The sequence below is a fragment of the Mercenaria mercenaria genome, unplaced genomic scaffold, assembly GCF_021730395.1.
Source record: "Mercenaria mercenaria strain notata unplaced genomic scaffold, MADL_Memer_1 contig_930, whole genome shotgun sequence".
Taxonomy (NCBI): domain Eukaryota; kingdom Metazoa; phylum Mollusca; class Bivalvia; order Venerida; family Veneridae; genus Mercenaria; species Mercenaria mercenaria.
In genome coordinates, this window is record NW_026463847.1 from 1 (window position 1) to 60192 (window position 60192).

The window sequence follows — 60192 nt, forward strand, 5'->3', positions numbered from 1 at the left end:
TTAGACAAAAGCATTCTCTTGTTATCTGACAAAAAAAGTTCTATTGTTCTTGGTCAATTTGACCTTGACCTTTGACCTACTGACCTCAAAATCAAAAGGGGTCATCTGCTGGTCATGATCAACCTCCCTATAAAGCTTCATGATCCTAGGCCCAAGCGTTCTCTAGTAATCGTCCGGAAATGGTTTAAATGTTCTTGGTGACTGTGACATTCACCTTTGACCTCAAAATCAATAAGGGTCATCTGCTGGTCATGATCAACCTCCCTATCAAGTTTCGTGATCCTAGGCCCAAGCGTTCTCAAGTTATCGTCCGGACACTGTTTAAGTGTTCCGGGTTACTGTGACCTTGACCTTTGACCTACTGACCTCCCTATTAAGTTTCATGATCCTAGGCCCAAACATTCTCAAGTTATCGTACGGAAATGGTTTAACTGTTCCGGGTCATTGTGACCTTGACCTTTGACCTACTGATCTCAAAATCAACAGGGGTCAGCTGCTGGTCATGACCAACCCCCCTATCAACTTTCATGATCCTAGGCCCAAGCTTTCTTGAGTTATCATCCGGAAACCGTTTAACTGTTCCAGGTCACTGTGACCTTGACCTTTGACCTAATGAACTCAAAACCAATAGGGGTCATCTGCTGGTCATGACCAAACTCCCTATCAACTTTCATGATCCTAGGCCCAAGTGTTCTTGAGTTATCATCTGGAAACCATTTAGTTGTTCAGGGTCACTGTGATCTTGACCTTTGACCTACTGACCTCAAAATCAAAAGGGGTCATCTGCTGGTCATGACCAACCTCCCTATCAACTTTCATGATCCTAGGCCCAAGGGTTCTTGAGTTATCATCTGGAAACCAACTGGTCTACAGACCGACATCTGCAAAACAATACCCATCCTTCTTCAAAGGGGGGCATAAAAAAGGGTAAAGACAGGATTGCCAAATGCACTGAACACATCAACAAAGATGCAAGCAACACATTTTAAAAATATAATGAACAGGTGAAACAGGCAAGGAACAATACAATGCACATTAGTATTACTGCATTATAATATGGATGAAAAAAACCCATAGAAAACAACAGATAAAACATATAACAAGAGGGCCAAGATGGCCCGCGGTCGCTCACCAGAGTAAGACACCATCTCAGCGTAAACATATTTGACCTAGTGACCCAGTTTTTGACACCACATGACCCAGTTTCAAACTCATTCGAGTTTTCAAGGAGATAAACATTCTGACTTAGTTTCATGAAGATTGGAACAAAAATGTGACCTCTATAGTGTAAACAAGATTTTTCTTCGATTTGGCCTAGTGACTTAGTTTTTTACCCAACCAGACCCAATTTTTTACCGATCCGAGATTTCATGGAGACAAATATTCTGACCAATTTTCATTAAGACTGGACCAAAAATGTGGCCCCCGAGTGTAAACAAGCATTTTATTTGATTTGACCTAGTGACCTAGTTTTTGAATCACATGACCCAGATTAAAACCCGTCCATGATTGCATGAAAACAAGTATTCTGACAAAGTTTTGTGAAGATTGGAGCAAAAAAGTCGCCTCTAGAGTGTTAACAAGCTTTTCCTTTGATTTTACCAAGTGACCTAGTTTTTGACCCTACTTGACCCAGATTCGAATTCATACAAAACTTTATGATACCAAACATTCCGACCAAGTTTTATGAAGATTGAATAAAAAATGTGGCCCCTAGAGTGTAAACAAGCTTTTTCTTTGATTTGACCTGGTGACCTAGTTTTTGACCCCACGTGACCCAGATAAAAACTCATCCGAGATTTCACAGAGACAAACATTCTGATCAAGTTTCACGCACATCAAATAAAAAGTGCAGCCCCTATTGCATACACAAGATTTTTCTTTGATTTGACCAGTGAACCTAGTTTTTGATCCCAGATGACCCATATTCAAATTCGACCTAGATTTCATCAAAACAAACATTCTGACCAATATCCATGAGTTTCAAACTTAAAATGTGTTTTCTAAAGTGTTAACAAGATTTTCCTTTGATCTGGCCTAGTGACCTAGTTTTTAACCCCACATGACCCAGATACGAACTTGGTCTAAAGATCATCATGATAGGATCATAAATGTGGCCTCTTGAGTGATAACAAGCTTTTCCTTTGATTTGACCGGTGGACCTAGTTTTTGACCCCACATGACCCAGATTCAAAACTGACCTTGAGGTCATCAAGACAAACATTCTGACCATTTCTCATGAGTTTCAAACTTAAAATGTGGTCTCTAGAGTGTTAACAAGATTTTCATTTGATCTGGCCCAGTGACCTAGTTTTTGACCCCACATGACCCAGATTCAAACTTGGCCTAAAGATCAGAAAGATAGACATTCTGACCAAGTTTCATGAAGATAGGGTCAAAATGTGGCCTCTAGAGTGTTAACAAGCTTTTCCTTTGATTTGACCGGGTGACCATGTTTTTGACCCCACATGAACCAGATTCAAACTTGATCTAGAGGTCAGCAAGACAAACATTCTGACCAGTTCTCATGAGTTCAACCTAAAATGAAGACTCTACAGTGTTAACAAGATTTTCCTTTGATCTGGCCTAGTGCCCTAGTTTTTGGCCCCACACAACCCAGCTAACCTAGAGAAATCAAGACAAACATTCTGACCAAGTTTCATAAAGGTTGGGTCACAACTGTGGCCTCTAGAGTGTTAACAAGGCAAATGTTGACAGACGACGGACAATGACCGGTCCCAATAACTCAGCTTGAGCACTTCGTACTCTGGTAAGCGAAAAAACATGTACAGAATGCAGGTTAAAAATTGGGACAATCTAAAATCTAAAGGGTAAAAAAATCCCAAATTTTTTGTTATGCAACCTGAACAAGAATGAATTTAAAAATATTCCTTTTTAGCTCATCTGATTTTTGGAAAAAAAAATATGATGAGTTATTGTCATCACTTGATTGGCGCCGGCGTTGGCATTGCCTGGTTAAGTTTTATGTTTAGGTCAGCTTTTCTCCTAAACTATCAAAGCTATTGCTTTAAAACTTGCAACACTTGTTCACCTCAATAGCTGACTCTGTACAGCAAGAAACATAACTCCATCCTGCTTTTTGCAAGAATTATGGCCCCTTTTGGACTTAGAAAATATCAGTTTTCTTGGTTAAGTTTTGCGTTTAGGTCAACTTTTCTCCTTAACAGTCAAAGCTATTGCTTTAAAACTTGTAGCAGTTATTTGCTATTAAAAGCTGACTCTGCACAGCAAGTACCGCAACTCTACATTTCTTTCTGCAAGAATTATGGCCCATTTTGGACTTAGAAAATCAAATTTCTTGGTTAAGTTTTGTGTTTAGGTCAGCTTTTCTCCTAAACTATCAAAGCTATTGCTTTAAAACTTGCAACACTTGTTCATCATCAAAAGCTCACTCTGTACAGCAAAAAGCTTAACTCCATCCTGCATTTTGCAAGAATTATGGCCCCTTTTTAGAGCGTCTGCACCCGCAAAGCGGTGCTCTTGTTTACTTAAATTATTGTTTGCTACTTGTGCAAATAGGTAAAAATGTAATGTCTTTAATTTCTTAATATAAATCAATTTGCAAATAAATAACATTGTATATATTTTTTACTTACTTATTCATTTTCTTACAACATGTCTACACAAATAAAACCCCTTGATAGCTTATAATTATGCTCATGTATTTTGATAAAAAAAGTACTTACTTGATAATAAAACTGAGATCTTACTAATTATGTCATAAAGCTTCACATTATTTTTTGACTACATGTAAACACTGGCATAACCAGGATTGTATAAAAGGTGATTAGCAATACAAAACAAGACAAACAGCATGACAAAGTTTCATGAAGATCTGATAGAAAATGTGTTCTTGAATGTTACCGAGGTTTTTTCTATGATTTGACACACTGACCTAGTTCTTTTAATCCCAGATGACACAATTTCAATCTTGATCAAGATATTGTAGAAACAAACGTTCTGGCCAGGTTACAGACCAGGAAGAAAATATGGCCTCTTAAGTGAAAACAATGTACTTTAATTTCAACTGGATGTTAACTGTAGGAAGAGTTGTGATGTTTTGATGTCCCTGTATGTGTAATACATCAAAGTAAAAAAACGGCCATAACCCCCAAAATAATAATCAGCAAGTCCACTTCATGTTGATATCATACACCAAGTTTAATTTCAATGAAACGGAAATTGTAGGAGTTGAGTACATAAGAGAGGGCCCTGTATCACCTACCTGACCTACCTAGTTCTTATCCTATGATAATCTAATATCTAATTTGGGCTAGACTTCATAGACAAACATTTTGACCATGTTTCATGTAAATCAGGTTGATCATTAACCAAGTTTTTTCAATGAATTGAACTAGGGAGATAATTAGTTTATACTAATTTATTTTAGCTTGACTGTAATCTTTAAGCCTACTTGAACTAGTCTCAAATCTGCTTCTTCAAAAATCAGTACTAGTGTCATATGAGAAGACATGGTCTTGACCACAGCAGGCCTCGAACCTATGACCCACAGAGCAGCCAACACTTTAGCCACTATACCACTGCTCCCGTTTGGTGAGATGGTTTTTGACCTAATGTACCCCACTTTCGAACTTAAACTGGATTTCATACAGAAAAACGTTTGTACAAAGATTTATGATGATCAAGTAAAAAAGAGGCCTCGATAGTGTTAACAAAGTTTTTCTCTGACTTGACCTAATGACCTAGTATTTTCTCAAGATAAACGGGCTGATCTGTTATGAATGTCAACTTCCTGACTAACTGGTCTTCAGACATCAGGCATTTAGACAGACAATGTAGTGGATCTGTGATCAGTGTTAACCCTCTGTCTACAATAGGCCTTCCGACTAACATGCTTTCACATAAGCAGGTCTTCCTACTATTTGGCCCTAGGACTAAAGTGTGTTCTTTACAGTTCAGTTTATAAGCATATTCACTAACCAACCTCAATTTTCCACAGTAACTCTTCCAGCAACACCATTAAATATACCAGCAAAGCCAGGACATGTTCCAGCAAAGCCAGTAAATGTTCCAGCAAAGCCAGCACATGTTCCAGCAAAATCAGTAAATGTTCAAGTAAAGCCAGTAAATGTTCCAGCAAAGTCAGTAAATATACCAGCAAAGCCAGTACATGTTCCAGCAAAGCCAGTAAATATACCAGCAAAGCCAGCACATGTTCCAGCAAAGCCAGTAAATGTTCCAGCAAAGTCAGTAAATATACCAGCAAAGCCAGTACATGTTCCAGCAAAGCCAGTAAATGTTCCAGCAAAGTCAGTAAATATACCAGCAAAGCCAGCACATGTTCCAGCAATGCCAGCACATGTTCCAGCAAAGTCAGTAAATGTTCCAGCAAAGTCAGTAAATATACCAGCAAGGCCAGCACATGTTACAGCAAAGTCAGTAAATATACCAGCTAAGTCAGTACATGTTCCAGCAAAGTCAGTAAATATACCAGCAAAGTCAGTAAATATACCAGCAAGGCCAGCACATGTTCCAGCAAAGTCAGTAAATATACCAGCAAAGTCAGTACATGTTCCAGCAAAGCCAGTAAATGTTCCAGCAATGTCAGTAAATATACCAGCAAAGCCGGCACATGTTCCAGCAAAGCCAGTAAATGTTCCAGCAAAGTCAGTAAATATACCAGCAAAGCCAGCACGTTCCAGCAAAGCCAGTAAATGTTCCAACAAAGTCAGTAAATAATTTTGAAAAGTCTGATGTAAAGTGAAACACCAGCATATCAGCAGACAAATAAAGCCCCAGCAAAACCATCACAAAACTGAAGCTCAATACTTAATAAACACAGGCAATTCAATAATAGCAAAAATAACAAAAAGCAAATGAATTATCTGAAGTCTCTAAATCATATTGCAAAAACTCACTCAAATAAAGGAAAGACATAATTGTTCTATAGGTAGATAAACAGATACTTTTTGTAATCTCTAGTAGTATGAATGAGTCTTTACAATAAGTGATTTAATCCAAGGTTATGCAAGGTTTAACAAATTTTAAACAATTTCTTACCTTTAAGTGTAAAAACTAAACCAACTCTGCAATTTAACAATTAAACCTTTTGTACTAAAACTTCAAGTTACTTACAAAATAAAAACTCTATAAAAATTGTCATGCTGGGCCTCAAAACTGTACACTGTATTCACTATCATTGGTCAGTTTGTCCACATCTATTATGAGAAAAGTGGGGTACAACAAAGATGTCTTAAAAGTATTTCACCATTGGTCCAAAAATCTCCATCGAACAATGAAGCAACAAATGAAATGGCTGTTATGGTCCATTACAGGACCAGCAAATATGAACAAAATAAGCCAAAGGAGATGAATGGAGTATGAAATTTATCCCTAATGGATTTCTGATGATTATGATGATTATATAGTAAACAAAAGAATCATCTTATCTTCAGTATTTACAGCGACAACTATTTTGCAAGTATAACAACAGTATGATGCAATGTCAATGATATTGCAACAGTTCTTTCTACAATATCAATAATATTTTGCAGTTGTCAAAATAAGCCCGATAACAGCATTTTGATAAATATATGTCACACCAACAAACCACTGTTTATAAAATGTAATTTTATTACAAACAAATTTCAAAATAAATTTCATATCTTCAACTGCGGTACATCTCAAGAAAGGTAACTGTACAAGTGAGAACTGTAAGATGATGTCATATTCTTTATGTGACTATACTATCTCTAGTAAAACAAGAGCTGTCTGTTGACAGCGCGCTCGACTATTCGAAATTGATGGAAGTATGGCGTCAAAATATTACCAGAGATTTTCAGACAAAAGAAGAAAAAAAGATAAGACAAACAATGTACCAGTCCTGTATTTGCTGATTTGGATAAGTCTTGCACTATATGGCATTGTGTGACCATGATGGTAAGAAAGTGTTAAAACTTTCAAAGCTATGTATCAAACAGTTTAGACAAAAGATAGCATGGTATGCCAAACTTAACTAATTTCTATATCAAAAAAGGGCCATAGCTGATCTAAAGTCCTTGTCCTAGTTATGTAGTCATGCCTACATATGCAGACTATGTTGGTAAACACGTGGTCAAAATTTTAAAGCCATATGACAAACACCAAAATATGGACTGGTATGAAAAATTTAACTAATTTCCATGCCCAAAAAGGGCCATAATACAGCCAAAATCATTGACAGAGTTATGTACTCTTGCCTACAGATGGAGATCATGTCGATAAACAAGTGTTCAAAGTTTCTAAGACACATCAGCCATTCTCCCAAAATTGACTCATTTGCTGCATGCGAATAGTCGAAATTTGAAGTTCATGGTAACGTAATGGTTTATATGGTTTTTCAAACTTTGAACCCTCTGCAGTTTATCGGAAAAGAATTACTCACAAAAAGTCTCTTGTCTGTGAGATACGACAATTTAAAAAGGTGCCCTATAAATCTACGTTACGGAGCTTAGGTTAGCACATAGCTTTATTTTATTGCGGTTACATGATTTATATTAGCTGTCAAACATGCTTTTGCAGTAAATTTGTTCAAAGGAAGTGATGCTGACTGCGACGAGATGAAAAAATTATACTTCAGAAAGATTATTTTTCTTGTGACATGCACAAGAAACTAAGCAGCATTTTGGCCAACTGTTTCATACGAGGACGTGATATATCGTTAGTGTTTACGCAAAGGCTACACTCACAAGAAAATAAAACATTAAAGATTTTAGGACTCAATAAGTTAGTTTTTCTTTTCATCGATCTAGCCGAAGTACAGATACCACGATGTCCTCCAGAAGATAGTGCCTTATTTTGTTACGGAAAATAGGTTCTTTGAGTTGTATTACATAGAAATGCAAAAATTTGCTACTTACGTCAAATTATTTTGATAAAAACTCATTCTACATACAAATAAATATATTAAAGGATAAAAATCAACGGTGAAATTTACACATCTTTGTAAACTTTTATTTAACTGATAAGAAATGCGAAAATCAGCAAAATCTTGAAATTGTCTCAAAATGTCAGCAACTTTGACAGATTCTTCAAAACAAAAGAAATGCAACTTGTTTAAATTTAACACATAAGACAACAGTCTGAAGTTAAGCAGTGTCAGTAGGTTTTAAGAAAATCAACTATCTCATACAACTAAATAACTGTCATAGAAACTTTCCGAAAATTTGTTACGGAACATATAAAAAGTAACTTTTTTAAAGCCATACAAAAAAGTCAGAAATACAAAATATTTTTAGAACTATAACAGAATTTTGCAACAGGCCGACTTTGTGTAATAACAGAAGGCACTTAGTTCACATAATTTTTCATGTTAGGATTCCTATTTTCAGTCTGTATCACCATTATCTGCAAATATACTTTTCTACCATCATACTCTTCCAAAACGTCAGTTTTTTTAATAAAAAAGTAAAACAGCAATTTTATACAACATCTCGAATAAAATGCCATTTATATATAACATTTTTTTGACTGTAATTCGCACAAACACGGCTTTTAAGTTTGTTACGGAAAATAGGTGTTAAGGAAGCATATAAAAAACTCTTTATTTTCTTATATAATAAAGAAAGATGAACTTACTGTTGTGACAAACTATGTTTCGAAGCATTCTCTGTGCAGTGTTTATCGTTCCCACTCCAATCTCACATTTGGGCGCTCAGTTTTTATAATAGTAGCATTATGGAAGCTTAGTACTTGAAATGCGACATTTTCAATTCTGACTTTGAACGGCTTCTAAGAGTTTATTTCTTTTGGCAAGCCTATTCTTGGAATTTTACTAATGACTTTAACCTTTTACACATTCAAAGCACTTTCAAAACAAATTTAATTGTAATCATCTTACGCTAGACTATGTTTTAAATTCGTTACGGTACCATAAGTGTGTATTGGCGACATCGATTCAAAGAGAAATTACTACCAAAATATCAATTTCTGACGGGAAACGCTTCATTGTATCATGATAAATACAGGTACTGTTAAAAAGTTGAAACACCAATACAAAATGATGCCGTAAAATGACGAACTAGTTCTTTTTAGTTCGCAAATTAGCTTGGCGACATGGGTTTTTTGCAAAATTTGGCAATTTTAACATCTACTCGTGGATGCTCAGCGTGAAACAAGATACCAAAACATGTTTTAAGTAATTGTCTATATATTGCTGGTATAAGCTTAAGCCAAAGTTCACAGTTTTGTGCTCGAACATTTTGAAAAATATTAATGAAAGCTCGGCGACATGGTTTTTTCCAATATGTGTCGATTTTGGGAAAATGGCTGACATGTCAAATAGTTTTCACAAAACGCTGACTTGTACAAAAACTGAGCCAATTTCCAAGTCCAAAAAGGGCCATAATTCAGCCAAAATAGTTGACAGAGTTATGTACTCTTGCCTACAGATGGAAATCATGAAGATAAGCAAGTGTTCAAAGTTTCAAAGCCACATGTCAAATAGTTTTGACAAAACATGAACTTGTACGACAATTGTACCAATTACCAAGTCCAAAAATGGCCATAATTCAGCAATAATAGTTGACAGAGTTATGTACTCTTGCATACAGATAGAGATTGTTATAATAAACAAGTCATAAAAGTTTCAAAGCCATATGTTAAGACAGTTTACACAAAATATAAACTGGTACGAAAAACTTACCCAAGATTTGTAAGTTAAAAAGGGCCATAATTCAGCCAAAATCCTTGAATGGAGTTATGTACTCTTGCCTAAAACTGGACAAGGTGATGGTACACAAATGTTGAAAGTTTCAAAGCTTTATCTCAGAAGGTTTTGTCAAAATGTGGACAGGTATGAAAAACTTAACCAAGGTGTGATGCGAATGCAGACGCCATGGTGAGTACGATAGCTCTACTTATTCTTCGAATAGTCGAGCTAAAAACTGTCCATCAGGTTGTGAAAAGACTCCTATATTCAAAATAATTACTCATACCTTCAATGTTAATAAAAGCTGTTGTTGTAGTAGGGACAAAAACAGCCTTCTCCTCTTCATCTAAATGTTCTCCATGTTCGTCCATCTCTGTTACCTGTTTGAATTAAACAAGCCAATTTACATACTCTGCTCTGTCTATACCAGTGATAGTAAGGGCATATTGTAAATATTTCATTACATAACACTTCATAAAGCTTTTCTACATATCTTGTTTTCTTTTATAAATAAATTCTACAAAGAACTCTATAAATTCCTTCATCTTTACTTTTTATTTACAATTACCAACTAATAAAAATACCAAGAAAACTTTGACATAAATCTGAAGGCAAATCCATTTCAGAGGAGTGACTGTAGGGACTTGGTACACCGGAGTGTCTTTAAACTTTCACTTACCATTACAATGCTTTGCTCATTCAATGATGTCACTGCCTCGCTGACTCTCAGCTCTTGTCTGAAAAAAAGTATATGTTTATGGTCGTACTTAATCAGCCTTTTACATCTTTCAATTTGGACAGTACCATTAACTGTTAAAAGAGTTATAAGCTTCTTTGGTCTCAGTAAATGAAGGGCCACAACTACTGAGCGACTTCGACTATCTGACGTCACTAGATATCAAACTCTGCCAAGACATTATGTCCATGAACGTTTTGACATGGTAAGTTTGGTGAATATTGGATAACTACATTTGTAGTCAAGTTACTGAGTTGGCACTGTCATTTTTTTTGCAATTTTGAGTAACTGAAGTCAGAACTCCAAAGCATCGGGGCCAGGGATGATTCAGGTGGCTATAGAACTTAACCGAGCTATTACACCATGAACATCCTGACCAAGCTAGATGGTCATTACTAAAGATAAGAATTACCAAAGTTGAAGAGCTAACAACATTTGTGGACACTTAAGGTCTTCCCACCATGATCAAATAGTACGCCCTGTTTCACAGGCATATAGAAAGAGCATTAAAGTCAATAAACCAGATCAGTTGTTAACTTCGAAGGCTCAACTACTACAACAACAAGTCAAAATACTAAGATACACTGGTGTAAAAAGGCCACAAATTTATCTTCAACAAAACCGCTGCTACCTCTTCAGACTGGATAGTATCTACTGTATGCGTACATTTTTTTGCGCAACGAACATTTTGCACTCCAGCACCTAGTCTAGAAAATACCATTTATTAGCGCAAACTAAAATTCGTGCTGGGAGACATCATATTCATGAATTCATGTGCGGACATTATGAGCACTTCTATTGTATAGTTGTGATTTGCATTTTATAAACGTAATTGTTCCCTTATATCTCTTTATTGTCCAAACAAACAATGTATTGTTGCAAAAACAGGCTCGCATTATGTGTGAAAAATAACATGATTTGGTAATTATGATCAAGTCACTGTTATCAGGTGTGATGGTAGTTTAAATATATTTTATTTGTTGAACAGAATAGAACATATCGTACAAACAACGTACACATACATAAAACAAGCTTAATATCATATTGACAAACTGAATTACATGTAAAATGTTTCGTACTTGAGAAGTAATTAAAGTTAGAATTCCAGAGCCACCGGCACCTAAGTCACACAGATCATCCGATACTGACTGATATTTCTTTTATTGTCAAACTTATATGACTTGGAAATAAGAAATCACCTATTAAAAATTATCTTAATATCCCTTTGTTTTGTTTTTGTTTTTTTGAGTTTAACGTCACACCAACATAATTCATATTCATGCTTTTGGATGAAGACCCTAGGTGCCCCTCAGTGCATGATTTCATCCCAGGCAGATGCCTAGGTAGAACCACTGACCATCTGAAAGCCATGCAGCTGGATGACTTTCTCACATTAAGAATTCAACGCCCTCAATTGGCTCAAACCTATATTGGCGAGGGGCAAGTGATTAAAATTCAGCAAATTTAACTGTTGGCTACTTTTTGTTTTTGTTGGGATATACATCAAATCACTAAGTTGCCCCTCCTGGCCAGATTTCAGGCACAAGCAGGCACCTGCATAGAACAACTAACCTGCAAGTTAGGTGGATGGCTTTCTCACATGGAAGTCAGGTTTCGAACCCACAGAGGCAAGGGGAATGTGATTAAAAGTCTGTGACCGTAACCATTTAGCCATAAATGAGCCCATTTCTTTGACCTCTGTAACCTTTAAATTGATTTAATTGACTATTTTAGCATATATCTTATAATGCTACTAAAAGCAATTAATTATTAGTAAATCAAAGTGCAAAACAGAAGTTTTACTTACATTCCATCTCTGTCTCCAGGCATTTTTGTCCCTGCCAAAAACTCAAAATTCCAATTAATTATAAGGGTATTTCCAATGAAAAATGCACAACTGTTACTTTGTGTTTACTGAAAGTTTCTTTTTTGACATTGCATACAGTCCACTTTTTAAAGTGACACAATAAAATGAATGAAAAAAAAACAAAACATAAATAACACCTTCTAACTTTCAGGGAAAAAGTAATAGTAGATTTATATCTGAAAAATGAAAATGTGAATTGAAATCCCGGTGTCTATGTAAAATTCACACCCTGTCATATCTAGATAATTATTTATAGTCAATAAACTGCGACAAGGTACAAATGTCATAACACTCAAAATTTTGGTACTTAAGTTACAAGATCATAGTTTAACTTCCTGCTACAGTCTGGAATAACAACTTATATCTTTTTAATAATCTGTAACAGCTGGGGTTTATAATGACATCAATCAGAAAAGAAATCATGATTTTCCTGCAATTTCTCTCTTTATTCACATCAGCTCTATAAAATTTGTTAACTTTCAGAACCTCTTTTCTCTGATACACTTCCTTTAGTTGGGTAACTAGGGGCAGCTAACTGTACCTTACTACCTTTTACACCTCATGCTAGCAGCACCTGGTGCACAACATACTTACACCAAGGCAAATTTTGCATGCTGTTTAATTTTTGGTCATAAGTACCAAAAGAAAAAGTTTTGAGAAAAAAGGGACTTAACTGTATACTTTGAGTACTTTCAGCTGTTACCTCCTATTAATAAACCTTAAGATTTAACAATATTTGTTCATTTTAGTGTAGACTGAGATAGGTTTTACCAAGAGAAAATCAGATGAGTGGTGCAGCAATTATTGAAAATTTATTATATACATATAATAATAAATATTCACAAGTCTTTTTTTGAAAAACAAACGGATTTTCATTTTATTCGGTAGAATTGTCACTTCTGGCTTATAAAAAATTAAATGATTCCTTAATATTTTAGATTTCTTCTACATTTTAACACAGTGTGGTGATAATGTTTTCCTATGTATTTACCAGTATGTACAACTATATCTTTACTGATGGATATTTTAGTAAGAATTTCTAGTTCTTTATAATTCATACTCATTTCTGTTGTTGAAGAGTAGTTCCACAATAATGAAAATCCCTTAAAGCACCTTACTGGCAGAGATTGAGAAAAGAATCTGGTCCGGCCCAGGTTCTGAATGTACGGCTGGTTGGGCATAATTATATGCCGTGATTGGAATGTAAGCTTGAGTGAAAGGCTTAACTGTACAGTTTTAGAAAAAAATTACAAACACCACCAAATCATAGAAAGAAAGGGTTATTCACTTGAAAATTGAACAGTTTATAAAACATATGTATGACTCTACACAAATTTGTCAGTATACTGATATATACATTGAATTCCAGAAAAGGATGCATAAAGGGGCCCCACTTTTGGACAGTTCAGCGACTTTAAAAACTCACCATTTTCAAAGAACTGTTGCATATCTTCTTTTTGATGCATTTACAATTATGCCTTAGTGATGAAATTTCACATAACTAGGTGGAACATAGTTTTCAGCAATTGTTTATTTCTATTTCTTTAACAAGAGGGTCATGATGACCCTGGATCGCTCACCTGAGTAATATGAGCTAAATGTTTCAAATGTCAAACTGATGATAAAATATTAAGAAAGTCAGTAGATCACATTCATGGTCAATGAAATTCAGTTTTACGATTTGTATGCAAAACTGTGTATGTCATCAAAATTTCAAGGCTGTATCTCAAAAAACAAGAAAGTAGGTCAGTAGGTCAAGGTCACGGTCAAGTGACATCATATTACTTGGGGTCATCAGGTAATTATAATTAAACAGTCTTTGAAATGGGATCAGATTATTTTTTAAGTATTTTACCTATATAACTCACATAACAACTAAGTGACCCCAGGGCGGGGCCTCTTTTAACCCCAGGGGCATAATTTGAACAATCTTGGTAGAGGACTTCTAGAAAATGCATCATACCAAATATCAAAAGCCTAGGTCGTATGGTTTCAGACAAGAAGATTTTTAAAGCTTTTTCCTATATAAGTCTATATAAAACTTGGACCCCCAGGGCAGGGCCTCTTTTCACCCAAGGGGTACAATTTGAACAATTTTGGTTGAGGACCATAAGACAATGCTACAAACCAAATATGAAAGGTCTAAGTGTTGTGGTTTCAGACAAGATTTTTAAACTTTTTTTCCTATATAAGTCTATGTAAAACCGGGGCGGGGCCACATTTGACCCTAGGGTGATAATTTGAACAATCTTGGTAGAGGACCACTAGATGATGCTATATATCAAATATCAAAGCCGTAGGCCATGTGGTTTTGTACAAGAAGATTTTCAAAGTTTTCCCTATATAAGTCTATATAAACCATGCGACACCCAGGGCGGGCCATATTTGACCCTAGGGGAATAATTTGAACAATCTTGGTAGAGGACCACTAGATGATGCTAGATACCAAATATCAAAGCCCTAGGCCATGTGGTTTTGTACAAGAAGATTTTCCAAGTTTTCCCTATATAAGTCTATATAAACCATGTGACTCCCGGGGCGGGTAATTTGAACAATATATAAGTCTATATAAACCATGCGACACCCAGGGCCATATTTGACCCTAGGGGAATAATTTGAACAATTTTGATAGAGGACCACTAGATGATGCTACATACTAGATATCAAAGCCCTAGGCCCTGTGGTTTTGGACAAGAAGAATTTTAAAGTTTTTCCTTTCGGTTGCCATGGCAACCAGAGTTCTGCATGGAATTCAATTCTTTGAACAATTTTGAAAGGGGGCAACCTAAGGATCATTCCAGTGAAGTTTGGTGTAATTCTGCCCAGTGGTTTTCAAGAAGATTTTTTTTAGAAATTGTTGATGGACAACGCACTAGGCACGAGGGACATCAAGCGGTCACAATAGCTCAGCTTGTCACTTCATGACAGGTGAGCTAAAAATGGTATTCATTTTTAAAGGGGAACAACTTTTTCAGAATATTGAAGTATCCATCGTACAGAACAGAACAGCAGATTATGAAATGGTCAGGCAGATTGTTGTTAAACAGGATGTTCATTTATCAAATATTTTTGTGATTTGATAATATACTTGTTAACCTTAAGACAGTCCTAAGGTTTGTTTAATTAGCAAATCTAAATTTAGTCATGAATTAATATTGTATATTCTAACACTTACCCTTTTGTTTTCCTATTAATTAAAGAAGGATGAAAGGTCCTTGTGTGTTGTTATATAACAATACATTTTTCTGATGTCACAATTCTAACATCATAGCGTCATACAGCATAGTAGTGCGCTGGAAAAGATTCCAAAGAATCAAACAGAAAACAGGCAAATATTTGATGGATGCCTTGATAATGTGTTAGAATCAAAATAATATATCTAAAACAGTGATTTGCTAATAAACTCATTGTTTGTCTTTTAGATGCATATTATCATATCATTCAGTCTGTGCCCTCATAATAAAATTCCTTCCTATCTGAACTCCAACCAATGATTTTATTCAGTGACAATTCATTCTTTATAATGTATTACTTTCTAAACAAATATGGTATGTGCCATAATGCTGGATTTATGTATGTCTAAACTAATGTTTTCTTAATTACCATATACCTAAGAAGGCAAAAAGATATTGGGAACTCTGAACTTCAGCAGTGCTAAAGATCCCTGTTTGAATGAGCCTATAGGTTAGAAGTTCTTGCTACATGTTATTGTAACTGAAATAATTTGTTTGTTTTGGGTTTAATGCCTTTTTTCAACAGTATTTCAGTTATGTAACGGTGGGCAGTTAAATTAAACAGTCTTGCTGGATTCTGTACCAGTATAAATTGTTCTCCACAAGTAACTGCCAACTTCCCCACATGAATCAGAGGTGGAGGACGAATGATTTCAAATCGTCATGGAGAACATATGCTGCACCAGGCGATCAAACTCACAACCCTGCGTCGGCCCAAGCATTCTCAAGTTATCGTCCAGATACGGTTAACTGTTCTGGGCTACTGTGACCTTTGACCGACTGATCTCAAAATCAAAAGGGGTCATCTGCTGGTCATGACCAACCTCCCTATGAACTTTCATGATCCTAGGCCCAAGCGTTTTAGAATTATTATCCAGATACAGACTGGTCTACAGACTAACCAACATCTACAAAACAATATACCCCTCCTTCTTCGCAGTGTGGGGGGGGGGAGCATAACAAGATTCTTTTATGCATGTCAATGTTATGGCCTGGACGAAATCTTACATGATTTTTGACCTCCCAAGTGTAACCTTATCTTACATGACTTTTGATCTCTCAAGTGTGACCTTGACCTTTCAAGATAGGAACTTGCAATTTGCGCATGACACTTCATCTCATTATTAACATTCATGCTAAATATAAACAAGATTGCTACATGTATGTCAAATCAAACAGCCATTTGGACAACTTTTAAAAGGCTCCACAAAAATTTTATGCTAAAATAAACCTAATCCTTTAGATAGAAAAGTCGAAAAAAACAATTCTTCTCAAGAACTTTCTGTGCAAGTTGCAGGCCACCAATTGTTTCCAAACAGACTGTCGTTATAACATAATGGCATGTACGACCTTCTATAAATTAAAGAGTGTGTATCTAATCATTTTATTTACAAGAACCTTCACCAAAACAATGGATGAAAAACAAACAGTGATCCTTTATCCCAGGATTTCATGCCAATATATGACTCTATGTTTAAATCATTTGGTACAACGGCAGAAGCTTGTTTCATGAAGCTTTTCTTCCCAATACATATAAAATGTAGTAAATATTGTCAAAATGTATAATAAAACACTGTGAATAGGTAATAGTTATAGTGTGTGTGAGAGTGTGTTACCGGGATATATCAGAGCTAGGGGTACATCGAGGGTATTTTTCTCTGCACATATGGTCGAGGCCGGTACATCTAGGGTTTTTTTCTCTGCACATATTGTCAAGGCCATCGAGGGTATTTTTCTCTGCACATATTATCGAGGCCAGTAGGCCTCGACAATATGTGCAGAGAAAAATACCCTCGATGTACCCCTAGCTCTGACATATCCTCGTAACAAACGAGCATTACATATTATAACTGTTTTATCATTAAAATTTATATATTATTTTCATTTAAATTTGTATATTATTGGGCGCGTTCGGCATACATACTCGAACTAACCTGAGTCACCCTGGGTATTACTCGAGGATAACTCGTGTAACCCGGGCGATAGTAGTTGTGTCACCCGAATTCTACCCACCTCCTGAAGCTGGGAAAGGCGGGTGATCGTATCCGAATACATTAACACTTTAAACATGCCGTCCTTGGTAGACTGGTAAAATTTTGGGTGCAATTACTATCAAGGTTTTATCTCAATACCGACAGATGATATTGAAACGAAACTTCAAACAAGTCTTTCCACTCATCAGACCTTCCAAAATAATCTAATTAGATATCTCTTGAACGAATCTTATGTAAATTATGGGTCTCATTTATAGACATTTGCTTTGAAACCAATTTTTACTTTTTAAGGTCATTAACTAACCGCAGATGATCAAGTCCCATTACTTTAATATGTATTTTGACAAAATTATGCCCCTTTTGGACTTTGAAAATTCAGTTTTAAGTTTTACATGAAAGTTAGTACATCTAAACTAATACAGATGTTTGGTTAAAGCTTCACACATTTCTACGGGTCTGTAAAATAAAGTCATTTCAACATATCACAAGCCTCATAACTCTTACTTGAGTCAGACCCCTTTTAGGGGTGAAAGTTTTGCATGCAAGTTTTTTTTTTAAACGAATGCTGATACTGGGTTGAAACTTCACGCATGTCTTCCATGTTGTATAGGACATGGCATCAACTTCCATAACTTTTACTTGAACTTTGGCCGAGTTATGCCCCACTATTAAAACTTAGAAAAAGCTGGTTAAAGTTTTGCATGCAAGTTACTATCTCAGAAACTAATGCAGATATTGGATTGAAACTTCCATACATGTCTCCACTGATATACAGGAAGGTCAAAGAATCAATTCCCATAACTTTAATTTTGGACAAGTTATGCCCTTTTTCTTGTGCATAGATATTGTTGTGTTTGCATGCAAATTACTATCTCCAAAACTAATGGGGTCATTCATGCACCCATCTGAAAATACTGCTGAATAGGACATATGTTGAGAAATCAGCTTCTTACAGCAACATCCATGTCAAGCATATTTCGAGGGTTCTCGATCTGATTCTTAAAGCTTGTAAGTTTTCTTTCTATGTTCACAAGGGAAAACTTTGAGTAAAACATGTAGGCTTAAGAACACATAATGAGTGATAAGGACAAATAATCCACAACAGAAGCCAAACATTGATGTTGAAGTTATAAGTAAATAATATAACTTCCCTACTTGGCGACAAACCATCTTTCCACAGACACATAATTATGGTACTGTTGTTTAGTTGGCTCAGTAGTTGATGTACTGTCCTGTCGGTCCAATGGTCACGGGTCTGATCCGGTTAGCGATAAAATTCCTCCCATGGCCATTTGCAACCTACTTCAGTCCATACGAATGTAGAGTTGTGTTGTCAGTTGCTTATGAAAGTGGACTGGTAAGCCACTTAGGTTGCTAAGCTTGCCAGGGAGAGTGAACATTTGTTACCATTTGTGACTGGCAGTCATATATGGCAATAAGATTGTTGGAAATGGTGTTGAACCCAACTGACCAACATCAAGAACTGGTACTTGGTCTTTTAAAAGTCAAACTAGCATTTAGCACATTTCATGGTTGTACTCTATGTAAAAAAGTTTGAAAAAAAGCATGCTGTTTGTTATGTGCTATTTGTGAGCATGGTGAATTCAGTTATGTCATTTTAAACAAAGACATCTTTAAAAAAAGAAATTCATTAGCATGGGAGAATAGAGACAGTCAGCAGAGTTGAGCTTATTCATTTTCGTAATATATTTCTTCCTATAAATGGGTTTTGGCAAACAGTGCAGACTGAACACCGTAAAACAGATCATGTGATCAGGGTCTCCACTGTTTCCTTAAATGAATTTCAGTCACAACAATAAAAAACAAGAGGGCCATGATGGCCCTATATCAATCACCTGTTATCATTGCACTTGAGGACAAGAAGGTCCTCAGAAAAAATAACTAAGTCCAAAGGACAGGAACAACAAAGTAAGAAATTTAACCAAACAGAAAAACAAAATTCTTACAAGGTACAGATATGTCAAAATACACCTAAAAATTGGAGGTACCATCCATGTTGTACCACAGAAAAGTGGTCTCGGGTTTTCCCTACGGCCAATAATAAAAAAGTTACTAAAAATAAGCTATTTATAGTAACGTAAAAGGAAGTAATCAAAAAGAAAATTATTGTAAGTGAACAAAAGAAGGATCTGCCAAATAAATCTGTTGACATAAATGAAATTTCAGATCAGCATCTTCATTAGTTACGGAAATATACCCATTTTAATTTGAAATAAAGGGAGGTAATTTGACATAAAATCAGTCCATAGTTATCTACCCTGATTGGCTCAGTCCAACTAATGATAATAATGAAATTTCAAATAAGTCCTATAAGTACTTACTGATATAAATCCATTTTGACTACAATCAGGGGAGGTAATCAGATATAAAATAACTCCGGAAACTACGACTGGATCTGATTTGTCATGATTTATTGCTGTTGAAGATATTTTGGAAGTCTGTATTAAATAAAACCATAAATGAAGTCTCTATATGGCTGCAAAAGCCAAAATAGCCAATTTTGGACCTTTAAGGGGCCATAACTCTGGAACCCATGATGGAATCTGGCCAGTTCAAAAAAGGACCCAAGATCTTGTGGTGATACAAGTTGTGTGCAAGTTTGGTTAAAATCAAATCATAAATGAAGTTGCTATTGTGCAGACAAGGTCAAAATAGCTAATTTTGGTCCTTTCAGGGGCCATAACCCTGGAACCCAATAGGGGATCTGGCAGGTTCAACAAAGGAACTGAGATCTTACGCCAACACAAGTTTTGTGCAAGTTTGGTTAAAATAAAATCATAAATAAAGCTGCTATTGTGCAGACAAGATCAAAATAGCTAATTTTGGCCCTTTCAGGGGCCATAACTCTGGAACCCATAATGGGATCTGGCCAGTTCAAGACAGGAACCGAGATCTTATGGTGATACAAGTTGTGTGCAAGTTTGGTTAAAATAAAATCATAAATGAAACCACTATCGTGCAGACAAGAAATTGTTGACGGACGGACGCACGGATGGACGAAGTGTGATCACAAAAGCTCACCTTGTCACTATGTGACAGGTGAGCTAAAAAGAAATAATTATACCAAACACACTTTAATTTGAAATGACCCGGGTTAGTAGAGTCATATGTAGATATAAGAGGACTAATATAAGTTGTAGCTCTTGCTTCAGAAATAATTTAAAGTATAAATTAACATAAAATAGAAATTTCTGGTCTTAGTATTAAACATTATGGGTGGAACATTTTTCCAAGTGTTACTTGATCCCAGAATCTGAAAAGTCGATTGATAATAATCCAAACTGATTTTTCACTCTGACAGAAGTCGTACCAGTTCATCTCTAACAACGATACCAGTCAGTCTGTCTTCATCAAATATGTCTTCATCAAACATATCTTTATTAGGTTAGGTTCGGTTCTTCCCAAAAATCATTTATTTCATTGTCATTAAAAATGCTAACATAATGTTAGATACACGCAACTAACAGCACTATATCGAATACATAATACTCAACATAATTTCTGATACGAGGGATTTTGTCTCGTCTGATCAGCTGGTTATTTTGGAAAATGAAGTCATTTATGTGTCAAAAGTAGTAGCCATTCTTTATTATTGCTACAGCTCAGAAGCCTTTGAACTGTTAGCATATACTGATATAGGTAACATTCTCCCTCGATAAAGCGTTCGGACTACAATTGTTACTCGTGTCACTCAGGTAAACTCGGGTGATCTAGTCAGAGTTACATGGGTTTGTATGCCGAATGCGCCCACTATTTTTACACTTTTGATTCCCTTTCTGCGCCTCCCTGACTGATACACTAAATCTTCTGTTTTAGAAAATGTGTTCCCCAGATAAAAGTATCCAACAGATTTCTGCATTGGTTTTAAATCTTTGCATTTCATTGGCTAAACATATTGTAAAACTTGTTGTTTTGTTTGTAAAAAAAAACACAAGAGGGCCATGAAGTTCCTGTATCGCTCACCTGACCTATTGACTTAAAGATCATCAAGATTAACATTCTGTCCAAGTTTAATTAAGATATGGTAATAAATGTGGGCTCTAAAGTGTTAAATAGCTTTTCCTTTGATTTGACCCGGTGACCTAGTTTTTGACCCTACATGACCCAGATTCGAACTTGACCTAAAGATTAACATCCTGACTAAGTTTCATGAAGATACAGTCATAAATGTGGCATCTAGAGTGTAAACAAGCTTTTTCTTTGATTTGACCTAGTGACCTAGTTTTTGACCCCACCTTACACAGATATGAATTTGACCTATAGATAATCAAGATTAACATACAGACCAAGTTTCATTAAGATATGGTCATAAATACTCTACAGTGTAAACTAGCTTTTCCTTTGATTTGACCTGGTGACCTAGTTTTTGATCCTACATAACCCAGATTCAAACTGGACCTTGAGATCATTAAGATTAACATTCTGACCAAGTTTCATGATGATATAGTCATAAATGTGGCCTCTACGGTGTTAACAAGCTTTTCCTTTGATTTGACCTAGTGACCTAGTTTTTAACCCCATCTGACCCAGATTTGAACTTGACCTATAAATCATCAAGATTAACATTCTGACCAAGTTTCATGAAGATACAGTCATAAATCTGGCCTCTGCAGTGTTAACAAGCTTTTCCTTTGATTTGACCTGGTGACCTAGTTTTTGACCCCGGTTAATCCAATATCAAACTCGTCCAAGATTTTATTGAGGGTAACATTCTGACCAAGTTTCATTAAGATTGGGCCCAAACTGTGACCTCTAGAGTGTTAACAAGCTTTTCTTTTGATTTGACCTGGTGACCTAGTTTTTAACCCCAGATGACCCAATATCGAACTCGTCCAAGATTTTATTGAGGTAACATTCTAACCAAGTTTCATTAAGATTGGGCCAAAATTGTGACCTCTAGAGTGTTAACAAGCTTTTCCTTTGATTTGACCTGGTGACCTAGTTTTTGATCCCAGATGACCCAATATCAAACTCGTCCAAGATTTTATTGAGGGTAACATTCTGACCAAGTTTCATTAAGTTTGGGCCAAAATTGTGACCTCTAGAGTGTTAACAGTCAAATTGTTGACGACGGACGACTGACGCCGGACGGACGGATGACTGACGATGACGGACACAGGGCAATCACAAAAGCTCACCTTTGAGCACTTTGTGCTCAGGTGAGCTTAAACAAGAGGGCCATGATGGCCCTATATCGCTCACCTGTTATCATTGCACTTGAGGACAAGAAGGTCCTCAGAAAAAATATCTAAGTCCAAAGGACAGGAACAACAAAGGAAAGAAATTTAACCAAAAAGAAAAACAAAATTCTTACAAGGTACAGATATGTCAAAATACACCTAAAAATTGGAGGTACCATCCATGTTGTACCACAGAAAAGTGGTCTCAGTTTTTCCCTATGGCCAATAATAAAAAAGTTACTAAAAATAGGCTATTTATAGTAATGTAAAAGGGAAGTAATTCAAAAGAAAATTATTGTAAGATAACAAAAGAAGGATCTGCCAAATAAATCTGTTAACATAAATGAAATTTCAGATCAGTATCTTCATTAGTTACGGAGATATACCCATTTTAATTTCAAAAATAAAGGGAGGTAATCTGACATAAAATCAGTCCATAGTTATATACCCTGATTGCCTCGGTCCAACTAATGACAATAATGAAATTTCAAATAAGTCCTGTAAGTACTTACTGATATAAATCCATTTTGACTACAATCAGGGGAGGTAATCAGATATAAAATAACTCTGGAAACTACGAATGGATCTGATTTGTCATGGAATCCAAGATTCATTGTTGTTGAAGATATCTTGGAAGTTTGTCTCAAATAAAACCATAAATAAAGTCTCTTTATGGCTGCAAAAGCCAAAATAGCCAATTTTGGACATTTAAGGGGCCATAACTCTGGAACCCATGATGGAATCTGTCCAGTTTAAGAAAGGAACCAAGATCTTGTGGTGATACAAGTTGTGTGCAAGTTTGGTTAAAATCAAATCATAAATGAAGTTGCTATTGTGCAGACAAGGTCAAAATAGCTAATTTTGGCCCTTTCAGGGCCCATAACTCTGGAACCCATTAGGGGATCTGGCCGGTTCAATAAAGGAACTGAGATCTTATGGCAACACAAGTTTTGTGCAAGTTTGATTAAATTCAAATCATAAATGAAGCTGCTATTGTGCAGACAAGGGCAAAATAGCTAATTCTGGTCCTTTCAGGGGCCATAACTCTGGAACCCATAATGGAATCTGGCCAGTTCAAGAAAGGAACTAAGATCTTATGGTGATACAAGTTGTGTGCCAGTTTGGTAAAAATCAAATCATAAATAAAGCTGCTATTGTGCAGACAAGGTCAAAATAGCTGATTTTGGCCCTTTTAGGGGCCATAACTCTGGAACCCATAATGGGATCTGGCCAGTTCAAGAAAGGAACCGAGATCTTATGGTGATTCAAGTTGTGTGTAAGTTTGGTTAAAATAAAATCATAAATGAAACCACTATCGTGCAGACAAGAAATTGTTGACGGACGCACGGACGGACGGACGCACGGACGCACACACGACGGACGACGGACGAAGGGTGATCACAAAAGCTCACCTTGTCACTATGTGACAGGTGAGCTAAAAACCAAAGAAAAAGAAACATTTGAGAAATCTCAGAATTTCATATATTTCTGAATTTGGCGATAACTATCAAGTCTTACACCCACTACTGATATCTGAAAACACAACATACACACTAATATACTGGTGATATATACAACCCGGCCAACCACAGTACACCAACTATTGATATCTGAAAACACAACATACACACTGATATACTGGTGATATATACAACCCGGCCAACCACAGCACACCCACTACTGATATCTAAAACACAACATACACACTGATATACTGGTGATATATACAACCCGGCCAACCACAGCACACCAACTACTGATCTCTTAAACACAACATACACACTGATATACTGGTGATATATACACCCCGGCCAGCCACAGCACACCAACTACTGATATCTAAAACACAACATACACACTGATATACAGGTGATATATATACAACCCGGCCAACCACAGTACACCCACTACTGATACCTGAAAACAAAACATACAAACTGATATACTGGTGATATATATACAACCCAGCCAACCACAGCACACCAACTACTGATATCTGAAAACAAAACATACACACTGATATACTGGTGATATGTATACAACCCAGCCAACCACAGCACACCAACTACTGATATCTGAAAACAAAACATACACACTTATATACAGATGATACATACACCATAACCTTGCCAGCTACAGCACACAAACTACTGTTATGACAACCACATATCAGTGCTAACATTGAGGAAATATAGTCACTGACTTAACACACCTAACAATTACTAAACATAATATTATTCTTTATCTTGCCTCCTCCAAGTTTCTTGCATTTCTATTGGTCAACAGACGTCACGTGGAGACAGGATATATTCCATATCCTGCTAGTACATTTCAGATATGAATTTTGATTTAAAAAAATGGCTGCCACTTTGTTAATTTACAAAATATTAGATTATAGCATGTAAGTAAAGGGTAGTCGGCAAGATAAAATCGTTACACAGCTTGTTGGTGACAGGATACGGGATATACGCTGTCTCGAAAATCCATATCAGGCTCGATGCTTCGCTCTCGCCTGATATGGATTTCCTCGACAGCGTATATCCCGTATCCTGTCACCAACAAGCAGTGTAACTAATAGTCTGCCATACTATCAAATTTAATAAATAGTGTCCAGGCCAATGGCATTTAATTTTTGCACTGTTGGGTTGTGAGGCAATACCTAGGTGCCAAGAGTATCATTACTTACTTGTTTGTTTTGGATTTAAGCCATTTTTCAACAGTATTTCAGTAATGTAACGGCGGGAGTAACATTACTAGCTGATCTTCTGCAACCTAGATGTTTGGCTTCCTCATGTTTAACAACCCTACCTCTTCTAACCTTTAGGTCGTCAGGGGTGAAGGACAATTAAGTGATGAGAAACTTATCCATAATCCCATGTCATTAGGTACCCTAAAAAGCTTCTTATAGTCGACAAAAATACTACAGTATTTAATGCACCTTTAATCTGCATTACCGTACAGCGGGTTATTTCTGCGGTAAAAAATTTCTGCGTTTTGGTCCCAAAAATTGTGAAAGTAATTTCTGCGTGTTTAATTTTTGCGCTTTCAGATAAAAGGAAGTGAAATTTCTGCGTTTTTGATACCAAGGAAGAGGTATTTCCCCGCATGATCAGACGTCGTGAGAATGAGAGCGTATGAAAACAATAAACTAAATTACCAGTAACTGCTGTTAAGTAGCTTTGCTTTTAATGAATGCATTGTAGGATATAATAACATGTGAATTGAACAAATATAAGTCCAACAACAATTGTTCATACTAGAACTGCAAACTACGGTATATCGGCATAACGGTTACACAAGTATAATGGTTACTCAGGTATAGTTCGGAAGATGTGCATAAGGGATTGGTAAGAACAACTCAACTGAATTCACTCAATTTATTACATTCACAAAAAAATAAAACAAACAAACAGAAAAAGAAACGTTTTCTAAGGGATTAACAGTTAGGACTTTGACTGACCATCACACCTAATTATATCATTATCGGTAAGTGTTAGATGACGACTGTAATTTCAAATAATTAGACCATGCCATTGTGAACTTCGGATTACCGTGGGTAACATAACGTGAAACAACGTTGATGAAAACAATGCAGATTTTTTTGCGTTTTAAATTTTTGCTGGATGAATATTCTGCTGGAATTTTTTTTGCAATTTTACCGAGAGACCGCAGAAATGCAGAAATATTTCCCCCGTAGAAATAACCCGCTATACGGTATGTACCAAAACACACTCCCATTTTCAAATTCTTACCAACTTTATGAATCATTCAATTTCAGCAGTACCATTTATTATTTTGAAGGGTTGTTCAATGAAAATTTATTGACTGGATAGCGAACAGTGCACACCATGATTAGCCTGCACGGATGGGAAGGCTGATCTTGGTCTACTTTGGTCACAAAGGCAGAGTCACTTTCCGACAACTGTCTAAAGATTATAAAATCCGATGAATCAAGGACCAGCTCACTGATAATTCTAGTTCATTTATTCTTTTACTTTATAAATGTAGGTATTTGTGATAATTCTTTCTCTGTGAACTGTAAATTGGAGCAAAAATCATCTTTTCTTTGAAAGGAAAAAATTATACTCCCTCGATAGGACCCGGCCACAGCAAGAGAACAAGAGGACCATGATGGTCCTGAATCGCTCACCTCTTCCCACATGATCCAGTTTTGAGTATGACGTCGTTTTTTCTATTATTTGACATAGTGACCTAGTTTTTGAGCTCATGTGACCCAGTTTTGAACTTGACCTAGATATTATCAAGATAAAAATTCTGACCAATTTTCATGAAGATCCATTGAAAAATATGGTCTCTAGAGAGGTCACAAGGTTTTTCTATTATTTGACCTATTGACCTAGTTTTTTAAGGCACGTGACCCAGTTTCAAACTTGACCTAGATATCATCAAGGTGAACATTCTGACCAATTTTCATGAAGATCCATTCAAGGGTATGGCCTCTAGGGAGGTCACAAGGTTTTTCTATTTCAAGACCTAATGACCTAGTTTTTGATCGCAGTTGACCCAGTTTCAAACTTGACCTAGATATCATCAAGATAAACATTCAGACCAACTTTCATACAGATCCCATGAAAAATATGGCCTCTAGAGAGGTCACAACGTTTTTTCATTATTTGACCTACTGACCTACTTTTCGATGGCACGTGACCCACTTTCGAACTTGACCTAAATATCATCAAGATGAACATTCTGACCAATTTTTATGGAGATCCATTCACAAGTATGGCCTCTAGAGAGGTCACAAGGTTTTTCTATTTTTAGACCTACTGACCTAGTTTTTGACCGCACATGACCCTGTTTCGAACTTGACCTAGATATCATCAAGATGAACATTCAGACCAACCTTCATGAAGATCCATTGAAAAATATGGCCTTTTGAGAGGTCACAAGGTTTTTCTATTATTTGACCTACTGACCTAGTTTTTGACGGCACGTGACCCACTTTCGAACTTGACCTAGATATCATCAAGATGAACATTCAGACCAACTTTCATACAGATCCCATGGAAAATATGGCCTCTAGGGAGGTCACAAGGTTTTTCTATTATTTGATCTACTGACCTAGCTTTTGATGGCACGTGACCCACTTTCGAACTTGATTTAGATATCATCAAGGTGAACATTCTGACCAATTTTCATGAAGATTTCATGAAATATATGGCCTCTAGAGAGGTCACAAGGTTTTTCTATTTTTAGACCTACTGAACTAGCTTTTGACCGAACGTGACCCAGTTTCGAACTTGATCTAGATATCATCAAGATGAACATTCAGACCAACTTTCATACAGATCCCATGAAAAATATGGCCTTTAGAGAGGTCACAAGGTTTTTCTATTATTTGACCTACTGACCTAGTTTTTGATGGCACGTGACCCAGTTTTGAACTTGACCTAGATATCATCAAGGTGAACGTTCTGATTAATTTTCATGAAGATCTTGTGAAATATATGGCCTCTAGAAAGGTCACAAGGTTTTTCTATTTTTAGACCTACTGACCTAGTTTTTGAAGGCACGTGATCCACTTTCGAACCTGACCTAGATATCATCAAGGTGAACATTCTGACTTATTTTCATGAAGATCTCTTGAAATATATGGCCTCTAGAGAGGTCACAAGGTTTTTCTATTTTTAGACCTACTGACCTAGTTTTTGACCGCACGTGACCCAGTTTCGAACTTGACCTAGATATCATCAAGATGAACATTCAGACCAACTTTCATAAAGATCCCATGAAAAATATGGCCTTTAGAGAGGTCACAAGGTTTTTCTATTATTTGACCTACTGACCTAGTTTTTGAAGGCACGTTACCCAGTTTCGAACTTGACCTAGATATCATCAAGGTGAACGTTCTGACCAATTTTCATGAAGCTCTTGTGAAATATATGGCCTCTAGAGAGGTCACAAGGTTTTTCTATTTTTAAACCTACTGACCTAGTTTTTGACGGCACGTGACCCAGTTTCGAACTTGACCTAGATATCATCAAGGTGAACATTCTGACCAACTTTCATAAAGATCCCATGAAAAATGTGACCTCTAGAGTGGTCACAAGCAAAAGTTTATGGACGCACGGACGCACGCACGGACGGATGGACGACGGACGCCGCGCGATCACAAAAGCTCACCTTGTCACTTTGTGACAGGTGAGCTAAAAAGTGTTGCGATATATATCGGAACAGTTTTACTGTGCTGATATATATCACAACAGTTTCTTTCTAATGAAACTCCATAGAGATTGATTATTGTTGATATATATCGTAAGTTTTGTAAAATATCAGCACAGATTTTGTAGTATTAATGTGTGTTACCATGTTTAACATACTGCAAAGATCAAAGAAAAATTGCCGCACTATGCGATAAAGTAAGGTTAAAATTTGAAAAAAAACAAAAAAACAAGAGGGCCATTATGGCCCTATATCGCTCACCTGTTATCATTGCACTTGAGGACAAGAAGGTCCTCAGAAAAAATATCTAAGTCCAAAGGACAGGAACAACAAAGGGAAGAAATTTAACCAAAAAGAAAAAAAAATCTTACAAGGTATAGATATGTCAAAATACACCTAAAAATTGGAGGTACCATCCATGTTGTACCACAGAAAACTGGTCTCGTGTTTTCCCTACGGCCAATAATAAAAAAGTTACTAAAAATAAGCTATTTATAGTAACGTAAAAGGGAAGTAATTAAAAAAAATAATATTGTAAGTGGACAAAAGAAGGATCTACCAAATAAATCTTTTGACATAAATGAAATTTCAGATCAGTATCTTCATTAGTTATGGAGATATAACAATTTTAATTTGAAATAAAGGGAGGTAATTTTACATAAAATCAGTCCATAGTTATCTACCCTGATTGTCTCAGTCCAACTAATAACAATAATGAAATTTCAAATAAGTCCTGTAAGTACTTACTGATATAAATCCATTTTGATTCCAATCAGGGGAGGTAATCAGATATAAAATAACTCTGGAACCTATGATTGGATCTGATTTGTCATGGAATCCAAGATTTATTGTTGTTGAAGATATTTTGGAAGTTTGTATCAAATAGAACCATAAATGAAGTCACTATATGGCTGCAAAAGCCAAAATAGCCAATTTTGGACCTTTAAGGGGCCATAACTCTGGAACCCATGATGGAATCTGGCCAGTTGAAGAAAGGAAGCAAGATCTTGTGGTGATACAAGTTGTGTGCAAGTTTGGTTAAAATCAAATCATAAATGAAGCTGCTATTGTGCAGACAAGGTCAAAATAGCTAATTTTGGCCCTTTCAGGGGCCATAACTCTGGAACCCATTAAGGGATACGGCCGGTTCAAGAAAGGAACCGAGATCTTATGGTGACACAAGTTTTGTGCAAGTTTGATTAAATTCAAATCATAAATGAAGCTGCTATTGTGCAGACAAGGTCAAAATAGCTAATTTTGGCCCTTTCAGGGGCCATAACTCTGGAATCCATAACGGAATCTGGCCAGTTCAAGAAAGGAACTGAGATCTTATGGTGATACAAGTTGTGTGCAAGTTTGGTTAAAATAAAATCATAAATGAAGCTGCTATTGTGCAGACAAGGTCAAAATAGCTAATTCTGGCCCTTTCAGGGGCCATGACTCTGGAACCCATAACGGAATCTGGCCAGTTCAAGAAAGGAACCAAGATCTTATGGTGATACAAGTTGTGTGCAAGTTTGGTAAAAATCAAATCATAAATGAAGCTGCTATTGTGCAGACAAGGTCAAAATGGCTAATTTTGGCCCTTTCAGGGGCCATAACTCTGGAACCCATAACGGGATCTGGCCAGTTCAAGAAAGGAACCGTGATCTTATGGTGATACAAGTTGTGTGCAAGTTTGGTTAAAATAAAATCATAAATGAAACCACTATCGTGCAGACAAGAAATTGTTGACGCACGCACGCACGGACACACGACGGACGAAGGGTGATGACAAAAGCTCACCTTGTCACTATGTGACAGGTGAGCTAAAAAAAATCTTGGGTTTGTTTACATTACTGACCAATCATAACAGACTATCAATCTTACCTTATTCGCAGGTATATGATTACTTTATTCCCATTGAGTTCCCATGTCCATTTTTAGCTCGACTATTCGAAGAATAGTCTAGCTATTCTACTCACCCTGGCGTCGGCGTCGGCGTCACACCTTGGTTAAGTTTTTGCATGCAAGTACATACAGCCATCAATTAAAGGCATATAGATTTGAAACTTACTTTTTCTTTTTCTAGATCAATTACCAACCTCACTGGGTCAAGACCCATAACTCTGACATGTATTTTGAGCAAATTATGCCCCCTTTTAGACTTAGAAAATTTTGGTTAAAGTTTTACATGCAAGTTACTATCTCCAAAACTAATGCAGATATTGATTTGAAACTTCATATGTGTCCTCGGGGTTATAAATCTAGTTGATAGCAGCAAGTCCCATAACTCTGACCTTCATTTTGGCCAAATTATGCCCCCTTTTGGACTTAGAAAATTCTGGTTAAAGTTTTGCTTGCAAGTACATACAGCTATTTCTAAAAGGCATATAGATTTGAAACTTATTTTTTCTTTTTCTAGATCAATTACCAACCTCACTGGGTCAAGTCCCATAACTCTGACATGTTTTTTGAGCAAATAATGCCCCCTTTTAGACTTAGAAAATTTTGGTTAAAGTTTTACATGCAAGTTATTATCTCCAAAACTAATGCAGATATTGATTTGAAACTTCACATGTGTCTTCGGGGTTATAAAACTAGTTGATAGCAGCAAGTCCCATAACTCTGGCTTTCATTTTGGCCAAATTATGTCCCCTTTTGGACTTAGCAAATTCTGGTTAAAGTTTTGCGTGCAAGTACATACAGCTATTACTAAAAGGCATATAGATTTGAAACTTATTTTTTCTTTTTCTAGATCAATTACTAACCTCACTGGATCAAGTCCCATAACTCTGGCATGTATTTTGGGCAAATTATGCCCCCTTTTGGACTTTGAAAATTCTGGTTAAAGTTTTACATGCAAGTTTCTATCTCCAAAACTAATGCAGATATTGAATTGAAACTTCACATGTGCCTTCGGGGTTATAAAACTAGTTGATAGCAGCAAGTCCCATAACTGATATGCATTTTGGTCAAATTATTCCCCCTTTTGAACTTAAAACTCTTTTTGATATTTAACCTTATTGGGTAATATTTTCCTGCTTCTGGGACAATATTTCGAATAGTCGAGCTTGGCTGTCTTATGGACAGCTCTTGTTTAACTGGTGGTCCCTGTCTGACAACTTTTTATATACATTTAAGCTTTCAAAACAAAATACACAAGTACACTTTTTGCTTTATATACATGTACTTGGCTAGGCAAAATATACCCAGTGTAAATAAGGTAGAAAGTTTGCATGCATAAAAAGTAACTACATGTATTGTACTGACAAAGGGCACAATACATACGGTAATAACTATGTTGCCTCATAAAGTCCTTCAAGCATATTGCATAAATTGTTGTAGAACCAGTCCGTTAAAGACAATGCAGTTTTGCCAGTTACCTTTTGAATGCACTGCAGCACATCTTTTTTTTATCACTGGCAACATTCAAAAGTCTGTAACCTGCTAGATGTCAGCCATTGCTTCCATGGAAGAAACTAGATGTGTATCCATAGGACACAGGTGCTCCCAACTCCTGCCACTGTAACATGGTTTAATGAATCAGGTTAAACAATTTATAAGATGTTTGCAACACAAACTTTTAAGAACCTTATGTGTATTTTTCACTTAGTTGGCCATAACTCTGGCCTAGCTGAGTAAAATCCTAAAGAGAACACTTTATAGGCTATAAAACAATTTTAACATACATGTTTCACAAACTTTTTTTTTTTTTAGTAAGTCTGGACAAGAAGTTTGCTCTTGTGTAGTGAAATAATGACTGTAGGTAAAATATTTTCGGAGCTACGTGCGACAAAACATTAAAATGACAAATTTTTAATTAAGTCAGGGGCCATAACTCCTACAAGATTGAATGAATCCGGACGCAAAACCCCAGGTGCACAACTGCACATGCTGACCAACATTCCTGTAAACTTTGGTGACTCTAGGTCAAATACTTTTGGAGCTACGCGCGACACAACATTAAAATGACCAATTTTACTAAGTCTGGGGCCATAACTCCTACAATACTAGAGATGCTTTTGAGAAAAGCGCATGTCTCCCACAACTGCCCCTATGAAAAATGTTAAGTTTCTCTAGATGTTTTAGACGAGTGGATCCAATTAGATGGTCTGGATGAGTGGATCCAATCAGTAATTCAAGGGCCATAAATCAAAAGTGCCTGGGCGGATTTGGCTAGTTATCGAACTTGGGTAAGGTCTTATGGCCAAACACATTTTGTTCAAGTTTGGTGAAGATCGGATGAGAAATGTTCGACTTAGAGAGCGGACAAGAGTAAACAGACGGATTTTTTCGGTAATTCAAGGGCCGTAACTCTAAAATGCCTGGACCGATTTGGCTAGTTATCGAACTTGGCCGAGGTCTCATGGTCAAACATATTTTGTTCAAGTTTGGTGAAGATCGGATGAGAAATGTTCGACTTAAGTGCGGAAAAGAGTAAAAAGGCCGATTTTTCGATAATTCAAGGGCCGTAACTCCAAAATGCCTGGACCGATTTGGCTAGTTATCGAACTTGGCCGAGGTCTCATGGTCAAACACAATTTGTTCAAGTTTGGTGAAGATCGGATCAGAAATGTTTGATTAAGAGTGCGGACATGAGTAAAAAGGCCAATTTTTCGATAATTCAAGGGCCGTAACTCCAAAATGCCTGGACCGATTTGGCTAGTTATTGAACTTGGCCGAGGTCTCATGGTCAAACACATTTTGTTTAAGTTTGGTGAAGATTGGATGAGAAATATTCGAATTAGAGTGCGGACAAGAGTAAAAAGACCGATTTTTGGTAATTCAAGGGCCATAACTCCAAGACGCCTGGACCGATTTGGCTAGTTATCGAACTTGGCCGAGGTCTTATGGTCAAACACATTTTGTTCAAGTTTGGTGAAAATCGGATGAGAAATGTTCGACTTAGAGTGCGGACAAGCTTTGTGACAGACACACACACAGACAGACAGACTGGAGTAAATCAATATGTCTCCCACACCACTGTGTGGTGGGAGACATAACTGAATAAATCCAGACGCAAACCCCAGGTGCACAACTACACATGCTGACCAACATTCCTGTAAAGTTTTGTGACTCTACGTCAAATACTTTTGGAGCTAGGCGCGATACAACACTAAAATGACCAATTTTTACAAAGTCGGGGGTCATAACTCCTACACGACTGAATGAATCCGGTTGCGAAACCCCAGGTGCACAAAGACACATGCTGACCAACATTCCTGTAAAGTTTTGTGACTCTAGGTCAAATACTTTTGGAGCTAGGCATGACACAACATTCTCGGAAGGACGGACAGATGGACGGAAGAACGGACGGACAAGAGCAAATCTATATGCCCCCACCACTCATGGGGGGCACAAAAAATTAAGGAAAGAAATAAAAGCTGAACTAAAAATTTATTATGGCAGGAAAATATATATATTGCACAACTTTAAGTAAATGGCACATATTAGTAAAGCACACTTAAAATCTATGTAAAGTCAACAAAAATATGTATTCATTGTTCTTTGCTTTTGACGAGTCTTACCTTAAATCTTATCAACACAAGTTTTATAACTTTTCTCTTAAATGATTATGAAAGAGCCAAGGCCGCATTAGCCAATTTCTGTCAAACTGGAAAGTTACACTAACCTTCTACAAGTCACTATAAAGATTTCTCTCATTAGAAAATTGTAAACTCAAAACCATGTTTCTGACCTAAAGGGATGAGGAGCAAAATAAACAAGAGCTGTCACAGGAGACAGCGTGCTCGACTATTTCGATGCTGGATAGTGAAACTGGGCATATCTGAGGAAACTAGAGCTGTCACTGGAGTGTTTAATGACTCCAATTGTGGATGAAGATATTGCACAATAGCCTGTGTCTATGTCAAAAATATCAACTTAAAGTAATAAGAGAGGTAAAGATAAAATGTATCAAAACACTATATAAGTATATCCTAAGCAAAAAGGGGCATAATTCATTAAATAATGGTGCCAGAGTTATGCACCTTGTGTCATATGGTGTGGGTGATGATGTTGAACAACTATTTTAAGTTTGAATCAAATCCATTCAGTAATAACAGAGACAGAGTGAAAGTGCATCAAAACTTTAACCTAAAATTCTAAGTAAAAAGGGGAAATAATTCATGAAAAATTGGTCCCAGAGTTATGCACCTTGTGTCATGTGATAAGGGTAATGATGTTGAACAATTGTTTAAGTTTGAATCAGATCCATTCAGTAATAACAGAGATAGAGTGAAAGTGCATAAAACTTTAACCTGAAATTCTAAGTAAAAAGGGGAATAATTCATGAAAAATTGTGCCAGAGTTATGCATCTTGTGTCATATGATGTGGGTGATGATGCTGAACAACTATTTTAAGTTTGAATCAAATCCATTTTGTAATAACAGAGGTAGAGTGAAAGTGCACCAAAACTTTAACCTGAAATTCTAAGTAAAAAGGGGGAATAATTCATGAAAAAATGGTGCCAGAGTTATGCACCTTGTGTCATATGATGTGGGTGATGATGTTGAACAACTATTTTAAGTTTGAATCAAATCCATTCAGTAATAACAGAGATAGAGTGAAAGTGCATCAAAACTTTAACCTGAAAATCTACGTGATAAGGGGGGATAATTCATGAAATATTGGTGCCAGAGTTATGGCCCTTATGTCAGATGATGTGGATGATGATGAGGAATAAGTATTTCAAGTTTGAATCAAATGCGTCAAGTAATTACAGAGATAAGTTGAAAAAAGGGAAAGTGCACCAAAACTTTAACCAAGGTGGGGACGCGGAAAGACGCCGACGCCGGGGCGAGTAGGATAGCTCTCCTTATACTTCGTATAGTCGAGCTAAAAAATCTTAGCTATTAGATCACTCTATGAGCCTATAGAAATATGTCATGGTTTAAAAATGTTATGGTTTCTAGTTAGATCAAAATATTGTATCTTGTCTATACATACAGGGAAAAGTGACTACGCCCTCTGGAGGCCATGTTTTTAGACGAATCGATATAATTTGATCAATCTTGGTAGAGGGTGACATAAGGACTATTTGTGTGAAATTATTTCAAAATTGGACCATTGGTTTAGGAGATGTTGTTTGAACATTTTTCTACTTTGGGGTCACTTTGTGCAACCAAGCGGAACCGTTCGAACAACTTTGGTAGACATACAGATAATGGCAATGATCACCATTAACCTTTACCCTGAAAAATTTCTAAAATGGACTGATCCATCATTCAATTTGGGCAGTACCTTTTATTATTCGAAGGGGTATTTAATGGAAATTTACTGACTGAATAGCGAACAATGCAGACTGATCAGCCTGCACAGATTTTGGTCTGCACTGGTTGCAAAGACAGAACAATTGCCGGCAGCAAGCTAAAGGTTAACAATCTCTGTACGATAGTGAACACTTCACAAAAGGATGTTAATAATTTTTTCAAGCACCTCAATGTTGGCACAATTTTACTTGTCTGATACTGAGAACATTTTTAACAGGATTTCAAGATTTTTATCATTTAAAAACTGTCAAAAATATATTAAGTGTTCTTCAACAACCATATTAATTTTAAGTTTTAAGTGGTGAAAATGTGTATCAGTATAAAGAACTACCCCATCAACTTCTCCTTCTGTGTGTATTAAAGTTTTCCTAAGAAAATACTAATGAAAAAAACTAATGTGATCCATTTTATATAAAATGGAGCCTTTTTTATAACAGGAAGGCAATATTTCTTCAGAAACACAGACCCAGCTATGACCTAGGTAGCATTCTTTTCTTTATTTTGTCAGTAATTATTTTTGTTAAATTTCTTCCATCCATTTTCAGCATAAACTGTTTTAGCCTATAGTATTTTCCTTTGTTCTTTTCTCTGATGTATTCCATTATCTCACTTATTGGTGTTACAATACTTATTTTCTTTTCTCTTTTACCACCCGTTACAATTCCAATTGATATCATCTCCTCTTTTTCTACAGAGAATACCATAGATCCTGAATCCCCTGGTTCTGAAAATGGAACATTTTCCCATTGAACCTCAACCTGATTGAACAGCAGCAATACCCCATTCAACAACTTGTATGGTTCATTCTTCTTAGTAATTTTTCCTTTTGTAAGACCTGTCTTGGGACCCATTTTATATACTTCCGTGTCAAGTGGTATGTCATGGTAATTCTTGTATCTTCCTTTGAATACTAGCTGAGTTCCCATGCCTGCAACAAAATGATACAGTTTTTAAAAGGAATGGTATTAAATTGCTTAAAATCATAAAATGCATTCTATTTACAACTGCCTTATAATTATCTTTGGCTAATTACCCTGGACAAGTTTCTTCCTTCATTTCACAGTAATCTGAAAAGCATCTCTCCCTCTTCTTTCAAAGGAGTATTTATAAAGTGTGGGAAAAAATATAATAAGAATTCCGCAAAGCGGGGCAATATATGCCCGATACTCTATATCACAGGAGTAAGTTGAATTAAAGAATTTTTTTGGGGGTGTGTGTCTGAGGGGGCAGTAATGTGGTAAAGAGTGGAGGTTGGAGTGTTTTGTGCGGCAGCAGTGATGGAATACAAAGGCACAAAAAACTAAATGACTTTTTTGTGTGTGTGTTGAAGGGGAGTAGCGGGAGCGGTAATGTGGCAGTAGGTAGGGATTGGGGTGTTTTATGCTGCAGCATTGCTGGAATACTAACACACAAGAAACCAAGTGATATTTTTTTCAAGTGGGGGGGGGGGGGGGGCAGTTGACTCATCACAACCCACATACATGCCAAGTTTAAAGTCAATACCTTGAACAGTTTTGAAGTTGTGCTCTGTACACAAAGGACAGATTTGATATATGAACTCAATTTGTGACCTTGACCTTTGACCTATTGACCAACTTCATACGCTCTCCACATCAGCTAATCACCACATACCTATATGTCAAGTTTGATATCAATACCTTGAATGATTTTTAAGTTATGCTCTGGACACAAAACCTGACAGATTTGAAAGATGTACCTGCTATGATAAAACATTGGAATATTAATATTGCTTTTCCAACAGTCTCTGTTAGTTGATGATTTTGTCATTTCAGGGATCTATTACTTTAAAAGTATGAAACATTGAACTAAATAAATCAATGTGAAAAAAGAAGTAAACAGTACTATAAATATAAGGAATAAATTCTGGTTGTGTAGTAACCATCTCAACATAAAATACTTAGGCTGCCTCCTCACATTTTAGACAGCATATGTATTACCCTAAATGCTAGCATGGAGGGACAGATGGACAGGACAAAGTAATTCCAATATAGCCCCAAAACTTCTTCTGTAGGGCTTATAAGAGACAGAGACACAAGAACTGTAATTTTAATGTATGACAAAAAGCAATGTGAAATACTGAAAAGCAACAAGAGCTGTCAAATGACAATGTGTGCTTTACTATTTGGAAATGTTATCATACCCTTCTACAAAGTACAAATTAGAATATGAAAGCATTTAACAAAGTTTTCTAAGTATAAAAAGGGACATAAATATTTAAAAATATGTTCTAAAGATAACAAGAGCTGTCTCCATAGGATGACACATGCCCCCGATGGCACTTTGAATGAATAGTTATGGCCGATGTTAGAGTTTAGGACCTTTGACCTACGGACCTAGGTCTTGCGCGCGACACGTCGTCTTACTGTGCCACACATTCATGCGTAGTTATTTTAAAATCCATGCATGAATGACAAAGATATGGACCGGACACGCCCATCAATGCACTATCATGAAATATGACCTTTAACGTCTAAGTGTGACCTTGACCTTTGAGCTACAGACCTGGGTCTTGCGCGCGACACGTCGTCTTACTGTGCCACACATTTATGCGTAGTTACTTGAAAATCCATCCATGGATGACAAAGATATGGACCGGACACACCCATCAATGCACTATCATGAAAAATGACCTTTAACGTCTAAGTGTGACCTTGACCTTTGAGCTACGGACCTGGGTCTTGCGCGTGACACGTTGTCTTACTGTGGTACACATTCAGGCCAAGTTATTTGAAAATCCATCCATGGATGACAAAGATACAGACCGGACACGCCCATCAATGCACTACATGAAAAATGACCTTTAACGTCTAACTGTGGCCTTGACCTTTGAGCTACGGACCTGGGTCTTGTGCGCGACACATCGTCTTACTGTGGTACACATTCTTGGCAAGTTATTTGAAAATCCATCCATGGATGACAAAGATATGGACCGGACACGAAAATTGAGGACAGACTGACAGACTGATAGACCGACAGACGGTTCAAAAACTATGGGGGCATAAAAAGGGACTAAATTCTGTTAAAATATAAGTCATAGTGACAGATCTTGCTCTGTCAAATTCTGTAAGCCAGTGTTGTTGAATATACTAGTCATTTCTTGATGCCAAGGACTCATGTGGAGTTTGAAAACATTCCATCCAGTAGCTGTTTAAAAACTTGAGCTTACATGCTAAACTTCCATCAATATTTCTATGCTGGTAATAGGGACATAATTTTGATAAAATATAAGCAAGAGTTATGGTACCTGACCAGTGGGATCACATACCAAAGACATGTGTGGAATTTTAAGGCATTCTGTATGTAGTTGCTGAGAAATTTACTTTCACCAAGTAACATTTAGTTTAAAAGCAGCAAAGTTTTGAAAAATTATAAGCTATATTTAACTTAGCCTAAGAAGTCAATAACTTGTTTGCAGTATTTGACAGCAATTTATCCATTAAATTTTCAGGAACTTGCTTACATGCAAAACTCACAAGAAATTCTAAGTAAAATGGTGCCATGATTTTGTTAACAGTAAACAAGCTATATGGAACCTGGCCTGTGAAGTCATATCATAAGAAGAGAAATGTGTACAGTTCAGTTGTTGCTTAAAAATCTACTTACATGCAAAACTTCTGTGGTGTAAAAGCTAACAAAGTGTAACAACAATAACTACATGTAATTCAAGGACAACAAGAGCTCGTATAATACCAAATGCCCCCCTTAATGCATTCAGTAATTGCACAAGGAACAGAAATTATTTGGTCACTGTGCACTGGACGTTTGACGTACTGACCTCAAATCAATAATTATGGGTCAATTACCAGTCATAAGTGACCTCAGTATCAAATGTGATCTTAGACCAAAGCATTCTCTAGTTATTTGGCAAAAAAAGTTCTACTGTTCCAGGTCACTGTGAACTTGACCTTTAACCTACTGACCTCAAAATCAATAGGGGTCATCTGCTGGTCATAATCAACCTCCCTATTAAGTTTCGTGATCCTAGGCCCAAGCTTTCTTAAGTTATCGTCCAGAAACGGTTTAACTGTTCTGGGTTACTGTGACCTTGACCTTTGACTTACTGACCTCAAAATCAATAGGGGTCATCTACTAGTCATGACCAACCTCCCCATCAACTCTCATGATCCTAGACCCAAGCGTTCTTGAGTTATCATCCGGAAACCGTTTAACTGATCTGGGTCACCTTGACCTTTGACCTACTGACCTCAAAATCAATACGGTCATCTGCTGGTCATGACCAACCTCCCTATCATCTTTCATGATCCTAGGCCCAAGCGTTCTTGAGTTATTATCCGGAAACCGATTTGTCTACGGACCGACCGACATACCGACTGAGGGATGGATGGACCGACCGGCATCTGCAAAACAATATACCCCTCCTTCTTTGAAGAGGCACAAGAACTCTAGTATTATATGAGCTCATTATCACATTTAACCAAGATATGCTCTATGTAGGTTTTGTTATTATGTGTCTCTTATGCGTTAACACAAACGGTATTTACAATTATAACTCTCCTAAAATTAATAAGTTCTTACCAAGTTTGTTCCACTGATCAGCTATCGAGTCAGCAAAGTCAATGCTTACTTCCTCTTCATGGTCCATTTTGACAAGGGCTATCTCAAAACCACTTCTATCCATTACAGCTGCTGAATAATCCCCTTGCTCTCCCTGTTTATAAAGCGCACGTTTAGCTTCTCCAACCTTTTTCCCATTGTACAGGAGGTTAACTCCGCATTTACATTCCCATAGGAACTGGTAAAGCTGGCAGCAAACATCAAGATGTTTTAAATTCTCGACATCCCCTCCTTCATTTTGAATTTCTTTAATTCTATTAGTTCCAAAAAGAACATGCAAACTTAATACAACAAACTCTGCTACTCCTTCGATTATTCGCCAGCTGAAAGCATCGTGGTCAATGTGACTTTTAATGTAATGTTCAAACTGCTTTCTATCTCTTTTAGGCTGTTGCAGATCTAAACATTCTTCTTCATTTGTAGTTCCCTCTGCAGCGGTTTCAACTGAAATACAGTATAACCTCTAGCTATGGCACCACTACAACAAAAGCCAATGTTTACCTCTATATCAATTTCTTAGAAAAATATCCTTTAATACAGCTGTAATATGTGTGAAATTTCAGTGCTGTTGCACTACAGAGGTTGCAATGTACAGTCCAACTTGCATTAGCAGTCACCTGTATACCTATATACAGTCGAACTTCAATGGCTCGAACTCGAGGGTCCCATGGAAATTAGTTCGAGTTTTCCGTTGTTCCAGCCATCCAAATGGCGGCCATTTTGAATTGGGGAATTCGTGGGCATGATGAGTTACAAACCTTACATCGTAATATATTGTCATATTGTACCTAAATGTGTGTATGATACGATGATCTGATAAATAAAAAACGAACGCTGAAATATTCTTTATTATTTATTTTCAAACATGACAAAATAGAAAGTAGATATGAAAAAACACAGATAAAACACTAATATAATTATAAGAATTTGGTGAAGACAGCATCAAATAGAAAGACATGAATAGCAAACCTTTATGAATCATAGTCCAGTATAAATATTATCAAATATAAACACGTTAAAACACAAACAATTAATTCACAGACATTTACACAGAAATATTTAAGAACAGTACTAAATGACGTCACATGTAGACATAGGCTATAAATAGACACATGAAATAGGGCATAAGTCAGTTTACTCGCAATACCGACCAAATTTAGCATAACCCTCTTTGATCGACTCTGACTTTTTTTATCCAGCCAGAGAGTGTGTTTTTTGGAACATCAAATATTTTAGCGATTTCTGTTTTTGATTTCAGACCTTTTTCACATTCGATGATGGCGTTATATTTTTTTCTAAAGTTTTTGGATCTAATTTTCGTGTTGTTCCTTGCTTTCCAGTAGCCGACTTAGCTATCCCCCCATTTCCGGGTCCTTTACTAAGTTGTTCAGCCAAGCTAAAGCAGTATGAAAGTTGACATCGGATCTCCCGTTTTTATGCAGAAACAAGAGCTGTCTCCATAGGATGACATATGCCCCCGATGGCACTTTGAATGAGTAGTTATGGCCGATGTTAGAGTTTAGGACCTTTGACCTACGGAGCTGGGTCTTGCGCGCGACACGTCGTCTTACTGTGTCACACATTCATGCGTAGTTATTTTAAAATCCATGCATGAATGACAAAGATATGGACTGGACATGCCTATCAATGCACTATCATGAAAAATGACCTTTAACGTCTAAGTGTGACCTTGACCTTTGAGCTACGGACCTGGGTCTTGCGCACGACATGTCGTCTTACTATGGTACACATTCGTGCCAAGTTATTTGAAAATCCATCCATGGATGACAAAGATATGGACCGGACACGCCCATCAATGCACTATCCTTTAACGTCTAAGTGTGACCTTGACCTTTGAGCTACGGACCTGGGTCTTGCGCGCGACACGTCGTCTTACTGTGGTACACATTCATGCCAAGTTATTTGAAAATCCATCCATGGTTCACAAAGATATGGACCGGACACGCCCATCAATGCACTATCCTTTAACGTCTAAGTGTGACCTTGACCTTTGAGCTACGGACCTGGGTCTTGCGCGCGACACGTCGTCTTACTGTGGTACACATTCATGCCAAGTTATTTGAAAATCCATCCATCGATGACAAAGATATGCACCGGACACGCCCATCAATGCACTATCCTTTAATGTCGAAGTGTGACCTTGACCTTTGAGCTACGGACCTGGGTCTTGCGCGTGACACGTCGTCTTACTGTGGTACACATTCATGCCAAGTTATTTGAAAATCCATCCATCGATAACAAAGATATGGACCGGACACGAAAATTGCGGACAGACTGACAGACTGACAGACCGACAGACTGACAGACCGACGGTTCAAAAACTATATGCCTCCCTTCGGGGGCATAAAAATAAAGACAAACATTGCTCAATCATTTTAAATAATTTTATTCGTATTAATCAAAGCCCATTAAAGCATTGCTGTGAACGAAAGTAACTTTCTTTAATTTGTTTGTCCTATACCGACGCTAATTACATAAGCGTGTGAAAATTACGCACGCGCCGGTTAAAGGGAAAGCTTGGCGAACGTCAGACAGAGGTGTGAAAAACTTTGTAAACACAAGCCATTCCAGCGGGAAATTGTCTGTTCGACTAAATAGATGTAATTATCACTGTAATTGAGCCGAGGGAACCACCAAATGAGTTCGAGAGTTCGAATTTTCGAAGTTCGAGCGATCCGAGGTAGAACTATATAGAATAAAGGAGGAATAAATTCGGGACCGGGCGAAGAGTTCGAGCGATCCCGGGTGTTCGAAAGATCCGAGTTCGAGCCATTGAAGTTCAACTGTATACGCGACCCTGCTTAGAATGATCACCTGGTTCAACCATTGGAATTCCCTATATAACGACTCTTAATATAGCGTGACCCTGTCTAATGGCATCAGTGGCCAAAAATAACAGAGATCTGGACATTTGACCCAAAATGAAATTGTGCACTCTCAGACATGATGACGCTGATGACCCTGGAGTGCTCATATGAGTAATATGAGCTACATGTTTCAAATGTCAAACTGATGCTAAAATATTAAGAAAGTAGGTCAGTAAGTTATATTTATGGTCACTGAAAGTCAGTTTTAAGATCGGTATGCAAAACTGTAAATGTCATCCAAATTTCAAGTTTGTATCTTAAAAAAAAAGTAGGTTACATTCCACATGACCCAGATTTGAACTTGACATAACGATCATCAAGGTTAACATTCTGACCAAGTTTCATGAAGATACAGTCATAAATGTGGCCTCTAGAGGGTTAACAAGTTTTTCCTTTGATTTGACCTGGTGACCTTGTTTTTGACCCCACCTGACCCAGATTTAAACTTGACCTAAAGATCATCAAGATTAACATCCTGACCAAGTTTCATTATAGTATGGTCATAAATGTGGCCTCTAGAGTGTTAACTAGCTTTTCCTTTGATTTGACCTGGTGACCTAGTTTTTGACCCCACCTGACCCAGATTTAAACTTGACCAAAAGATCATCAAGATTAACATTCTGACCAAGTTTCACAGATATACAGTCATAAATGTGGCCTCTAGAGTGTTAACAAGCTTTACATTTGATCTTACCTGGTGACCTAGTTATTAAACCCACCTGACCCAGATTTGACCTTGACCTAAAGATCATCAAGATTAACATTCTGACCAAGTTTCATTAACATATAGTCATAAATGTGGCCTCTAGAGTGTTAACAAGCCTTATCTTTGATTTGACCTGGTGACCTAGTTTCTAACTCCACTTAACCTAGATTAAAACCTGACCTAAAGATCATCAAGATTAACATTCTCACCAAGTTTCATGAAGATACAGTCGTAAATGTGGCATCTAGAGTGTTAATAAGTTTTTCCTATGATTTGACCTGGTGACCTAGTTTTTTACCCCACCTGACCCAGATTCGAACTTGATCTAAAGATCATCAAAATTAACATTCTGACAATGTTTCATGAAGATACAGTCATAAATGTGGCCTCTAGAGTGTTAACAAGCTTTTCCTTTGATTTGACCTGGTGACCTAGTTTTTTACCCCACCTGACCCAGATTCGAACTTGACCTAAAGATCATCAAGATTAACAATCTGACAATGTTTCATGAAGATACAGTCATAAATGTGGCCTCTAGAGTGTTAACAAGCTTTTCCTTTGATTTGACCTGGTGACCTAGTTTTTGAACCCAGATGACCCAATATCAAACTCGTCCAAGATTTTATTAATTGTAACATTCTGACCAAATTTCATTAAGATTGGGCCCAAATTGTGACCTCTAGAGTGTTAACAGTCAAATTATTGATGACGACAGACACAGAGCGATCACAAAAGCTCACCTTTAAGCACTTCGTGCTCAGGTGAGCTAAAAATTGGTCAATATAATAGCTGTTGCAGAAGTATGTCAAAACTGAAAGTTCTTATCATCATCTACAAGACAGTATCTATTCCTAAAGAACGAGAAAAGGAAACCTTCTGAGATATTCTCCCATCAGTTGCATCTGAAATGTGTGTGTTTTTATACTGTAATATGATAACAATGTATCAGTTTTTTGACAATGCTTTTATAAGAATAATCTTGATAGAGGGTCACACAAGTAGCATTTGTGTGAAATTATTTCAAAATCGGTTGCTCGTTCTACATAAATAGAGGATATTACACGAGTGTCTTTTCATATCAAATTTATTAAACAAGTTGAATAAAATAATAATATGCGAGGCTCTACCAAGCTTTTTTTCAATTTTACTCAACAAGTGTGGATTCAATGTGGAAAGGCACAAATGTAATATTCTTTTTATTACATGTAAGCTTTTCAAGCCGAAACAAAAAAATCTACATGTACTTTCTTTAACTATTATAAACAAGTTAATATGACCAAGGACTCCGATACTTTAAACGACGTCAACGTAAAAGCTTTATTACAGTAGTTTATTATCAAATTTATGTAATGGCTTTATTTCACTCCCACAATGTCAAACATGTGACAACATATATAAATCAATATATAGTACATGTAAACCTGTATAACTTTGATATCTTAATTAACATTTCACATTTTCTAACATCTGTATTACATATAATACAGTCTTAAAATTACAAAATTGCATTTCTCATATATCTACATAAAGGTGTTCTGACAATTCCTCTTTTCCCATATCCTGCACCTGGGTAGAACCACCGACCTTCCGTAAGACAGCTGGATGGCTTCCTCACATGAAGAATTCAACGCCCCGAGTGAGGCTCGAACCCACATCACTGAGGGGCAAGTGATTTGAAGTCAGCGACTTTAACCACTCGGCAATCATAACTGAATCAAATTATCTGGTTTTCATTTTACCTATTTCATTTTCTTTGTTGGATGAAATGGAATGTTAACAAAATACAAGAGGGTCATGATGACCCTGGATCGCTCACCTGAGTAATATGAGCTACATGTTTTAAATGTCAAACTGATGCTAAAATATTAAGAAAGTAGGTCAGTAGGTCACATTCATGGTCACCGAAAGTCAGTTTTAAGATCGGTGTGCAAAACTGTAAATGTCATCCAAATTTCAAGGCTCTATCTTAAACAAGCAAATTCGATGAATTGGTATCCCCAGCCGAAAGGGTTTGTGGTGAGGAATGGCAAAAAGATATATCCAGCAAAAAGTTAAGGATGTTAATAAGAAGCAAATAATTTCATTAGTCAAAATCAATTTAACAGAAAACAAATGTTTAATTAAAGAGTACATATTAAATGTATGATACTTTGATCCTGACTAAAGAATTTATTTTGAATGGGATATGCTTACTGTAATAAGCTTAGCTTTTAAAATTAAATGCAGTTAATTGAAATGTGAGCTTGAAGTTTCACTGGAACGAAATATTGTCTTTGAGTGGTTTGGCACCAGGTGTTGCTGTTTAACAAGTACATTTAAAAGAACAGATGTCCTTAAGAGAACACAGGTAAGATATCTTGAACATGGCTGAGGGCAAGGTTTGTGCAGTCACAACTTAATATGTTGAAGGTTTGAACATTTAAAAAAAAAAAAAGGAATGGAAATATATATATCTATATGTATATACATATATGTATATATTTATTTTTTTACGGGGTGGGGGTGCAGGGGAACGTGAGAGGAAACAAAATTTCACATGTTGATTATAAATAGGGTAAAAGGGTGAAGTTAGGGGGGGGGGGGGGCAGAGGATGCATGATCAGTGGTGGGCATGACTGGGTGGAGAAGTGAGGTGGGGGAAATGGTACAACTTGGAAGGTTTGAAAAAATCTAAAATAAGAAATGAAAAAAAAAATTTATTTTTTTTTTTTGGGTGGGTGGGTGGGGGGGGGGGGGTGGAAGTGTGACCAAGGCAAGTGGGTGACCAGGTGTGGGTGCGCAACTTCACATGTTTATAATAAATGTTCACAGAAAAGAATGAAAGAAATTTAATGAAATTCTGCCAAATGGTAAGTTTGTTATGTACAAATATGTGGATTTTTAGACAATTAAAGGGCAATAACTCTGAAGTTACAAAAGAAATCCGTACAAAATTGTCTGTGCACAACCACATTATAGTGCTCTAAATTCTGTTAAAGTTTCATAGTTCTAGGTCAAATATATCAAAAGTTATGATGCAGAAATTGCCATATCTATAGATCTATAGTACCCTATAAATTAGTTAACACAAGAAACTTCTAAGGGCCATAACTCTGGTGTTACTTGGGCAATCTGTCTGAAACTTGATGGGCCCCATAACCTCATAGTGGTGAACATGTATATGAAGTTTGTTTGAAAAAAATCTAAAATAAGGAATGATTTTTTTTTTTTTTGGGGGGGGGGGGGGTGGGGGGGGAGGTGTGTGATCAAGGTAAGGGGGTGTGGGTACACAACTTCACATGTTTACAATAAATGTTCATGGAAAAGAATGAAAGAAATTTAATGAAATTCTACCAAATGGTAAGTTTGTTATGTACAAATATGTGGATTTTTATACAATTAAAGGGCAATAACTCTTAATTTACACATAAATCCGAATGAAATTGTGTGTACACAACCACATTATGGTGATCTAAATTCTGTTTAAGTTTCATAGTTCTAGGTCAAATATATCAAAAGTTATGATGCAGAAATTGCCATATTTATAGTACCCTATATAGTTAACACTAGAAACTTCTAAGGGCCATAACTCTGGTGTTACTTAGGCAATCCGACTGAAACTTGATGGGCCGCAAGAACACATAGTGGTGAACATGTACATGAAGTTTCAAATAAATATTCCCAACCATTTCCTAGATATGGCTCCGGACGGACGGACGGATGGACGGAAGGACGGAAAGACAACGCCAAAACTATATCCCTCCGACTTTCGTCGGGGGATAAAAACAAAAAAGTAGGTCAGTAGATCAAGGTCAAAGTCAAGTGACCCCTAATTACTTGGGGTCATCAGGTAATTATAATAAAACAGTCTAGGAAATATGATCAGAAAATGTTTAAAGTATTTTTTCCTATATAACACATATAACAAGTGACCCCCGGGGAAGGGCCTCTTTTCACCCCAGGGGTATAATTTGAACATTCTTGTTAGAGAACCACTAGGCAATGCTACATAACAAGTATCAAAGGCCTAGGCCTTGAACTTTCAGACAAGAAGATTTTTTTTTTTTAAATCCTATATAAGTCTATGTAAAACTTGGGACCCCTGGGGTGGGGCCTCTTTTCACCCTAGGGTAATAATTTGAAAACTTTTGGTAGAGGACCATAAGGCAATGCTACAAACCAAACATCAAAGGCCTAGGTCTTCGGGTTTCAGACAAGAAGATTTTTAAAGTTTTTTTCCTATATAAGTCTATGTAAAATTGGGACCCCCGGGGTGGGGCCTCTTTTCACCCCTGGGTAATAAATTGAATAATCTTGGAAGAGGACCACCAGGCAATGCTACAGACCAAATATCAAAGGCCTAGGTCTTGTGGTTTAAGACAAGAAGATTTTTAAAGTTTTCTCCTATACAAGTCTATGTAAAACTTGACCTGGCATAATTGGAACAATCTTGTTAGAGGACCACTAGATGATGTCACATACCAAATATCAAAGCCCTAGACCCTGTGGTTTTTGACAAGAAGATTTTCAAAGTTTTTTCCCTATGTAAGTCTCTATAAACCATTTGACCCAGGACGGGGCCATATTTGACCCTAGGGGGATAATTTGAACAATCTTGGTGGACCACTAGATGATGTTACATACCAAATATCAAAGCCCTAGACCCTGTGGTTTTGGACAAGAAGATTTTCAAAGTTTGCCCTATATAAAACTATGTAAACCATGTGACCCCTGTAGGGCGGGGCCATATTTGACCCTAGGGGGATAATTTGAACAAACTTGGTAAAGGACCATTAGATGATGCCAAACACCAAATATCAAAGCCCTAGCTACCGTGGTTTTGGACAAGAAGATTTTTCCTTTCGGTTACCATGGCAACCAGAGTTCTGTATGGAATGTATTTCTTTGATTAATTTTTAATGAGGATCATGCAAGGAACATTCCTGTGAAGTTTCATCAAAATTGGACTGGTGGTTAAAGCTCGGAGGTGTTGACGGACGATGGATGGTCGGACGCCGCCGGACAATCAGTGACCACAAAAGCTCACCCTTGAGCACTTCGTGCTAAGGTAAGCTAATAAACACTGAAATCGTACTTACCTTCAGATGTTTCCTTTGGAGCAATGGAGACTAAATCTGCCTACAAAATAAGTAAAAAAAACTGTAACAGAGCTGCTTAAGTAATATGCTCTTAAACACATGGTGCCAATGATTTTTGTATAACTACGACATAAATGTAAGACAAAATTAATGGCTTAATTGGACCAGGGTGAACATTTTTCAAAATTGTAATAAGGTCTGCTATAAAGATTAACTTGCCACTAAGTTTAACAACTAACTTGAGGTAAGTTACATTTATGCACCATAATCTAAAATGAGAGATGTGAGAGGCTAGCAAAGCCCAACTTTTCATGAGCCTTATCACTAAAATGTTAAATCAATGAAGACCTTAACATAAAGAAGTAAACAAGAGGGCCATGATGGCCCTATATCGCCCACCTGTTATCATTGCACTTGAGGACAAGAAGGTCCTCAGAAAAAATATCTAAGTTCAAAGGACAGGAACAACAAAGGGAAGAAATCTAACCAAAAAGAAAAAAAAATTCTTACAAGGTACAGATATGTCAAAATACACCTAAAAATTGGAGGTACCATCCATGTTGTACCATAGAAAACTGGTCTCGATTTTTCCCTACGGCCAATAGTAAAAAAGTTACTAAAATAAGCTATTTATATTAACGTAAAAGGGAAGTAATTAAAAGAAAATTATTGTAAGTGATCAAAAGAAGAAACTGCCAATAAATCTGTTGACATAAATGAAATTTCAGATCAGTATCTTCATAGTTACGGAGATATACCCATTTTAATTTGAATAAAGGGAGGTAATTTGACATAAAATCAGTCCATAGTTATCTACTTTGATTGGCTCAGTCCAACTAAAAGACAACAATGAAATTTCAAATAAGTCCTATAAGTACTTACTGATATAAATCCATTTTGACTACAATCAGGGGAGGTAATCAGATATAAAATAACTCTGGAACTTACGATTGGATCTAATTTGTCATGGAATCCAAGATTTATTGTTGTTGAAGATATTTTAGAAGTTTGTATCAAATAAAACCATAAATGAAGACTCTATATGGCTGCAAAAGCCAAAATAGCTAATTTTGGACCTTTAAGGGGCCATAAACTGGAACCCATGATGGAATCTGGCCAGTTCAAGAAAGGAACCAAGATTCTTGTGGTTATACAAGTTGTGTGCAAGTTTGGTTAAAATCAAATCATAAATGAAATTGCTATTGTGCAAACAAGGTCAAAATAGCTAATTTTGGCCCTTTCAGGGGCCATAACTCTGGAACCCATTATGGGATCTGGTCAGTTCAAGAAAGGAACCAAGATCTTATGGTGATACAAGTTGTGTGCCAATTTGGTAAAAATCAAATCATAAATAAGGCTGCTATTGTGCAGACAAGGTCAAAATAGCTGATTTTGGCCCTTTCAGGGGCCATAACTCTGGAACCCATAATGGGATCTGGCCAGTTCAAGAAAGGAACCAAGATCTTATGGTGATACAAGATGTGTGCCAGTTTGGTAAAAATCAAATCATAAATAAAGCTGCTATTGTGCAGACAAGGTCAAAATAGCTGATTTTGGCCCTTTCAGGGGCCATAACTCTGGAACCCATAATGGGATCTGGCCAGTTCAAGAAAGGAACCGAGATCTTACGGTAATACAAGTTATGTGCAAGTTTGGTTAAAATAAAATCATAAATGAAACCACTATCGTGCAGACAAGAAATTGTTGACGGACGGACGCACGCACGGACGCACGGACTGACGACGGACGACGGACGAAGGGTGATCACAAAAGCTCACCTTATCACTATGTGACAGGTGAGCTAAAAAAGGAGCAACAATTTCACTTCAACATAAAAGTCACAGAATTTTCCTTCTTATGATCCTTCTTCATATGATAAATAAGATACCAGTTTACATAAACAAGAGGGACATGATGGCCTTAGATCACTCAAGTGAGTCTCGAGCTGGTTTAAACAGTTTTTAAACAAAGCCCCAGGTGCACAACTCCACAAGCTATATAACAATTCTCTCATGTTTCATGACTTTTGGTCAAAAACATTTTGATACATGTGACATAAATGTCTAGGCCCTTTTTGAATATTTTCTAAGTCAAGACCCATAACTCTGGTCTAGCTAAGAGAAATCCCAAACTTGACATGGTGAATAACAATCCTATAAAGATTCATGACTAAAGGTCAAATACCTTTGACATAAGACATACACTTGTAAGGCCTTTATGCATATTTATTTTTGATATGGCGACTTTCCAGCTTTGATGGTGGAGGAAGACCCTACGTGCCCCTCCATGCATTATTTCATCACCTGCAGGCAACTTGGTAGAACCACCGACCTTCCATAAGCCAGCTGGATGGCTTCCTCACATGATGAATTCAATGCCCCTAGTAAGGTTTCCCAGCAGTTTAGAGGGTATGGAGAGGACACAAAGTTAAGCTAGATGACATATGACCTCCAAAATTAATGTTACCTTTACCCTTTTACCTAGTGACCTGGCCCTGTGTTCACAAAACATTTTTCTATCTCAGCTGAGTTTGAGTTTGAAATTTCAGTATCAATTTTACTAACACTTGAAGGTTAAATTTCATGCTGAAAGTGACCATCAATATGGAATGGCAACTTGAAAATAGTTATTAACTTAAATTTTAGTCTTAAACATGCTATTTAGATATAAATGACAAATAAAGTTTCCATATCAAACTCAGCTGAGACTGATAATGTTTTGTGAACATGGGCCAGCACAGTACACTCTGCATACCGTCTCGATGTGGTAAATAATTGAGTTTTATGAAAATCTTCCAAATGGTTAAGAAGATATGGAGTGGGCAGACTGACATGCTGGACTCCAAAACAACCTCTACATACTTTGACATGGTATAATAATAGCTACAAACTCTGTGACAGAATACTGATCCATCAGATCTACAAACAGATTAAAGTGACATCTGTTTCAGAAAGTGTCATAGCAATAATTACCGATGCAGTCGGTACAGGATCCAATTGTTCCACTAATGATCCATATTTTATGTCTGTTTCAGAAACTGTTTCTCCCCCCTTTATCTTCACAGTAGTGATTCCTTCTCCAGAATCTGAAATAAAGATATTCTTTAAAGATGGTATTATACAAATATTAAAATAACAAACATGTTACTTGTATAAAATTTCGTATTATATTAACCATAGCTACCATTAAAAGTACTTTCTTAAAGGGACACGCCTAAGCTATAACGCTATTAATACAGATAAAAACAAGAGCTTTCACAGGATTTCGATGCTGGGTAGTGAAATAGATCACATCTGAGGAAGCCGAAGCAACCACTTGTGAGTTTAATGACTCCAATGTGTATAACTATATTGAACAATAGTTGAAGTCCGAGTTAGATGTGTTTAGTAATATCAGTGATAGGGTGAAAGCGTATCAAAACATTAACTAAGTAGAAGACATAATTCATGGAATATTTTTGCAAGAGTAATGCACCCTGTGTAATATCATGTGGCTAATTACGTGGAACAACTATTTTAAGTTTGAATACAAGGAATCGGTAAAACAGAATGATGCTCCCTGATGCATGTGCTTATCCCAATATGGGGACAGGGTTGTAGTAATGCTAATGCTAATGGTAATGCATTAGTAATGCATTATTTTTTTCAAATAATGCCAAGTAATGATTAATGCCACAATTTTAGCATTGAAAATAATGCTAATTTAATGCCAAAGTAAGTAATGCTAATGCTAATGCTTAGCATTACTTAGGCATTATTTTTTGTATCACTGGAAAAAAAATAATACACATGTATGCTGTTATTTATACAGGTTATAGCAGTTCTCTAATAGATTTTTGTTTGATTTTAATAAACTGTCTGATGATATAATTGCCTTCTGTTCAATGTACACCTGAAAGATTTTGAAAAATACATTTAAAACCTTGGACAACTCCAAGGTGCATGTTTATAATAGCCATAGAAGTGTGACATAATTAGATTTGTCACCCAAAATATCAAACAGAATCTATTATCTTTTGACACCTTTTTATCAATTAACACTATGCCATTGATAGTGATGTTTAAGACCTGTTTAAGGCAGCTAGCTTTTACATGTCATGTTAAATTAGGCTGTTAGGGAGCCATTAAACAGGTACTTGACTTTCTCTAACAGTTTAAATGCTCATGCATGCTGTACTTCCAACATTAGGTATTTTTATTTTTTTTAATTGTTTTTTTATAAAGTAATGGTAAAAGAAAAAAATCAGATATAATACAAGGAAGTCATACACGTATAATATTTAACTATTCATGTAGACGACCTAGACCTAGGTGAACTAAAATGATTTAATGAAAAACAGTGTATGTGATAATAACATGCAATGATTCTCAAAAAGTAATGGTAATGCTAATGCTAATGCACCCTATGTAATGCTAATTTAATGCATTATTTTGATAAAAATGAGTAATGCTAATGCTAATTTAATGCCATCTTTTCCCAAGTAATGCTAATTTAATGCATTACTATTGCAAGTAATTATTAACAACCCTGTATGGGGAATAACGTATTAGAAACCAAAAAAAAATGGAGCTAATAAAAAGAAGAAAATTGAATAAAGGGAGATAATTAAAGCAAGGGACATATAAGTAAGTGTAATTTTTGCCTATATCATTTTTTGGAAGTTTCAATGAAATGCCTTTAATACTTTTCAAGTAATGCTCTGGACAAGCCTTATTTTGTATAATAAAGGGAGATAATTCAAAAACTAGGTAAAGTAGAGTTATGGTTCTTTGACACTGCACTTCCCGTCAATTGACAGTCTCTATCATTTTGTGAAGTTCCAATGAAATGCCGTTAATACTGTTCAAGTAATGCTCCGGACAAGCCTTATTTTGTATAATAAAGGGAGATAATTCAAAAACTGGGTAAGGTAGAGTTATGGTTCTTTGACACTGCACTTCCTGTCAATGGCCTCTATCATTTAGTGAAGTTTCAATGAAATGCCTTTAATACTTTTCAAGTAATGCTCCGGACAAGCGTTATTTTGTATAATAAAGGGAGATAATTCAAAAACTAGGTAAAGTAGAGTTATGGTTCTTTGACACTGCACTTCCCGCCGACAGCCTCTATCATTTTGTGAAGTTTCAATGAAATGCCTTTAATACTTTTCAAGTTATGCTCCGGACAAGCGTTATTTTGTATAATAAAGGGAGATAATTCAAAAACTAGGTAAAGTAGAGTTATGGTTCTTTGACATTGCACTTTCCGCCGACGGCCTCTATCATTCTGTGAAGTTTCAATGAAATGCCATAAATACTTTTCAAGTAATGTTCCGGACAAGCCTTGTTTTGTATAATAAAGGGAGACAATTCAAAAACTAGGTAAGGTAGAGTTATGGTTCTTTGACACTGCATTTCGCAGCAATGGCCTCTATCATTTTGTGAAGTTTCAATGAAATGACCTTAATACTTTTCAAGTAATGCTCCGGACAAGCGTTATTTTGTATAACAAGTGAATGAAGTCCCCTACTGGGAGGCAACTAATTTTCTCTACTACAGTATAACATAATGAACTGATATCTGTCAATAATGTATAAACAATATTGCACTATATATACAATATGCTATAACAAAACACTTGGATTAAAATTTGTATGTATAAAAACCTATAGTTTGGCCGATTATCAAAAAGGTATCATGTAAGTTATTTATAGTAAAACAAGAGGACCATGATGGTCCTGAATCGCTCATCTCTTCCCACATGACCCAGTTTTGAGTTTGACGTCGTTTTTTCTATTATTTGACATAGTGACCTAGTTTTTGAGCTCATGTGACCCAGTTTTGAACTTGACCTAGATATTATCAAGATAAAAATTCTGACCAATTTTCATGAAGATCCATTGAAAAATATGGTCTCTAGAGAGGTCACAAGGTTTTTCTATTATTTGACCTATTGACCTAGTTTTCGAAGGTACGTGACCCTGTTTTGAACTTTACCTAAATATCATCAAGGTGAACATTCTCACTAATTTTCATGAAGATCTCATGAAAAATATGGCCTCTAGAGAGGTCACATGGTTTTTCTATTTTTATACCTACTGGCCTAGTTTTTGACCGCACATGACCCAGTTTCGAAACTGACCTAGGTATCATCAAGGTGAACATTCAGATCAATTTTCATGAAGATCCATTGAAAAATATGGCCTCTAGAGAGGTCAAAAGATTTTAATAATTTTAGACCTACTGACCTAGTTTTTGACCCAGTTGACCCAGTTTCAAACTTGACCTAGATATCATCAAGATGAACATTCAGACCAACTTTCATACAGATCCCATTAAAAGTATGGCCTCTAGAGAGGTCACAAGGTTTTTTTATTATTTGACCTACTGACCTAGTTTTTTAAGGCACGTGACCCAGTTTCAAACTTGACCTAGATATCATCAAGGTGAACATTCTGACCAATTTTTATGGAGATCCATTCACAAGTATGGCCTCTAGAGAGGTCAAAAGGTTTTTCTATTTTTAGACCTACTGACCTAGTTTTTGACCGCACATGACCCTGTTTCAAACTTGACCTAGATATCATCAAGATGAACATTCAGACCAATTTTCATACAGATCCCATGAAAAATATGGCCTTTAGAGAGATCACAAGGTTTTTCCATTATTTGACCTACTGACCTAGTTTTTGACCGCACGTGACCCACTTTCAAACATGACCTAGATATCATCAAGATGAACATTCAGACCAACTTTCATACAGATCCCATGAAAAATATGGCCTCTAGAGAGGTCACAAGGTTTTTCTATTATTTGACCTACTGACCTAGTTTTTGACCGCACGTGACCCAGTTTCGAATTTGACCTAGATATCATCAAGATGAACATTCAGACCAATTTTCATACAGATCCCATGAAAAATATGGCCTTTAGAGAGGTCACAAGGTTTTTCCATTATTTGACCTACTGACCTAGTTTTTGTTGGCACGTGACCCACTTTCGAACTTGACCTAGATATCGTCAAGACGAACATTCAGACCAACTTTCATACAGATCCCATGAAAAATATGGCCTCTAGAGAGGTCACAAGGTTTTTCTATTATTTGACCTACTGACATAGTTTTTGAGGGCACGTGACCCACTTTCGAACTTGACCTAGATATCATCAAGGTGAACATTCTGACCAATTTTCATGAAGATCTCATGAAATATATGGCCTCTAGAGAGGTCACAAGGTTTTTCTATTTTTACAACTAACTGACCTAGTTTTTGACCGCACATGACCCAATTTCGAACTTGACCTAGATATCATCAAGATGAACATTCAGACCAACTTTCATACAGATCCCATGAAAAATATGGCCTTTAGAGAGGTCACAAGGTTTTTCTATTATTTGACCTACTGACCTAGTTTTTGACGGCACGTGACCCAGTTTCAAACTTGACCTAGATATCATCAAGGTGAACGTTCTGACCAATTTTCATGAAGATCTTGTGAAATATATGGCCTCTAGAGAGGTCACAAGGTTTTTCTATTTTTAGACCTACTGACCTAGTTTTTGACGGCACGTGACCCAGTTTCGAACTTGACCTAGATATCATCAAGGTGAACATTCTGACCAATTTTCATGAAGATCTTGTGAAATATATGGCCTCTAGAGAGGTCACAAGGTATTTCTATTTTTAAACCTACTGACCTAGTTTTTGAAGGCACGTGACCCAGTTTCGAAGTTGACCTAGATATCATCAAGATGAACATTCTGACCAACTTTCATAAAGATCCCATGAAAAATGTGACCTCTAGAGTGGTCACAAGCAAAAGTTTACGGACGCACGGACGGACGACTGACACCGCGCGATCACAAAAGCTCATCTTGTCACTTTGTGACAGGTGAGCTAAAAAACAAGAGCTGTCCATAAGACAGCCAAGCTCAACTTTTCGAAATATTGTCCCAGAAGCAGGAAAATATTACCCAAAATGTTAAATATCAAAAGAGTTTTAAGTTCAAAAGGGGACAAAATTTGACCAAAATGCATATCAGAGTTATGGGACCTGATGCTATCAACTAGTTTTATAACCCTGAAGGCACATGTGAAGTTTCAATTCAATATCTGCATTAGTTTTGCATGTAAAACTTTAACCAGGATTTTCTAAGTCCAAAAGGGGGCATAATATGCCCAAAATACATGTCAGAGTTATGGGACTTGACCCAGTGAGGTTGGTAATTGATCTAGAAAAAGAAAAATTAAGTTTCAAATCTATATGCCTTTTGGTAAAAGCTGTACGTACTTGCACGCAAAACTTTAACCAGGATTTTCTAAGTCCAAAAGGGTGCATAATTTGGCTAAAATGCAGGTCGGAGTTATGGGACTTGATGCTATCAACTAGTTTTATAACCCCGAAGACAGATATTAAGTTTCAATTCAATATCTGCATTAGTTTTGGAGATAGTAACTTGCATGTAAAACTTTAACCAGGATTTTCTAAGTCCAAAAGGGGGCATCATTTGGCCAAAGTACATGTCAGAGTTATGGAACTTGACCCAGTGAGGTTGGTTATTGATCTAGAAAAAGAAAAAATAAGTTTCAAATCTATATGCCTTTTAGTAATAGCTGTATGTACTTGCACGCAAAACTTTAACCAGAATTTTTTAAGTCCAAAAGGTGGCATAATTTGGCCAAAATGAAGGCCAGAGTTATGGGACATGGTGCTATCAACTAGTTTTATAACCCCGAAGACACATGTGAAGTTTCAATTCAATACCTGCATTAGTTTTGGAGATAGTTAACTTGCATGTAAAACTTAAACCAGAATTTTCTAAGTCCAAAAGGGGGCATAATTTGCTCAAAATACATGTTAGAGTTATGGAACTTGACCCAGTGAGGTTGGTAATTGACCTAGAAAACGGAAAAATAAGTTTCAAAGCTATATGCCTTTAAATGATAGCTGTATGTACTTGCATGCAAAAACTTAACCAAGGTGTGACGCCGACGTCGACACCAGGGTGAGTAGAATAAAGAGTCGAGTTAAAAATGTGGAAGTAGTTCACTCCAAAAACTTGATGCAATAGACCAACAACCACCTAACTAATCGTAAGATTATTACAAAACTTTATTTTCAGTAGTATAATAACAGAATACTTACTTTCTTCTAAAGAAGTATTGTCTAAAAAGGTCCTGCCTAAACGACTGGCAATGATTTTCTACAAAAGAAATTAGATGAGAGATATTACTGAACTTTAACACCAAATCATGCATGTCATATCATAAAAGCTGGTCACAAATGCATTCAAGCAAGATGGTGGTTCTCAGTTTTTTAACGAGGAGCTAAAAACCAGGTATTTGCACAGTTTTGTTAAAAGTTACTAAACTAGAGGAAACACTATCAACAAGAGGGCCATAATGGCCCTATATCGCTCAGCTGTCATCATTGCACTCAAGGACAAGAAGGTCAAAAAATCATAATCAAGATCAATCAAAAGAATCATGAGAAAATATAGTTGAAATTTTTTTAAAGGTACAGATATGTCAAAATACACCAATAAATTGGAGGTACCATCCATGTTGTACCGCAGGAAAGTGGTCTCGGTTTTTCCCTACGGCCAATAATAAAAAAGTTACTAAATAAGCTATTTATAGTAACATAAAATGGAAGTAATTAAAAAAGAAGTTATTGTAAGTGAACAAAAGAAGGATCTGCCAAATAAACACAAGAGCACTGCAATGCAACGCACATGCAGAGCAATATACACACAATACAAAGTCATATGACCTTTGACCCCTAAGTGTGACCTTGACCTTGAAGTGAGCCATCCGAAACATGTGCTCTGCACGTCGTTTCGACGAGGTGAACATTTGTGTCAGGTTTCTTTGAAATCCTTCAAGGGGTTCAAGAGTTACAGAGCGGAAGGGGAATTGCTAACCAACAGACAGACAGACAGATGGACACCGAGGCGATAACATAATACGTCTCTTAGGGCGTATAAAAAGGAATCGAGATCTTATGGTGATACAAGTTGTGTGCAAGTTTGGTTAAAATCAAATCATAAATGAAGCTGCTATTGTGCAGACAAAGTCAAAATAGCTAATTTTGGCCTTTTCAGGAGCCATAACTCTAGAACCCATTATGGGATCTGGCCAGTTCAAGAAAGGAACCAAGATCTTATGGTGACACAAGTTTTTGTTCAAGTTTGATTAAATTCAAATCATAAATGAAGCTGCTATTGTGCAGACAAGGTCAAAATAGCTAATTCTGGCCCTATCAGGGGCCATAACTCTGGAACCCATTATGGAATCTGGCCAGTTCAAGAAAGGAATCAAGATCTTGTGGTGATACAAGTTTTGTGCAAGTTTGGTTAAAATCAAATCATAAATGAAGCTGCTATTGTGCAGACAAGGTCAAAATAGCTAATTTTGGCCCTTTCAGGGGCCATAACTCTGGAACCCATTAAGGGATCTGGCCAGTTCAAGAAAGGAACCGAGATCTTATGGGGACACAAGTTTTGTGCAAGTTTGATTAAATTCCAATCATAAATGAAGCTGCTATTGTGCAGACAATTTCAAATTAGCTAATTTTGGCTCTTTCAGGGGCCATAACTCTGGAACCTATAAAGGGATCTGGCCAGTTCAAGAAAGGAACCAAGATCTTATGGTGATACAAGTTGTGTGCAAGTTTCATAAAAATCAAATCATAAATAAAGCTGCTATTGTGCAGACAATGTCAAAATAGCTAATTTTGGCCTTTTCAGGGGCCATAACTCTGTAATCCATGATGGGATCTGGCCAGTTCAAGAAAGGAACCAAGATC

At 36.6% G+C, this 60192-nt stretch overlaps 2 protein-coding genes and 1 long non-coding RNA gene across 3 annotated transcripts; 1 reads left to right on the forward strand and 2 right to left on the reverse strand.

The window, feature by feature from the left end:
• Window positions 1–4493: 4493 nt before the first annotated feature.
• On the forward strand, window positions 4494–5721 carry LOC128554999 (splicing factor 3A subunit 2-like). Its single transcript, XM_053536342.1, has 2 exons — window positions 4494–4575; window positions 4982–5721. Exons 1-2 carry the CDS (start codon window positions 4494–4496, stop codon window positions 5719–5721), a joined length of 822 nt encoding a protein of 273 aa, XP_053392317.1.
• A 4202-nt stretch (window positions 5722–9923) lies between these two features.
• On the reverse strand, window positions 9924–12805 carry LOC128555000 (uncharacterized). Its single transcript, XR_008369753.1, has 3 exons — window positions 12214–12805; window positions 10350–10407; window positions 9924–10050 (listed from the first exon to the last, which is right to left on the reverse strand). It is a non-coding gene; the product is annotated as an uncharacterized LOC128555000 (long non-coding RNA).
• A 21446-nt stretch (window positions 12806–34251) lies between these two features.
• Window positions 34252–58588, reverse strand: LOC123530808 (uncharacterized; the record flags this gene model as incomplete). Its single annotated transcript, XM_053536343.1, has 5 exons — window positions 34252–37066; window positions 40696–41178; window positions 49407–49446; window positions 52379–52491; window positions 58531–58588. Coding segments are annotated over 5 exons (1152 nt in total), but the record flags the coding sequence as incomplete, so codon positions are not given.
• Between the last annotated feature and the right edge of the window lie 1604 nt (window positions 58589–60192).

What these genes read in the sequence shown, in the direction of transcription:
- LOC128554999 (XM_053536342.1), top strand. Translation starts at nt 4,494, where the DNA reads ATGGTCTTGACCACAGCAGGCCTCGAACCTATGACCCACAGAGCAGCC. An exon ending in TATACCACTGCTCCCGTTTG is followed by an intron (nt 4,576 to 4,981) that starts GTGAGATGGTTT and finishes AATTTTCCACAG; the next exon opens with TAACTCTTCCAGCAACACCA.